The sequence below is a fragment of the Quercus lobata genome, chromosome 9, assembly GCF_001633185.2.
Source record: "Quercus lobata isolate SW786 chromosome 9, ValleyOak3.0 Primary Assembly, whole genome shotgun sequence".
In the NCBI taxonomy this organism is placed as follows: Eukaryota; Viridiplantae; Streptophyta; class Magnoliopsida; order Fagales; family Fagaceae; genus Quercus; species Quercus lobata.
The window spans coordinates 6035748-6094564 of record NC_044912.1 but is presented as its reverse complement, the minus strand read 5'-3'; the positions used below and the strand labels follow the sequence as shown (position 1 = coordinate 6094564).

The 58817-nt window shown below is 34.1% G+C and overlaps 8 protein-coding genes and 1 pseudogene across 13 annotated transcripts; 2 read left to right on the top strand and 7 right to left on the bottom strand.

Annotated features, from left to right (window-relative positions):
- The first annotated feature begins 7512 nt into the window (after positions 1-7512).
- LOC115959638 (endonuclease MutS2) lies at positions 7513-18424 on the top strand. Of its 5 annotated transcripts, none has more exons than XM_031078106.1 (23): positions 7513-7865; positions 7971-8099; positions 8600-8767; positions 8855-8938; positions 9219-9269; positions 10017-10073; positions 10165-10247; positions 10374-10497; positions 10584-10643; positions 11121-11363; positions 11636-11716; positions 11833-11980; positions 12480-12607; positions 12917-12964; positions 13094-13224; positions 13449-13531; positions 14135-14238; positions 14763-14833; positions 15512-15816; positions 15927-16114; positions 16590-16684; positions 17681-17764; positions 17940-18424. In XM_031078106.1, exons 1-20 carry the CDS (start codon positions 7614-7616, stop codon positions 16079-16081), a joined length of 2505 nt encoding a protein of 834 aa, XP_030933966.1. In that variant the 5' UTR covers positions 7513-7613; the 3' UTR covers positions 16082-16114; positions 16590-16684; positions 17681-17764; positions 17940-18424. The 5 variants fall into 5 exon arrangements, with proteins under 5 accessions (XP_030933966.1, XP_030933965.1, XP_030933968.1 ...); XM_031078105.1 differs by having other exon boundaries at positions 16590-16964; XM_031078108.1 differs by having other exon boundaries at positions 7977-8099; positions 16590-17764.
- A 5307-nt stretch (positions 18425-23731) lies between these two features.
- Positions 23732-25161, bottom strand: LOC115960969. 2 transcript variants are annotated; one of them, XM_031080008.1, is made up of 3 exons: positions 24863-25161; positions 24409-24653; positions 23732-24259 (listed from the first exon to the last, which is right to left on the bottom strand). In XM_031080008.1, the coding sequence occupies exons 1-3, from the start codon at positions 25022-25024 to the stop codon at positions 23932-23934; spliced, it is 735 nt and encodes a 244-aa protein (XP_030935868.1). In that variant the 5' UTR covers positions 25025-25161; the 3' UTR covers positions 23732-23931. The 2 variants fall into 2 exon arrangements, with proteins under 2 accessions (XP_030935868.1, XP_030935869.1); XM_031080009.1 differs by having other exon boundaries at positions 24855-25041.
- Positions 25162-25921: 760 nt separating this feature from the next.
- Positions 25922-26509, top strand: LOC115961124 (pollen-specific leucine-rich repeat extensin-like protein 1). The gene has a single exon (XM_031080157.1). It carries the CDS (start codon positions 25922-25924, stop codon positions 26507-26509), a length of 588 nt encoding a protein of 195 aa, XP_030936017.1.
- Positions 26510-29298: 2789 nt separating this feature from the next.
- On the bottom strand, positions 29299-31005 carry LOC115959331. Its single transcript, XM_031077682.1, has 2 exons — positions 30310-31005; positions 29299-30030 (listed from the first exon to the last, which is right to left on the bottom strand). The coding sequence occupies exons 1-2, from the start codon at positions 30469-30471 to the stop codon at positions 29476-29478; spliced, it is 717 nt and encodes a 238-aa protein (XP_030933542.1). The 5' UTR covers positions 30472-31005; the 3' UTR covers positions 29299-29475.
- Positions 31006-33779: 2774 nt separating this feature from the next.
- On the bottom strand, positions 33780-57918 carry LOC115961123 (probable ribonuclease P/MRP protein subunit POP5). Its single transcript, XM_031080156.1, has 4 exons — positions 57807-57918; positions 57695-57718; positions 34685-34798; positions 33780-34151 (listed from the first exon to the last, which is right to left on the bottom strand). The coding sequence occupies exons 1-4, from the start codon at positions 57916-57918 to the stop codon at positions 34003-34005; spliced, it is 399 nt and encodes a 132-aa protein (XP_030936016.1). The 3' UTR covers positions 33780-34002.
- Positions 36866-38360, bottom strand: LOC115959330. The gene is made up of 3 exons (XM_031077681.1): positions 37994-38360; positions 37540-37784; positions 36866-37390 (listed from the first exon to the last, which is right to left on the bottom strand). The coding sequence occupies exons 1-3, from the start codon at positions 38303-38305 to the stop codon at positions 37063-37065; spliced, it is 885 nt and encodes a 294-aa protein (XP_030933541.1). The 5' UTR covers positions 38306-38360; the 3' UTR covers positions 36866-37062.
- Positions 42675-43987, bottom strand: LOC115959332. The gene is made up of 2 exons (XM_031077684.1): positions 43686-43987; positions 42675-43406 (listed from the first exon to the last, which is right to left on the bottom strand). Exons 1-2 carry the CDS (start codon positions 43845-43847, stop codon positions 42852-42854), a joined length of 717 nt encoding a protein of 238 aa, XP_030933544.1. The 5' UTR covers positions 43848-43987; the 3' UTR covers positions 42675-42851.
- On the bottom strand, positions 46835-48508 carry LOC115959333 (probable ribonuclease P/MRP protein subunit POP5). The gene is made up of 4 exons (XM_031077685.1): positions 48351-48508; positions 47985-48172; positions 47736-47873; positions 46835-47206 (listed from the first exon to the last, which is right to left on the bottom strand). Exons 2-4 carry the CDS (start codon positions 48160-48162, stop codon positions 47058-47060), a joined length of 465 nt encoding a protein of 154 aa, XP_030933545.1. The 5' UTR covers positions 48163-48172; positions 48351-48508; the 3' UTR covers positions 46835-47057.
- On the bottom strand, positions 54566-56033 carry LOC115959200 (annotated as a pseudogene).
- Positions 57919-58817: the final 899 nt, after the last annotated feature.

The following is a 58817-nucleotide window of genomic DNA, read 5'->3' as shown; positions in this document are numbered from 1 at the left end:
AGAGGTGCCTACAACAAATCTTATGTTCATTCTATAGCCAATTATCAATGAAAGTTTGTATCAACCCTTGTCACAAACAGTATCAGAGGAAAATATGTGAAGTTAGTGTCTTAGAGATACAATGAGTAAATGAAGATAAAAACAACCAAATAAAGAATAAACTACACACATTTTGCTGGTCTAACATAAACACTCATCTCCTATTCTAACCTTTGTTTACAAGTAAGAGATTAATGAACCAAGTCTAAGAGTTCTTGGTTTCAGCCTCTACTATTGCATATGCAAGTGGGAAATACTCTTTATTAAGATTTCTACATACTGCAGCAATCAATTGCTCCCCTAACTTGTTCTTCAAATGCAAAGCATCTAAACTAATGAATGGCCTGCAACCAGCCCAAAACCCCATTTTGCAGCCCTCTAAACATATGTATAACCTCTCAAAATAAGGCACCCCACACACCAAATCCATCTCCATCTTAACTACTAAATCACCATCGTGGAAGGTATGTACATTCATAAATATGGTATTGCCAGGACTAGCCCTTCTTAATTCCTCACAGTATTCCTATAACTGGTTGTTCTGTTATGTGTAAGCCCCATCAACATATTCTCAAGTCTTATCCCTAACCCTACTTACTTTTCTTGCACTTATGTTTATGGTATACTTCTCATGGACAACATCTTAGATGTCTCTCAGCTAGATATTAGGTTGTATTTTCACCTTCTTCATCAACTTCTTTTCAATGTATGATGAAGTACACCTATAATTCTTATAACTTCTAGAGCATGTGTGTTCTAATGTCAATGTCCTTAATTGGTAGCTCCTCTCCCTTCGCACCTTTGTTAGATAGGCAACAAACTTATAGTTTTCTTGGCAGATAACTCTTACCCTTTACAAATCATTTTTAACAAATCTGATCTCCTATCCACCATGAACTGCATATTTTGTTATAACTTTCTGGAATTACTTAGGTGTACTAAACAACATATCTTTTTCAAAAGAAATATGCTCAGCCTTAGCCATTGGCTTAAACACAAGGAACTTCCTCATTTCCTCTTTTTTCTATTCCCTTCCATCTCCCACATGTGTCCTTTTATCATCCTCATAATTATCATCAGTATCATACCCAATCTCATCATTAGATGATAATTTCACAAGACTGTGCAATTCCTCACTCTCATAATCAGAGTTCATTATACTAGCACTCATTTGGCCTAGTTCAACAACATCATCATCATCCTTACCATCTCAACTGTCACTACTATCTTCAACAAAGTCCCTAACACCATGGTTCAACTCTACATTATCTTCCAGGCCACTTCTCCCACCATCACTTCTCACACTATCACTACTATCACTTATATGAAAGATAGGTGGGTGCTCAATGGTAGGTTTTTTACCTACCCTCCTTGAATCCACTTGAGAAGCAACCACCTCAATGGGAACATCAGCATTAACCTCCTCAATAATAGGTCCTTCACCTACTCTCCTAGCATACACTTGTTCAACATCTACCTCAATTGGCTCATCCTCATTGTTAAAAGTTTGATCATAAGCATACATGTCATCATTATCACAAAAACTATAAATATCACCCTTATCATGGTCATCATGTTCACTGTCATCACTATAATTACTATCATCATTGTCATAATAACTTATAATGTCTTGCTCTACTGCCAATGACTGCACACCCTCACCAACATCCTCTCCTTCATCAACTAATATAGGGTCATCTACTAGGTGCTCTACATACACATGAATCTCTTCATGATCTCCCACTAATTATGTCATGTACATGACATCATGATCTTCAACAACCAAATGGAAATTTGCCATTTCTTGGTCCATACCAGACATTTTATACCACAACTTGTTAACAAATGTGTACCCAAAGGCAAAGTCCCTACATATACTCTTTATTTCAAACCTTTGACCACCATTTGATATACTGAATAGCTCATCCATTCTGCATGCAATATAACCCCAAAACCAATTAAACAATGTTAGTTACAGAACAAAACAACAATTATTTAAGAAAACAATACTCATTTACCAACATAGCACTTAATGAAATAGTTCACTCTGCATGCAATATACCCCTAAAACCAATTAAACAATGCCAGTTACAGAACAAAACAACAATTATTTAAGAAAACAACATTCATTTACCAACACAGAACTTATTGAAATAGTTCACTTTGCATGCAACATACCCCCAAAACGAATTAAACAATGTTAGTTACATAATAAAATATATATTATTTAACAAAACAACACTCATACCTAATAAAATATTCCATTCTACATGCAAACAACACAACACTTAATAAAGCATTTACCAACACAACACTTAATCAAATATTTAAGTAATAATACAACACTTACTTCAATAGTTTTGTCGTACTAAAACAAACATAGGCATCATTATCACACTTGAATTACACAAAAAACCCTCATACAATAATGTTAGGCTTACTTGACTCTCTTCAACAGGAGCACACGAGGAACACATGGATTGCACTGTAAACCACAAACAAACACATGCAAACAAGGACTAGTAAACTGTCAAAAGTCAAAATATACAAAAACATTATGGCCCCTACTACCAGATCTTACCAACAAGCATATTGTAAAGCTATAAATAAGGACATAGACAAACAGAGAGAAAGAGAGAAGACCTTTTCACAAAGACAGAGGTCTCCCAACTTTTATTTTCTCTACTATTTAAAAAGTATAGGTATCAAGTGACAGAGATGGTTCATGATGGTGGTTTTGAGAGATGGTTGATGATGATGGTGGCTTTAAGTGATAGAGATGATTGATGAAGGTTGTTTGAGAGATAGGCTGAGGGTTCGAGAGAGACAGAGTGGGTAATTCTAGGGATTCAAGTTTGATTTAGGGATTTTTCAGTGTTTACGCACCAGATTTGGTTGGTGAGTGCCTCACATGACATACACGTGACTGGGTTTGGTGCAGGAAAGCCATGTGTCGAAGTGGGGCATGCCACGTGTAAAGAAATAACCTTATTTTATTTCTCCGTCAGCCACTTATGCTATTTCCGTTTGTTGGCTGATGGCAAGGACTTAAATGTTACGCGTTAATTGGTTTTGTGACTAAAGTGGTGAAATGAAAATGTAGGGACCAAAATTAAAAAGGGTCTAAAATATAGGAACTAAAAGTGCATTTACGCATTTTTATTATTATTTAGGCCACGTGGCAGTCCATGTGGTAGTCTGGATGGCATAAAAATAATTTTTTATTGTCACGGTTAGTCAAGTCAGCATTTTTCATATGTCACTTAATGACAAGGACCGTTTTGACACAATATCAAAAGGTTAGAGACTAAATTGACATATTCAAAAGGTTAGAAACTAAATTGACATAATCATGAAAGTTAGGGGCCAAATATGTAGTTTACCATTTTTTTAAATTAAAGGAATGGTAATGTTGACAACCCTTCTTATTTATTTTTATTTTCTTTTTAAGCTTTTTTAAGCATGCTAAAATTTAGTTATGGATGTGTACTAAGTGTCTATCTTTTAGGATTAAATATAGGCGAAAAACACATTTTGGTCCCTACATTTTTAGTCGATTTCCGTTTTAGTCCCTAAGTTTTTTTTTTACCGCTTTTAGTCCCTCTCCTGAAAAACGCTTCCATTTTAGTCCCTGCTGTTACATCAGAAACAGATATTGCAGACGTGACAAACGGCAAAGTTAAATAATAATAAACTAATGTCCACGTGGCCTAAATTAATAATAAAAAATATTTTTTAATGCCACATCAGCATCTAAATTAAAAAAATTAATTTATTAATTTTAACTAAATAAAAAAAATTAAAAACAGAATTAAAAACTAAAAATCTTATGAATTAAGATCTAAATGTGTCTTGAACAAGAACAACAAGAACACAAACCCAGATCCAAGAACACAAACCCAGAAATTATTTAAAAAATAAAAATAAAAAAAATAACCAAAGCCAGAAATCAGAGAAAGCCAAAGCAAAGAATGGAAACTCAAACTCAAAACCAAGTTGTGGGTTTGTGGCTCCTCCCTCATCGCCCTGCTCAACACCATCAACGGCGTCGGCGACTTCTCCGTCTGTGTCGCGGCGTTGTTGTTGTTGTTGTTAGTGAGGTTCGGCTTCTCCGGCGTCGACTGTTGCGGAGAGAACTGAGTGTACTTGTCGACGGCGACGACGGCTTTGGAGTAGTCCAGCGGCGGCTTCTTCGGCGAGGCCTCCGGAGAGTGGTACGAAGGCGTCTCGGGAGGGTCGCCGAGTTCGGATCGGAGTGGCGAGTGGAATCGGAGGGGCAAGTAAGGCGAGTCATGTTCTTCTTCATGTTCGACGAAGACTTCTTCATGTTCTTCTGGTTTAGTATAAATGGAAGGAGATAATAATAGATCTGGGCATTGGAGTATTTAGAGAGAAAACTTGTGGGTTTTCTCTTCCATGGATCTGAGCAAAAATTGAGTTGAGGTTCATTTCATTGAAAACAAAGAATAAGAGAAAGGATTGATTTGCTTTTGAATATTAAAAATAAAAAAAATAAATAAAAAACAAAAACAACGTGGGTGTGAAACAAAACAAATGAAAAAGGTCGAGTTTTTGAGGATGACCGACGAAGAATGTGGCTCTCTGCAAATATGGGTTTGAATTTAATTTTTTGAGTTTTAAATTTGCCGTGTTTGTGTTTTGTTGATCTTGTTTTTGCTGGGTTTTAAATTTGTTGTTCTTGCTGGGTTTAGTTTTTTCTGGGTTTTGTTGTTCTTGCTGGGTTTAGTTTTAAATTTGTTTTTGATTTTTTTTTTTTTGATGAGATTTTTTAATTTTTTTTTATTTAGTTAGAATTAATAAATTAATTTTTTTATTTAGTTAAAATTAACAAATTAATTTTTTTAATTTAGATGATGCTGTGGCATTAAAAAATATTTTTTATTATTAATTTAGGCCACGTGGACATTAGTTTATTATTATTTAATTTTGCCGTTTGCCACATCTGCAATATCCGTTTCTGATGTAACGGCAGGGACTAAAATGGAAGCGTTTTTCAGGAGAGGGACTAAAAGCGGTAAAAAAAAAACTTAGGGACTAAAACGGAAATCGGCTAAAAATGTAGGGACCAAAATGTATTTTTCGCCTTAAATATAATTACATAACTACCACTTAAAAAAAATTTAATTAAAAAAAATTCTACATTTACAACATGAGAGTCTTTAGCATTTGAAATTTTTGTTATGGTTATTGTGGGGCCCAACAATTCGTGGACCAGACCCATTTGCCCCTAGAGAGTCCAAGGGCCCAATCCGAGGAGAGCTGTGGCCCAAGCTCTATGACGCAGAGCACCAACCAATTGTGAGAGGCAGCCGAGGACAGTTTAGTCCTCGGCAGACCCATAATCCCACCAGAATAAAGGGATGAATTCGTAAGAAGATCCAAAATACCTTGGGGAGATTACCTTTACTACCCTCCCAGATGGGACCCAGCGCCTGGCGGATCCGTACTCTGCAGCTTTATCAAATCATCCCCAACAATTACGGGACTAGACTGATGGGACAAGTGTCAGTATTGGTAAAGACTGACCCTACACGTGGACGAAGGACAGCGAATGCACGCTAGTATAAAAGAAGAAGTAAGTGAATCTAGAAAGGGGAGAAAAAAAAAGAAAGGAGGCTCTAGGGAGGAAAACATCCTAATAGCACATGCAGATCATAAAAGAAACCCGCCGTCGGGGAACCAAGAAAGGCCTCAATGGTCCTCGGACCAAGTCCGAGGAGCCTAATTTCATTGAGCGCCGAGCCATAGGGCTTAAACATCCAAACCTAACTCCTTTTCCTCTAAAATCAGGACTGGACCATCGTCCCGTGACCAAGCCCAAGCTTTTCAAGCCCACTCTCTACAAATCATATTGTGAGGGATCTTTCTCGCGTGAGCCCAGAAATGTTAACGGGCCGCGAAGGAATCGTGTCCTTACAGTTATGTTTGTGTAATACTAGCTACCTTCTAGGACTAAATGACTACCTTTTAGGACTAAATGACTACCTTTTAGGATTTTGTTTTTAAAAAAATTGATAACTCTCATTTAAAAAAATGATTATTGTGACACTCTATGACCAGTATATCTTATTCTATCATTACAAAGTTCACAATCCAAAATGAATAATTTTCATTCATTAAACTTTTGGCCTTGGGTTTAAAAAAAAAAAAGATGCACCAAAAAAACTAGCCACTGAGCACGTGCTCACATGAATGCTAAGATACTCTTCTAATTTTTTAGAAAAAAAAGTTAATAATTTGCATTTATTAGAATTTGAGATTACTCCATTTTCCAATTTCAAAAATACCTAAGGGTGTTGTAGTTGCACGATTTTCCTGGCCCAAATTCTAGTGATCAGGCTTTGGCCCAAGACGCAACCCACAATGAATGTTCGTAGAGAATGGGTGGAAGAACTTGGCTTCAGTGAGCCTGTTCGGTCGAATGCATGGATAAGGTAATTGCAGAAGATAAAAGACACAGGAAAGATTTCTCAAGTCTCATTCTATTCCTTTTTTCTTTCTTTGGGTCTTAATACCGTTTTTTCCGTCCCCTTCTTTGAGGGACTACACTACATTATATAGCTCTCCTCCTTTCATCTCAACCTTACACCTGTTGATCATCTAAGCATCTACTTGAGCACATGTCCCATCAGCCGCCCTCATCACTCCCTTTGTGAGTTGCAGAGGCCAATGCGGTACTGTTCAGGGGTCTTTTCCTCATTAATGCGGCCAAGAGGTTGGTTGGGGCGCAATTAATGTGGTGGTAGCTTTTCGAGGGATATTCTGGATTTTATTCATTTTATATGTCGGGAGGATGAACTGAATGGGGATGGCTCGTGGTCTGGGCTTCGTGATGTCCGAGGAGGAGCTGCTCCTCGGAAAGGTTTCCTGGGCGTTGTTGGGATTGAGTGACGCTTCATGCATGGCCTCTCCTCGGAAAGGACGCTCCTCGGATGGGCCTGGATTTGGAGTGGCCCATTATTTTTGGGCCGGGCCCCACAGGTGTGATGAAAAAATTATTTCATCCAAAACGCATAATACTCAGAGGCTAGTATAATCTAATTCGTTGATGAATTTGAGCTCAATTTGTGTTAAAAATTAAAAATAAAATAAAAATCCTTATTTTTTAATACATAACTAGACTAAATTTTTTTTAATAATTCAATAGCTATAATGGGGATATCAATCAATTAAGTTACAAAACTTGACTTCATACAAATCAGTTCGTTTAGAACTCTAGCGACAATTTTAGTTAATTAATATATTTTTCCTTATTCAAAATATGAAAAATGTTAAAACAATTACTAATTTCATTACCAAACTATTTATAAATTGATGTGATAATAAAAATAATTAACGAATTTCAAACACTATGCTAAATGAATATTTTTTTTAAAAAAAAAATCATAATAATTTTTATGAGATTAAAGTATTAAACTCTAAACCACTCATCGCTCTTTCCTTCTATCCAAACACCACAACTACTGCTAGTACTACTACTACTTTCCCTCTTTCTGGTTCCGTATAGTTTCAAAGTTTCAACAGCAAAGACCACAGAACACACACAGAGAAAAATGAATTGTTGTGCATTATTTCTCAACTCCACTCTTTTCCCAATTACCATTAATATCAAATCTGTTATGTTCAAAAACCAATCATTTTTTCTCAGACAATCCTCAGTTGTCTCCGCAAACCTTAGTACTGTTACCAAACACAAATCCTTATCCTCTGTTTACTCCAACAGCCTCAGAGTCCTCGAATGGGACAAGCTCTGTGACTCTGTCTCTTCCTTTGCCACCACTTCCTTTGGCCGCGAAGCCACAAAGGTCTCTCTCTCTCTCTCTCTCTCTTAAACTCTGCTTCTAATTCTCAATGATTGTTTCTTCATATTGCTTTGTTTTTTTGTTGTTTTGTTTTTCTCTGTGTGTTAGGCGCAGCTGTGGTCTCTGAATCAAACGTACGAAGAGAGTCTGAGGCTTTTGGAAGAGACCAATGCGGCCGTGGAAATGTACAACCACGGTGGTTGTAGATTGGACTTTACCGGCATTGATGTTGTTCTTGTTAGTGCACTGTTCTTAACTGGTTTTTGTTCTGTCTTTTTATTTTTAGTCAATAATATTGTTCTTCCTAAGTTCCATTTGTTTGACCAACACATGCATGATTGTTTGTTGTTTTCAAAGTTTTTGAGCTTGAACACTCTCAAATTTCATTTTGGCATTTTGTCATATATGTAGTGTTCGTTTTTTTGACTATGTAGAAGTAGGACTCATTGTAATTCGTTGTCACTTATCGTGGTAATATTTGTTCGGCAATTGGTCTCTCACATTCATTGATGTACATTCTGTACATAAAATTCATATTTTCACACGCGATGTGCACATTTATAATGTGAAATGGGTGGTGTACGGACAATGTACAATAAAGATTGTGTGAGAATCAATGCCTATATTTGTTCTCTCGACAGTGGTAGATTCATAATCTTGATCTTACACAAGAATGAGAATGTCTGCTATTTATTCATGGCCTTGCTCTTAAAGTGCTTGTTATGTTGTCCTTGAAGGTGAAATCTGCTATCCAACAAGCCAGGAGAAGTTTACCGGTGGATGGAAATGCAGCAATGGCTGTTGCAGCTCTACTACAGCATTGTGAAACTTTGCAGTTAAATTTAAAAGCTGCAATCAAGGAAGATGCAGATTGGTACAGACGTTTCATGCCTCTCACAGAAGAGGTAACTAGAGTGTTAATATTCAAACTAATTGTCTCCATGTTTATTGAATGCTTTCATGTGTTGACTTCTTCCCAACTTTGCATGCAGATAACTGGATTTGTTATAAATCGATCATTAGTTAAGTTGATACTGCAAATTATAGACGAAGATGGCTCTGTTAAAGATTCAGCGGTTTGTTCATTTTAACCTCACTGAATTTCACCAATGCTGTTTTATACATATTGTGACACTGGAACTTTGTTGATTTCCTCTAGTTAAGATGGTTTCTGATTTTTCAGAGAGCAGTTGCTTTATTGAAAAAAGTTTTTGAACCTTTATACATATGCTGTTCTGCTCCACAATTTTTTGTTGGCTTGTTTGTCATTTTTCATATTGAAATGTTGTATCAGGAACCTAATTATTCTAGTCTTACTAAATTTTTTTTTTTTTCAATTTTTGTTCCTGGTTTTAGAGTCCAACCCTGAAACTATCACGTGAACAAGTGAGAATGCTTGAGAGAAAGGTAAATTTGGTCTTTTATTTATTTATATTATTTCCAAGTGGTGTTTTTGGTTAGATAGGTAGAAACTTCTAGTTGTCCCCAGCTACTATTTGACGAGGGCTAGCTAGCAAAAATATTGCTTAATTAAGGTAGTGTATTGCAGTTATCAGCCAGTAGATATGATTAATCATTTTGACACTGAACATAAAAGAAAGATTCACATATCCCAATGTCTCCCTTGTCATCGTGCAAAACTGTCATAAGTGCTTCAATGGAAGTTACCTGAAAGTTGAAAGTTATAATTCACACTTATTGCTTCTAGCCCATTGGTTGGGTTTAGCTTTGCAAGGTAGCAGAACTGTGCCCAGCATTTGGGCGCGTAGCAGGGCTTGTCAGACCTGCTTGAGGTTTGGGCAGCCCTTTGGGCCTTCTTTCAGGCATATAAGCTGATGGCAGGGCCTGAGAGCCCATTGAGTTTTGGGCAGCCCTTTCAGTGTAATTATTTCTGCTAAAACATATAGGATGAGCACTTTTCCACATGCCTCTAAAGTTCATATTTGAACATGGATTTATGTATTCTTTATATTTTACATCCTACTTTTACAAACCTGTCCTTATATTTTGAGTTGCAGTACCTTCTCGGTGGGTTTAAGTTGGCGTATAAAGGTTACACATGTTGAATGCACTACTGGCCAAGAGCTTAAAATCATCATTACTGTTCCTATTGACAATTTTATCTTAAAATCTTTGATTGTCTTCTCTGTTCAGATATATCAGTTAATGGACAGCTTAATTAGGAGTGAGAAGAATGAAACACCATTTCTGGTATGAAGCATGGGATCAAAGATGTCTTTCTTTTGCATCTTCATGATTTTCTTTTTTCCCTAATAAAATAATTATCCCATTACTGGTTCAGGAAGTGAGTAACATAGATGGCAGGTGGTGTATAAAATCAGGGGTGGATCAACTGAAAGGCGTCAAGGGTCTACTGTTATACAGGTCCACAAAATTTTATTGTGTAACTTCCAAGATCATCACACATGCAAACACATTCTAGTTGATTTTTCTTCAAGTGGTAACTCATATGTTGTATTTGTTTCCTGAGAGATAATATGCTGTTTGTAGTGGTTCAGGCAGAGGAAGCATTGTAGAGCCACTCTCTGCCGTTCCTTTAAATGATGAGTTGCAGCAAGCAAGAGCATCAGTGGCAAAGGCTGAGGCAGATGTGCTTTCAATGTTAACAGAAAAGGTTGCTGTATTATGTGATGAAATTTCTTTCGATTGGACTTATATGTATTTCATTCTTATGTTTCTGTGTTGCTGTTTTCTGCACAGATGCAAATTGATCTTGATGAGATTGAAAAGTTGTTAAACAGTATAATTCAACTGGATGTGGTAGGTGTCTCACCTTTTTCTCTCTCTCTCTCTCAAAAGAGGCGTGGTCCCCTGCTTACTCTATGCACTTGCTTCTTGAATGACATTAGGTACATAAAAGATAAATTTAGAGTAGCAGTTTAGCCAATTTAAAAAGTTTCAGCTGTGGTTTTGTTAAGTTGTGTTGTGGATCTCTTTATTGCTCATCAAGGAATTGTTATAAAATAAAAAAACTCTGCCAAAACATTCTAGATATAATGTGTGATTGATGTAATGAAGGTTGGAAAACAAAAGGAATAATATTGGGTAGAGGCAAGAAGGCTACCTTTCTTTACCTTATAAGGATTCAGCCTCAAACATGGAGCACGCAAGCCATGTGCCATGACCCTTTAAGATTCTATATTTAAGCATGCCCCAGAGTCCTTGCAGATGTTTCATCATCTGATTGTTCTAGTTGGTGATTCATTAGTTGCTTATTTTGTGGTTCTTAATATGTAGGTCAATGCTCGAGCAACCTTTGGTCTTTCATTTGGAGGCACATATCCTGATTTGTTTCTATCAAAAGGCAGTGGCTCTTCTACTTCTGTTGTGTATCCATCAGGAAACAAAAATTCAAATGCATCATACCCCATTAAGAGGGAATGGACATTGTATCTGCCAAAAGCTTATCATCCTTTATTGCTTCAGCAGCATAGGCAAAATTTGCAGAAGGCCAGGAAAGATGTCAGTAATGCTACTTCTGTAAGTTATGCTGGACCCAAAAGCTGCTGACCTCTTCTTTTTTTTTTTTTTTTTGTTGGGGGGGGGGGTGTTTCCTGAGTTAAGAGCACATAAATCACATTAAAATACTGCAAGTTGGGGTAGAATTTTCTTTTCACAGAATGCTGTGGCAATTGACTTCTTTGAAAAAAAAAGTTATTCAGCTGGCTCTCGCTAGTCATTCTACCCTTAGTTTATCTTTTATGCAAAGTTTTTATGTTGCATGTGGTATTAAACAGTGTTTTTTCCCTCAGGATATTAGGAGAAAACAGCAAGGTGAGATTATGGCACGAAAAGGAGAAAAAGATGTAGATCTTCCATCCTTAAAAATGCAGGTAATGATTTCAAAAAAAAAGAGTTGGAATTTCATATTTCCAGTTGCCTATAAATTTAATGTACACCTCAAATTATAATAATTTTTTTTCAAGACAAATGCATTTCTGGTTTTCAGGTTACTGCACTAGAACAAGCTCATCCAGTTCCAGTTGATTTTTTTGTAAATCATAAAACTCGAGTTTTGGTTATAACTGGCCCCAATACTGGGGGTAAAACCATTTGTTTAAAGACAGTCGGATTGGCAGCTATGATGGCTAAATCAGGTTCATGTAACTCCTCTTTTGTTTTTATGTAGTTCTATTTTTACATGGCTGTAGAATCTAAATACAAATCTTATTATTCACAATCATGTAGAGACTTCTTATTCTATGTTAACTACATTTTTGCTTGAGACTCTTGATATTTAGACGGTTATGGTAAGTTTGATATATTAATTGGAAATAAAAACAGCTTGCCAGGCAGCACGGTGCAGAATATTTATGGATTAAAAAAATTAAATCCACAAACCAAGATGCAACTTCCAACAACATATACCAAGTTTGCCCTAGACTTGCTGACTAGTTTTTCTCCTAATGTTGATGATAGAAACTTTGTGAAATCATAAATCCAGCCATGTGGCTCACAAATAATCCAAATAAGTTTAGTTAGTGAGAACAGCTGAAGATTTGCACTAAATGTTCTACTAATTTTTCCTATTTATTTTATCATTTGGGGTTCTTTATTGTACCACCCACCATTGTAATAATTTCTTAAGTGTTGCAGGTCTATATGTTTTAGCTTCTGAATCAGTAAAAATCCCTTGGTTTGATGCTGTTTTTGCTGACATTGGGGATGAACAGTCCTTGTCACAGTCTTTATCTACCTTCTCTGGCCATTTGAAACAAATAAATGTAAGGATAATATATTTCCCAGAACATTTCTCACCTCATTAAATTAATAGTCTGTGTTGATTAAAATTACTGGCTAGAGCACTATAAACTGCTTACAAGTTCCTTGAAATTAGATATATATGCCTTTTTTCTCAATGAAATCCTTCAGCAAATTAGAGCGGCTGTTTAAACCAAGTGACTCTTGATTTTTTACTAGGTTTCAGTTAAATCATTCCTTGTGCAATCATAAATTTTTATTTTTTGATATATTACAGTATTTCCTTTTTCATATGAGAAATTTACATGCAAGTTCTTTGTAACATTGTGCAGGACATTCGATTACATGCAACAAGTCAGTCATTGGTGCTACTAGATGAAGTATGTTTTAAATTGGCTTGGTTAAAGTTTGGAAGCATAATTACTAATTTTACAGAAAAGGAAGAAAGAGAATAAAAGCTTATTTTTACAATGACTGTATATGGATTTTATTCTTTTTATATTTGTTAGGTTGGTGCGGGAACAAATCCCCTTGAAGGAGCAGCACTAGGGATGTCACTGTTGGAATCTTTTGCTGAAACTGGTGTTTTGTTGACAATAGCTACTACACATCATGGTGAACTCAAAACCCTGAAATACAGGTATTTGTGTACATGTAAAGATGAAACTGAAATGTAAACAATGTCATGTTTTAGTCACTTAACATGTCTAGTTTGAACAAGAAATCTAGTCTTATTGAAGTTAATTGAACAAAGTTATGCCTTCAGCATCGTGCTTTTAATTGGGATGAGCCCCAAAGACTATTTGCACCCTGCAGTAAATTCTTGGGATCATGTTCATGAGGATTTTTTTTTTTCTCCCACAGTAATGACACCTTTGAAAACGCATGCATGGAGTTTGATGAAGTGAATCTGAAACCAACTTTCAAGATTCTCTGGGGAGTACCAGGTTTTCAATATCAGTTTCGGACCTCTTTCATTCATGCTGCTACCTTTTCTTTTTCTTTGACTATTTTTATCTAGTTGCCATGTAAAAAATGTAAAATAAAATGGCATAGAGATCTATTACACATGGAATAGAGGTCGATATTGCAAATTGTATTTGATTTGTATCAGCAAGTTGATTATAAATCATGTTAATGTTATCTCTAGTTTGTGGAAGTGGTAAATGCCCACATTTGGTTTTTTAAAATGGAGTTGCATTGATGGTGACTACTACTAGTACTGGAAGCATGATAGCATAGAGCAGTGTGATGAATGGGTAAATACTATTTGACTTCCTCAGGAAGTATGTTATTATTTAGTGTTTGACCTGTTGCTAATTTTGGCAATAACTGGTTAAAGTACTCCTGATAGTGTCAACTCTAGTTATATAAATAGAGCTTGCAGTTGTCTTAGAGGTTTACTACTAGAAGTGTATTGTAAATTTTTGGGCTGCATGCACTTCAGACCACATTTTTTCATTGGCCAAGCAGTGGTTCTTTGGTGTTTTTTTTTTTTTTTTGGTGGTAACATTACTGGCTATAATTCAAGGAATGAAATTTTACTGTAGGGCGTTCAAATGCAATCAATATAGCTGAAAAGTTAGGAGTGCCCAGTATAATTGTGGATAATGCTCGTGAGCTATATGGTTCAGCTAGTGCAGAGATAGATGAGGTAATGCGCATTAACTCATATGTGTTTTTTTCGAATTTAGTTTTGAATACTATGTGTTGATAGAGGTTTTATGATTTCTACTTTGAACTGGAGAATATAAAATTATATTTCTTTTATTCATTAAATATACACAAAATCTTCTTGTAAGGACTTGAGGTGCCCATCTCAGCTAAAATAATCACAGCTGTTCTTTTTCTATTGCTACCAGAAAAAGAAGCTCTAAAATGAACTGTATGCTGTTCCAGTTAAAATTTCTAGTCATATTTAAGTCAAAAATCCATGTCAAAAGTGGAAACTTGTTACTTTGGGTTACATGATGTAGTGAATTTACTATATAAAAATAATGTAAATTTGTAATTAAGTAGCATAGATTTTAGATGTTGGAAATTTGCAGCCCTTGCTGTCATTTTAAGCTTGCATGTACTGAGAAGTACAGATACTAGATAATGATAGCACATTGTTTCAGTCCTTTTACCAAGACGTCATCTATTTCCATAGAATTTATTTGTTATATTTTGATACAGGTCATAACTGAAATGGAAAGGTTAAAGCAAGACTTCAAGGAGTATTTGGAGGAAGCACAACATCATATGATGTGAGAATCTTTCACTCAAAAAAAAGAACTTCTAATTTAGACTGTAGTGTCACAGTATTGTATATTAAAGTTTGGTATTCACCATGCTGTTTAAATCCCACAGTTTAAAATTCTAATACTATCATTTGCTATTATTAAATATTATGTAATGAATGAAGGACACCAACAATTGGTTTAACCTCCACTCCAACCCTCTTCCCCTGTTTTTTCTCTGGTAAAACCAATTCTGTTCTATGTAATAAAGAAATTTGACTTTTGATGCCATATGTAAACCGGGCGCTGCACATATCAAATATTTGAGGCATGTAGATCTCCAACAGATGTCAAGAGACAACTATTGATGGGAAAAAATGTTTTGCCACTGCATACTCAGATAAATTGCATCATGATAAAAGCCCTCATTCTAAAATATGAACAGACATTTGTAGAGGTCTCCTTGCTGTAGTTCAGTATCATGAATTTTTTGGATTAGTGATAAAAAGAATTCAAGAACAGGCCAGGGAGGAAAAAAATCCATATGGCCTTCATTTATCCCAATAAATATAATTTCAGTTATGTAAAACTTACTTGATAATTGATGCTCGTCATTAATATGGCTAGCCTTGCTTTGTGAGCGACAGAAAAATCTGTACTCTGATGCATGCTCTATCTGATATCTCTTTGTATTTGTGACTATAGGCTCTCAAAAGACCTTTATGAAAATTTATTGGTTGCTAGAAGGAAAATAATGGAACATGGCACTAGACAAAGATTGAGGAAGATGCGTGAAATATCTGAGGCTGCAGCAATGGCACGTTCTATTCTTCACAACAAAGTGCGACAACTTCGTGCATCTGCAATTCAATCTTCACAGCCAACTCCAACTCATAAAAGCCAGCATGCATTGGTTATCAGCAGACAGCATACTATGGCAGAATACACTGAACCTCCTATGGCATATAAGAGTGCATCCTTTATTGAAGATATCAAGCAAACGCCATCAGGTATTCATTAAGAATTGATCAGATCTTCTGCCAAATCCACCCTGCTTGTAGTTGAAAAACGTTTGTGGGACTTAATCTTGTATCTTTGCTTTCACCTAAATATGTTGCAGAGAAGTCTCAGCTTCCCAAGGTTGGTGATATGGTGCATGTTTCTTCTCTTGGGAGGAAGGGGACAGTTTTAAGATTGGAGCCATCTAAAGATGAAATAGTAGTTCAAACCGGTAACATGAAGTTGAAGTTAAAGTTGATTGATATTGAGAAGTGATAATCGAGGATTTATACATGTCCTTGAGAACAAGTAAGCATTTTCTGTTTGTGCACCTCACTTTTTTGGCCTATCTTCATTTCCTGTTCAAATTAGCAATCTGACACTGCCTGGGATAATGCTGGTCCTCACTTCACTCTAAATTAGTCAATAATTAATAAGTAGGCAGTTGATAGGATGCAGTGGCAAGGAAAGGGTGAAAGACAATCTGTATGATTAATTGATTATAAATTTATAATACAATTTGAAATAACAAAAATAATTTGCTTCGTCATACTTCAAAATATAGGAATTCATGATATACAGAAATGCTCCAAAGATGTAATAGACCTATAAGTTTGATTCTCCAAAACCCCATTCTGTACTGGGCTGTTGCTCCTATTTTCTGATCTCAGCACTTGGGTAGTACTCAAGCATTGAAATATTCTCTTTCTAGCACCCATAATGTATGATTCTCTATCTCCTTCGCATTATGCAGGAATTTTCTGACATATGTCACATCTTTCAGGAAGGTGGGATCATATTGAACACTGTCATCATCAGGTGCCCTCAAGAAGATGGACCAATGGAAACCAGAAGCATTCTGAAATTCAGGGCTGTTTGGTAGTGTAACTTGAACAACAATTTTCAGTGTTTAAACAACATTATACGTATTTCCACACATTTTTTCACTCACACATATTTCCAAAAAATACAAACAATGTTACCAAACACCCCCCAAATATGAAGATTCAAGAAAACAAAGAGCTTTGACAATTCAATGAGTCAAGTCATAGAGTTTTAAGATATTATCAGTTATACAAATCCACATCCTAGTGGAGACTCAATGATGGTTTACTGTTCAATGCCGGCATCTTGAGGATACTAAGGAAAATGGTGCAAGGTATGCTTATGTTTAACTTCGTTCATGGTTTAGTTGAATGATAGACTATCTAACAAGGCCCACAGGTATAAAGAAATTCTACTCCTATTACTATATGTAATAGCAAAAGCCTAATCCTCCATTCCCTCCCATAAATACACGTGGCATATGAAATTCCAGTACCAAAGACAGTGTAAAACACACTTCTAAGACATTGTTTATGCTTCAAAAAAACCATTTAATGCTAAGACACCATTTAACTTAATATGTTTTAAAAATAACCATTTAATTAAATACAAAAACCCGAAAGGATTGAGAGAGGTTCAGAGAGATTTAGAGTTTGCAAGGAACAGGGGGAGAAAGAGAGACATTTATATTGAGATTTATTTGATTTTAGGTATCATTCTTTTGTAGACTAATTGTTTTTGAGATGTTTTGATTAGGTCTTTCAAGTTCAAGTTTAGGACTATGAATTATAGGAATATTAGGCGCTAGAAGGAGTGTTGGCAAGTCTTTTTGGAGTTTTATGCTAAACTCATTGATTTAATTATGTTCAGGTTTTATTTCAACAATTTTGGTAGTAATTGTTGCCCGTTTTGCCAATCCTCATTTAAAGGCATTCCTTAAATTATTTTTTTTTGGGTTAAACACATAATTTATACAGTTCTTTTGTCGCTACTTGCTGGTCTTTTTGGTTCTCCAATTCTTTGGTGAATGTGAGAGCATGTTTATTTCAGGTGGGGATTTCATCTGGTGCAGCAGCAGCAGCTGCTGCAATAAAAGTGGGAAAGAGGCCTCAAAATGATGGAAAACTCGTTGCTGTAAGTCTTATTGCCTTCTTCAAATCTATATAGAATCTCTGTTGCATGTTTTTGTATTATGATAGTCAGCTTAGGTTATTTTAATTCAAGCTTCACATAAGAAATTCAGAATCGCTTTAAATATGTTTAAGATGACTCCTTTTGTATTCATACTGATGGCAACATAGATTTTCAGAAGGTTTTTGATCTACTCTTGGAAGTTTCTGAGGTTGAAAAGATGACCCCAGATAGGATGGTGAAGATAGTTTTTGTGTTTAGCAATGTGGGGTTCCAGCGAGGAGGGGATAAGATATTGCCAGAAATAGTGTTTTGGAATGCTAGAGACTCTGTTCAAGTTTGCTGGCAAGGAAGAGAGAAGGTGTAGCCAAGGTTCGTGGGGTTTTGGATGGTTCACTGACTACATTGTTGGAGGAAAATGTGGTTCCATCTCTGGAGGAATTAGTGAAGTCAGTTCCAAAGCCAGAGAAGTTGATGGAGTTCCCTCAGCAATTTCTGGAGAAGATTACTATGATCTTATTGTATTTGATTGATGTATCTAAAACAGTGAGAAATTTTGCTTTTTACAGAATAGAATTTGATCTGTTTGCACTGAATAGTCTTCATTATTAGAAAACTGACATCAAGGAGTCATTGATGTCAGCAGCATGTTTACTGTGATCTTTTTTGCTTGCTTTTTGTGTTTTGAATTTTCATTGCATTGCATTTACAGTTTTGTGGCTTGATGAAAGTATAGTTTTTAATGTATACAAGTTATTGAAAGTTAAGGAGCCATTATCTATTGCTGCTAAAAATGATACTCCACTATAAGTACTTTGGTTTTGGTACTTTCTTTGTAAGCTAATCTATAATTTATATAGGATCTTATTAATTTCTTTGAAAGTTAATCTATTATTTTCTTGCAAATTAAAATAATACAAAAATCATAATACAACAAAATATGAAAAATAAACACTTGCACTTATTCAAAAAATAATAAATAAATAAAAAAAATAAGGAACACTAATATTGCCGTGGGAACTGTATACTAAAATGCATTTGTCACATCTATCTATATATATATATCTAAAAGTTGAAATGTAGCAATTATTATTGCTACGCTCCTGTTGAGCCACATCATCAGCCACGTCACTATATATATATATATATATATATATATATTGGTTTACCAATTCTATTAAATTTCTATTGCAAAATTAATGTTTTTGTGGCCAACATGATGCACTACACTCCACCATAAACTTTATTGTTTATATTCAAAACTCCTTTCAACATTAAATTTTTAGTTTTAATGTGAATAGCATGGGATACCAGGTGGTCTTTTGCACTACCACCCAAAGTTAACTAAAATTTACTAAAAAAAAAAAAAAATACTACTATAATCACTTGTACTATGGCACATATCATTTCTTCTTAAAGAGAAAATGATTATAATCACTCTTCATCAATCACTAATTTTTTCATTTTCAAGGAGCCAGTCAAACTTTATTTTTGGTTTCCCATTTATTTGTAATTTATAATTTTTTAAAATTTTATAAAACATTTATTTGTATGTTGTAACAGTTGATTCCGTTGTGTATATGAAAAGATGGTGATCTTTTCATCTACTCCAATCATTTCTTCTGTTATTTATTTATTTTTTGAGATATTTCCTTTGTTATTTAATATTAGACCAAAACATTTTCTTTGCTATATGGAGTACAAAACAAGTAACACAAATTTGGTGTGGTGTCATACTGTCATTACAAATTTACAAGTGATGCCTTCAAGTGTGAGATAGCAACAATGTTTGGTGGCTTCAAAGGTGACAATGCCAACTTGGAGAAGAATGCCCCAAGTGATGAAGAGAGCTTTGCAATAGGTAGGATGCTGCTGTCAAGGGAGATGGGATTTCTTTTTATGTTAACATATTTGTTCTTAATGTCGATTTCATGCTTGATGAATACACTAAGTAGGATTTCCATTCCCATGGTTTCCACCAAAAGGTAAAATTTCTAATTTGTATAATACATCTATTATATTTTGTTAGTAGTATTCAAATTGGGACCATGTTTGACATGAGCAGTAATTTATGTCTTTTTTTTTTTCCTCTTTTTTTGTATTTTATTTGTTAGCATAAGTTGAATAGTTGTTTTTTTGTTTATTTCTTTTTAATTCCGTATTGCAATAAGAAATTAGAGATATAAGATAAACTAAAGAAATTATTTTTCGGCTTATGTTTTTTCATATTTTAGGGGCACTTTTTTTTTTTTTTTTTTCTGTGACGTGTCCAAATAATAAAATAAATTAAAACTCAATTGCCTTCCCTTTTTTTTTTTTTTTTTTTTTTTTTTTTTATAATATTGTAACTTTTGTAACACTTATGCTTCTAAATTTTTCATGTTGGATTTGATATGCCATATGTGATGTGCACAACATGTTAATCGGCTTGAGATAATCCAAGATATACACTACTTGGCTAAAGCTAATAATTCGCACATTCGATGGTTTGATGTTCAATCAAACTACCCTCAACAAGTATGTCACTCCCACAAGTAGTCTCACTTTTACTTATAAAAAAAATGGTTTAGTCTTACAATTTTTTTTTTTTTTTTTTGATAGTATTTTACATGTATCTTTCCAAATGCTAATGTGGACACTTATCTCGAATGACATGGCAGGTAATGAGCTATTATTAACATACCAATAACATGACAGAAATTGGGCTTCAATGTGATGGAAGCTAGGTGTATGTAGGTTCTAAGAATGGCATAGTAAAGATTTGGGATTTGAGGTAAATAGATTTTTCCCCCCAACATATATAAGGTGGATTTGTTATTTTTAACTTATTATATTATGCCCTTATTGTTTAATATTATTTAGAGTTACTCTTTTATATAAATAAATAAATAAATAAATAAAAAATATATATATATAATTTGAAGTGTAAAATTTATTATTGCTACACTCCTATTAAGCCACCTCATCCACCACATCATTATTCTTTTTCTTATTATTTGTTACCTTTAAATTTTTTTTTGAAAATATTAAATATATAAATATATTGGTTTTACAAATTCATCATAGATAGTCTTAACTTTGCATATTCATGTTCTTTAATTATGATGTTATAATTAAATAATAAATCAATGAAAAATCAAAACAAAAAATATTGTCTATACATATTCATCTTCAACGGTTTTAACTTTACATATAATTTTGCATTTACAAGTTTATTCACTTTAATTTAGATGTTTATAACTAGAAAATAAAATCAATGAAGAATTAAAAAAAAAGTGTCTATAAAAAGTTATTCACAATTCTTGCTTAATATTTGATGGTAGAAAATATATAACTAAACAACTGCCTTATAGGAGGAATCTGAATCGAGTGTATTGTAGATCTCTTATGTCCTATTTTGTGTTGTTATCAGATTTTAGTTTATTTTGAAAAGAACAAGATAGTTTGGACAATATGTCGAAGAATAGTTTGTGCAGTTGAAAAAGATGGTCTTTGTATAGTTTCCTTTCATTGTTTGTAACTATTTTGTTTAACAAATTAGTAATAAATTATTATGCCTTTATTAAATGATGTTCCAAGGTACTTGAGTAATTGTTTAAGCGTTTACGAAAATTTTATATTACTTCTCATCATCTTCTCATTAGTGTATTTTTAAAGATTTTTTAAAGAAAATAAATTCAATTTTGTGTTTTAAATTAATTATTTAACTATTTATTATTCACATATTGGATTAGATTATGGCAATATTTACACAATACTTCTTCTTTTTTGGGTTAAAATTTTCCTCTATTTTTTCCCCTTTAAATTGTACTCTTGGTTTATTGATTTATTTTTATATTATTAAGGAAAAAGAGTGAAAATCATCATGTATAAAGCTATAGCCAGCACTTTTACTTAGAATCGGCCTCCTATTTCTATTGAATAACTTCAAAACCTTATTAAAATTTTTGAATTTGATTGTGCATTGGATCTTTGGTTTGATAACATCACATTTGATATGTTTTACGTATCGGGAAAGAGTTTAATTATGATGTGAGTTTTATTTTTACCTTTCTTTTTTATTTTAAATTGTACTTTTGTTGAATTTTATTAATTTTTTAGATATATTTTTCAATGTTTTCAGTGTGTAGGGTAGAAAAAATTAGGTTTGAGAAAGTTTGTTTAAAATTAAAAGAATAATTTCTAAATTTTATATATTTTATAATGATATACAAAATGTTATAAATAAGTTTTATTAAAAAATAAATATTTTCACCAACTTACCTTTTGAATTCTTGGAAAAAATTGTTTTGTTTTCATTTTGATATGATAAAAATTATATATATATATATATATTACAGTTGTGATTTTTCCTATAATAAATGAAAATATGTTTATAAAATACATTATTTTTTATTAAATTAGTTCAAATTGTAAAAACTAAACTTAATGAGTTCACTCTAAAAGGATTATCACGCACAACACGCGAGACTACAACTAGTATATTATAAAAATCTTATTTTGAATCTATATCTATGAGGATTGAAGAAATTTAATAAGGAAAATAGTTTGTACTGTTATGCAAACCGGAATGACACACCCCCTTGTTCCACTTCGGATAAAATTCCGGCCTATTCCAGTGAAATCCGGTCAATATTCAAGATTCGGCCAGTACATATTCAATAGCTCAAGATGAGCCTCACTGCCTGAGTGAAAAAAAAGAAAAAAGAAAAAGAAAAAGAAGATGAAGATGAGAACAAAAATTAAAAGATGAGATTAGTGTCAACAAATTTACAGAGCAATAGACCCGAAGAGAAATCCTTGGAGATTAAAATGCTAGGAGAGACAGAAGGTTAAGTGAGAGTATAGAGAGAACTTAAAAAGACATTTTGAATATACGGTTGTGATGAGGTTTGGAACGTGAGAATATTGGGATCGGTGATAGATGGGTCTTTAAGAGAAAGATGAAAATGGGGGAAGAGCAGACCAAAGACACGTGTGACAGAGAAGAAAGAGAAGTTAAAAAATGAATCAAAAGATATGAAGATATGGCAGTGATGGGATCGGTTTAGAGAAAATGAATGCATAGGGGAAAACTGAAAATTAAAATCATTATTTTATATAATTAAATTAACTCCATTATTTTATATCTATATTACTCTTTTTTGAATTAATACTTTGCACAAATTGTGCCACTTTATGTGGCACAAGTATTATTTAAGGTTAGATTGATTTGATTTATATATATATGTGCGAAATTTTGAAACAATTTAAAATAACTTGAAATGGTATACCAAAATAATTTAGTACCAAAATATTTCATTCTAGAAACGGAATCTGAAATGAAATTAATAACATTTGTTTTTACCCAGGTGAAATCATGCACATGGGGGGACCAGCTCAACCCAAAAAAATATATTACACATTGGGTGCATTGAAATGTAGGCAGTGGGGGCTGCACTATACACATTTGTCTTGACTTTACTTCTTAAATATTGATGTAATAGAGACTTTTTTTCTCATCCTTTATGGCACTTCCCCAGATGAACCCTTTGAAAAAATGTCTGCTCAAAATTTTCCACATACCAATCAGTGATGGTTTGAATTATCTCTAAACCCCATATAATGCAATTACACATGTAATCTGAGCAAGCATTCTCAATTTATTTCTTAATTATCATTTGCTTCAGACTGAAATTGCTTAGAAACTTCCAAGTGCTTTTGAGTGGCAAGGATATCCCAGTCATGCCAGGGCATGATACCGACTTAAATGGAGAACAAATAAAAATAATGTTTCTTTCCCCCATCATCTTGCAAAAAAGGCCCCATTGAATCAAGTAATATTTGAAGTGAAGATTCTCATCTCAAAGAATATGAGGATTGATTAAAAAATGTTCCTTACTCCTTAGTCTCACAGAATGTATCATTCTTGGCACAAGAAAAAGCCCATTGTGTGCAAAATTGAAGACTTACATGGATAGAGACACTAAATTAACAAAACATGCCAAAGTGATATGCTTATTCAAGACGATAATACAAGTTACAGAACCAGAAATGCAACTTTATTCAACTTGGGTTGAACTTTGAGTTGCTCTTTCTTTTCATTTTTGGGACTTACAAGCCTGGTTGTTGTTATTCAATACTAAGCTAACATCTATGCTAGATTGCCATAAATGATAAACCCAATATTTTTAAGTAGTTTCACTTTCACACCCAACTTCCTCATCCTTCTTGTGGTCATCAGCAGAAACATCAACAACCCACCCACTCTCAAAACTAACATCCAGAAAATAAAGCATGAAAACCAGGATAAAACAGCTCAAGAACATAGGGATAGGCCCAAAGATCCACAAAAACATAGGGAAAGAGAAGTAGAAGGCACGCAGGCCTAGAGACCAGAAATAGCCTCCCCTATTCACTGTCTTGGCAACATACTCAGTAGTGAGAATTTGATTGTGGTGATCTAGTAGCATTTTCTTGAAGGGAACGTTGATAAGGAAACTTGCATGGCTGTAATACCTATCAAAAAATAGAAGAAATATACAAACAAACAAACCAATTCACATGTGAGTACAATACAAAAAGCACACATATATATGGAAAGTGCGTAGAGAGATACACAACCTACAATCTTACAAAAACTAATCTAAAAATACAGATTATAGTACCTTATAGACTGTATGTTGAAAAGGAAAGCAACCAAGAAGCAAACCAGTATAAGAAAGAACTTTATGGAGAAGACAAGCTCACTTTTGTCTCCAAACACAAGTAATGCTGATTTGTCCCAGTTGCCACTACTCATCAACACAGCAATGAGTGAGCAAAGCATTATTGCTGTGGAAGCCAATAGGGTGGATGCCATTATATTGTTTCTCAGTGTCTGTACAGCCAAAACACCATTTTTGGACACATCCTACAAAAGCCAACAAACACAAAATATATATTCATTGCATCACCTTTGAGAGATTTGTTTAAACTAAAAATTTTCTATTTTCTAGCTACAAACAATATTATATGATATATTTCATTGTATTATAATGACATGCGTGTAAACAAATGAAAATAATGTGACAAGAGGAAGAGATAAGAAGGAAAAACCATGGATGTGACGTACGTATATACCTCCATCATAGCACGGACCCAGAAGCGACGATTGACGGCATTGATGCCGATGATAGTGTTGTTGGGGTGCTTCAAAATTCGGTAGAGAAGCCATATGTGGTATGACACCATTACAACAAGGCCTGAAGGAACTAATACGTAATCGAGAACACTTTTATCCATTATGGGGTTGATTTCTTTCGTCTCTCTTTGTGTATAACCCTTTTTTTTGGTTTGTTTTGTTCTTGGACGGCACAGAGAGAGAGAGAGAGAGAGAGAGAGAGAGAAAGAGTTCAACTCTTATACGGGTTTTGAGAGAAGTTAAGGTCAAGAGGCTTGTATACACAATTGCTTGTTTTCTGTTTTTATGCGAATCATACTCAAGACCATGCTATCAATTTTATTTAAAGTATTTTTATTTTATTTTATCAAAATTTAAATAATTTGTTTTTTGGTCCTTAAATACGTGACCCAAAAAAATTGTTAAATAAAAAATTTGAGATCAATCCCCACTTACACAAAAAATCGATTAGTGTCTTGGTCTAATGATAAATAATTATCATTAAGTTGAAACTCTCTCAAAAAAAAAAAAAAAATGAGTAGTTTTTTTTACCTTTTTCTAGTGGGTTTATAACCTTTATTTTGCTTTCCAAGCCCCCTAATGTAAATCATTTTAGCTATTTAGGTTTATATTTTTTATTTAGTGTCCATTTGGCAAAGATTATTTTTGCAAACTTATTTAACTATTCAGTTTATTTTTGTTACTATTTATGGGTCTTATTGTACTTTTTGGTACTATTCATAAATCTCACTATATTATTTCAACTAACTTTTATTTTTATCTATAATACTTTCAGTAAAAAATTTCAGTTTCAGCAAAATAAGTCCCAAACCAACCCTTAGTGGAAATCATTTTAACCAAGAAAAAAAAGAGACACAATTAATGGAGTACTTAAAAAAAAAAAAAAAACTTCTATGCACTTTTAAAAGTTTCACATGCCAAGAGTCATGAGGGGCTTCTTCCTTTAAATTTTCACCACCCTCTCTAGTGCACTACACACACAAATAGCTAATACGACAATGGCTTCCTTTTCCCACCTCCCAATTTCTTTCTTTGTCTGTGCTTCCCTCCTCCCAATTTCTTTCTTTGTCTATGCTTCCCTTCTCTCTTTTTCCACTCTCATGTGTTTGAGTAGTGCTTCAATTGAGCAACCATCTTCTATCAAGCCTTCAATTCAAGCATCACTTGAGTCATACCATGATCTACATGTATTTCCTCCACCAAAAATTAGTTCTGATATCTTACCAGTTTCAGAGCCAATAAAGCCTTCCATTCAAGCATCACTTGAGTCATACCATGATCTACATGTAATTCCTCCACCAAAAATTAGCCCTGATATCTTACTGGTTTCAGAGCCAATACGTCCTTCAATTCAAGCATCACTTGAGTCATACCATGATCTATATGTAGTTCCTCCACCAAAAATTAGTTCTGATATTCTACCGGTTTCAGAGCCAAAACCACCTCAAATTCAAGCACCAGTTGAGCCATACCATGATCTACGTGTAGTTCCTTCACCCAAAATTAGCTCTGATATCTTACCGGTTTCAGAGCCAATAACACCTCAAATTCAAGCACCAGTCATTCCTAGGAAGTTGAAGGTTTAACATAGAAGAGGAATGGTGTGTAATTGCATCCATGAAACTCGTAACTAAATAATGTTTAGTAAGCATGAATACGGGGTATTGAGGGATGTTTGCTACTTATTTGTATCTTTACTTTCTTCGCATGTCAAGTTTTGATTTCTCTCCTAAACAAATTGTGCAAGCTTTTAAAATGGTAAACACTAGTGATAAAATGGCTGGCTGGCTGCTTGTACTAACTACTAAGTGCAATTCATTTTCCATTAAAGTTTTAAGGCTGAAGGTAATTTCATTGAAAATCAAGATCTGACATTTTTGATCTTAAGTTTTGTCAATTGAAAGATGGAAATTTTATTTCATCAAAGTAATATTGATAAATGAGTTCACAGCTATTACGCTAAGCATACTGACATTTCACAATACATCAAGACATAAACATCTCAGATTCTCAGTTCAATGGGTCATATTACAAGAACATTAGGTGATATTATCAATTGAAAAGTAGATGTTACTAAGACCAAAATACAAAAACTTAAATAGTAATTTTGCATTTCAAAAAATAGGAAGATTAGATTTTAAATAAATAAAAAAACGAAATCTTAAATATAAAAATATCTCACTTAAAATTATCGATTTAGTACAATGTATCAAGCCAGACCTGAAAAAGATAAACTACCAACATATTTATAAAATTAAATTAAATTAACAAGTGGTTAGGAGTATATGAAAAAACCTGAATATATAGTTTTAAAAGGCTAAACAGGTTACAAATAATCTACAGAGTTTTATTGGGTTTGACCAAATTATATGCCAAGATGGATTAATCAAAGGCTTGAAACAGTCTAGGTACTGTATGGTACCCCGACATATATATATGGAATGATGCGTGCTGTGAAAGTGTGTCCAGAGTTTGACATCTAATGTTTACCGGATCAAATTGGGCTATATAAGTAGACACAATGAGTAGGGGGTGTGCATAGATTGGGTTGGAAGGTTTTTTCATCTAGTGAATTGTACACTTGTGCTTATATGTTTCATGTCCTATAAAAAAATTGGATTTTCAAAAACTACTTAAGCATTTTTTTTAATGAAAAATTTATTATAATTCACATAATATGTCTATATTATTTTTAAAATTTTCAAATTCATCAAAACTAATTCTCAAAATACCAAAATAAATCAAACTTAAAAATTAAAATAAAGATAATAAAATAATCTAATATATATGGTGGGTTGGGCTGAATCAGATGGATTGAAAAAATTATTAACCCAAACCCAACCCAACCCAACCCAAGAGTTGGTGGGTTAGATGCATACTCCAAATGAGGAATTCCAATTGTAACTTGATTAGTCTTTTTGGGGGGTGTAGTGCAAATGTGATAGTGCTTCATTAGGTCATGACAAATGGTATCAAAAGCAACCTAGTAATGGCAGTAGGTCATGACAAATGGTATCATAAGCAACTTAGTAACACAACATAGGAAGGCGCTTCTCTGCTGATTCGTCCTAAGATAAGGAAGAGCTTAACCACACCAAAGCAAATTCAACTTCTGGAGAGAAATCACAGTCGAAAGAGGAAACAGATTCAACAAGAGACAAGGTTGGTAATGACGATCCTCCAACTGCGGTTACGACGACAGTGGCAATGATTTGACGAGGATGTCATAATTTTTTTTGGGATAATTTGATAATTGTGAGAGGAGGAATTTGATTTGATGATGTCTTTGTTATAAATACCAGGAAGTACAAATGAGATATAGTACCCGTTTGGATTGCACTGAATCTGGCGTTAACGTTTTCAGTCCTTTTTTTTTTTCTTTTTTTTTCTTCTGCGCGTGAACAGTAAAATCATGTGATTTTACTGTGCAGGGGACAAAAAACACTGTTCATGCACTTTTCATGCACTGTTCACTGGTCCCATGATACTATTCAAACATTTAAAAATTATTTTGCTGCAGTGTTTTCAGTTTCAGCAAAAATAAGTTCAACCCAAAAAGACCCATAAGGTTCTTGGTTAACATTAAGAATTTAAGTGGAAGATATTGTGATACACTAAATTATATGGATTGGATTAGATAAAGTGTTGTGTGGACATTTATTAGTCCTACTTCAATTGTTTACCAGATCAATATGTGTTTGTCATATAAGTGATTATGAGGAGCTATAATTGTGCCCTTTTGGGATATAGTACAAATGCGGCTAATAATGCTTCCTCTAATCGTGATAAATAGACATGGTTTTAAGAAATATGATATATATATATATATATATATATAAATATATATATATATATATATATAAAATTAGGAGAGTTATAGTGTGAAAGAATATGAACTTATTATCGGTTGCATTTATAAAATTCTTAAGAAGAAGTAATATTTCTTGAAACTTAGGGACGTCTCATTTCGTGAAACTTAAAGGGAAATTTGTATAATTTCCCCAAAAATTAAGTGACAACTCGTAGAAGGGGAATACTTATTTTCATAAAAAGGGGGTGTGATGGCAATGTTTTTCTTAAGGGAATCATTTCCATGATTCTCATCATATTCTCAACAAAGTTACTTTTTATTTATTTCTTTTAAAAGATCCAAATTAATAAAGTAGTTTATTTCTAATTTTGCATATAATATTTCTTTTCCCATGTGCAATTCTCCGCAAAAGCTCATGGGAATCAAGTAGCATCCTTTGCTTGAAGTGAAGATTCTTGTCTCAATGAAAATGGGGATAGATCAAAAGAGGCTCTTTATTCCTTAGTATCACATTGCTTGTCTTTTTTGGTGCAATAAACTAACTGAAAAGCCTTGTGTGCAAAATTAACAAATCATGCCAAAATGAAGCACTTTTTATTCAAGATGATAGTACAAGTTAAAAGAACTTGATGTGCAACTTAATTCAACTTGGGTTGAATGTGTAACCTTATATTGCTATGCTATTAAAGTCTACCATCTATGATAAATTGCTATAAACCCACCATATATAAGTGACCAATTTTAAGTTTCCCTCCCAAGTTCCTCATCCTTATCAGCAGTAACAGAATCAGTCCACCCAAGCTCAAATGCGACATCTAGGAAATAAAGCATGAAAACCAGGACAAAACAGGACAAGAACATGGGGATGGGCCCAAAGATCCACAAAAACAAAGGAAAGGAGAAGTAGAAGGCACGCAATCCTAAAGACCAGAAATAGCTTCCCCTATTCACTGTCTTAGCAACATACTCAGCAGTGAGATGTTGATAATGGTGATCTATGGACATCTTCTTGAAAGGAACGTTGATGAGGATACTTGCATGGCTGTAGTACCTTATAGACTGCACGTTGAAAAGGAAAGCAACCAAGAAGCACACCAATATGGAGAAGAACTTTATGGAGAAGCCAAGCTCACTCATGTCTCCAAACACAAGAAATGCTGATTTATCCCAGCTGCGACTTGTCATCAAAACCGCAATGAGGGAGCTAAGCATTATTGCTGTGGAAGCCAATAGGGTCGATGCCATTATATTGTTTCTCAGTGTCTGTACAGCAAGAACACCATTCTTTGACGCATCCTGCACAGCCAGGCATATACACATTTATATCATCATGCATGAAATTTAATTTGCATTCTCATTTGAAATTGATTGCATTATCAGATCATGACATGTATGTAACAACTAGAAATATATGAGAGGTCGATCTAGCGGTTCTTAGGCCCCATATGATGTAAGAGGTTCTGAGCTCAAATTCTGGACTTTTCACTTAAATTACATGAGAACAAAACAAGGTGTATAGAAATGTGCCACGAAGACAAAGGTAAAATTCCAATATGGTAAAGCAAAAGAATTTACCTCCATCATAGCTTGGACCCAGAAGCGGCGATTGAAGGTATTGATGCCGATGACAGTCTTGTTGGGGTGCTTCATGATTCGATAGAGAAGCCACATGTGGTATGACAACATTACAACAAGGCCTGAAGGAACAAATATGAAATCAAGAAATTTTTTCTCCATTAGTATAATATCCACAGCTCTTTAATTTTGTCTCTCAGTATAAAGCTTTTGTTTGTTCTTGAAGGCTTGAGATGAAAGACAGACAGAGAGACACAGAATCCAACTCTAATACGGGTGTAGTGTGTGTGGACTGAGTGAATTGGAGGAATGAGCAATAGAAAAGCAATGTAAAGTTAGCTTTTTATACACAACACACAAGGCTCATGTGTACGTATTGCTTTTGTCTTTGTCTTTCGAGAGAGGCTTTAAATGGGATCCACGTATTTGTGGTGCGCTAAAGAGTCTGTCTGTGATCCATTGATTAAGCCAAACCCAACCCACTAAACTCACCAAACACCTATATGACTCTTTTTTCCCCTTTACTTTTTTTTAATCAATAGTGATCTGGTCACTTTGAGTCAGTTTGAGTGTGTATAGGGTGACTTTTTCTGTTTTCTTTCTAGTTCTAGCTCATGATGAGATTAGCAAGCAGCGGCTAATGCTATGTCCACATGAAAAAAGCCTGCTTTGAATGCATCAAATGCTATATCAAACCAATACTAGAAGGGTACAATGGTAGCCTCTGTCACATGTTACCCTTTATTACTAAATTCAAATGGTAACTTTGTCAATCTAGGTATATTATAATATTCAGGTGTAGTTTGGATCCGCATTTGCTGCGTCCACATTTGCTGCAACGCGCGTTTCAGTTTTTTTTTTTTTTTTTTTTATCTGCAAAGGTTGACTTTTCAACTGTGAACAGTGTATCCGTATACTGTTCACAGGCTCATAAATATCACTTTTTAACCACTTTTTCATTAAAATGGGTCTCACGGTACTATTCACACATTTAAAAATTATTTTGTTACAGTATTTTTAATTTTTAATTTTAGCAAAATAAGTTCTATTTAAACAGACCCTCAAAGTGGTTCATACATGAGGTATCTTTAACCAAGTTTTATGCCATGATTCTTTAAGAATGCCTTTGAATTCATTAGTCAAAGAAACATGCTTTAACCTTTTTTTTTTTTTTACATTAATCTGGGATTTCAAAAAAAAAAGAAAAAAAGAAAAAGAAAAGAAACATGCTTTAACATTTTTTATTTAAGTATTTGACCACATCTCTTGAAGTGTTTTTAACTTACTATATTCCATTTCAGAATATTATGCACTGAATCCGGTAAGTCATAGTGAACTATTAAGTGGAATTCATTGATGCCCTGTTTTATATTGGTGAAATTTGAACCCCTCCCATCTTCCATAATCCATAGTAGTCACAATAAAGTGAAAAATGGTAGCCCCCCGGCCATAAGAGTGTTAAGACCACATTTCACAAATTAAGGCACTATGGTAAGACCAAGGGATCCACACTCAAACCAGTTAAATTCCTACGTTGTGTAATCAATAAGCACAGTTGAAAGCTATTTTCCAAAGACAAAAGCATAGTTGAAGCTTCATTTAAAGACTTTTTCCAATGTGCTTGTAAGTTTTAGGGCATAATTAATTTCAAGAAGTTGGTGGAATTGGAGCCCCCTTGTAATGGACACCGGGCAATACTAATTGCCATCTTTTCTAGTCTGCCGTACGATTTTATAAAATAATAATAATAAAAATTGAACATCCTCTATAAGACCCAAGTGTTTTTTTTTTTTTTTTTGGGGGCTAACAAGGTAGTCTAGAGCTCTTTGAGCATTTGATTATTCCCCCGAGTGTGTGTAATTCTCCTTTTCTACAAATGAGGTAATTTTATGAGAAAAATCCCTTGAATCTCATTAAACTTTAGGAACCATAATCCAAAGTGCATTCTAATTTGCTGTCTTATACTACCTATACATCCAACCACCAAAGTTTATTCTAATTTTCTGTCTCATACTACCAATAACTCCAGCTGTATACATAGAAACATCCAAGATTATTTAAACATCATCGATAACAATAGTTTTATAAGAGTCATTTTATATAATCTGGGATGTTTTTCCATATTGGTAGTATAAGGCTGTTATAAAACTATTGCTTATTATGCGTACATAATTTTGGATGTTTCTATGTCTACAGCTGGATTTATTGTTAGTATGAGACAAAATTAGCTGTATAGGTAGCATAAGACACAGAATTTTAATGTACTTTAGATCATGGTTCCTAAATTCTCATGAGAGCCAAGAAATTTTTCCCTATAATTACCTCGTGTGTAGAAAGGGGGAATTTACACATACCTGTGATTAGTTACACTTACACATTGGTGACCATCTTGGATGAGAATTCTTGTCAAGTGGATGGTGGAGAATGTTTCAGAAAAGAACTACAGGATTTCATCTATGATACCAAATTGACATAGGACAAATTGGGGAATTTGTCTGCTTGTGCTTGTGCTAGGTTAAGGTTTAGGAGGTTTTGGGACTAAGGTTTAGTTGTTGCATTACCCACTTTCCATACTACATGTTCGTTGTGATCTATAGCACTAGCAGCAGCTAGCAAGCCACTGGCAGTCATGGAAGAACCCTAAAGATCATATACAGCCTTGTTTCTACTAGTCCAAATTGCCCACATAAGAGAGAGACCATAGAAATGAAAGGTGCGAGGAGGTTTTACAGGGAAACAAAAACTATAATTTGAGAACTAATCAACTCAAAATCAAGAGTAAAAAATTTAACCAAATCAGATGAGCTTCAACAAGTAACCTCTAAAACAGATAGTCTAAGACTTATTTCTCTCCTCTAGACATGTTGTACATCCTCCTTTGGATAAACACCGTTCTTACAGGGAATAAGTCTTTCCGTTAAAGATGAATATTTTTTGGGACAATTAAGGACCTGATGTCTCTCCAGAATTTACAGGAGGAGATTAGAATTGTGCTGAAGAGAACAAAAGTGAGCGTACTCACTATGAGAACAATTGTAGCCAGACTTAATAAAACAGCCTCCAGACTGTGAGTACTGAGTATTGCCACATATAGCCATAAAAGGAAACTAGGATCCTTGTAATCCAATCAACAACTAGAACTAAAAAATAATGCGTCTAAAAAGGGTTTATTCCATGACTTACCAAGCTCGTATACAAGTTCTAAAACTTGAATGAAACAGATGTTGTCCAATTAAATATTGATTTTGCAACCATCTTCCACATACCACGTGAGGACTATAAATAAGAGGTTTCTAACATAAATTATATACTTCTTAATGCCCATCGAGCATAGGATTCAGGAAAATCAGGAAGAACATGAACATCACTGACAAGAAACAAGCAAATTAGAATAATCCTTGCAAAAAAAAAAAAAAAGTAAAATGGGATAAAAAAGCAAATTCTAGCATATTTTTGAAAGTAAGATCGGATAAGACATAAGCTCTTCAAGGAATTTTATATATATAAATTTTGGCCCCAGGGTGTCAGGGAAGAGGAGATTCAGCTCTTCCAGGAAAATTGACTGAAAGGCAAAGAAACAACACTCAATAATTTAGAGAAAGACTCTATACATAATCAGAAAGACAGAGAAATTTGAAACCAAAAGGCATTGTACACCAGACTAAGCAGCATGTCACCACAGATGCAGTACTTTCAATGCTCCAAAACTTTGATCTTATCAAGACAATTTTGCATCTGCTGTGTAGCATCAGCTGAGAGACGAGCCCCAACAAGAAGTTTGTACTGCTCAAATTTTAGCTCATCACACTTCAAGGCTGCATTTCTACAAGCCTTTATACTCCCTAGTACAAAGAAAAAAAAATTATTAAATTCCTTTTTGATGGATGATAAAATCAAATAAATTTTCGGAGATATTCAATATGGCAGTACATAAAATTAGGTTTGCATCCTTGTGGTGGTAATTGTGAAGTGATATAAGTTATGGAAGTATTGCAAACTATGATAAACAAAGCATGTAATCATCCAACTAGGAAATTATTGCACTCCTTATAGGAAATTATGACTCATTGTGAATTTATAAATGTGGTGCTTGAATAAATAAATTCCAACAGCAAGCTATGAATAGGTTACGTAGTAATTTTAACACAATTTGCACCTTTAAATATAACCAAGTTTATTAGTTTTTCACAAATTCTTCAAACTTAATGGTGATAGAAAAACGATGTTGGTCAGTGTCCCGTTTAGATTTTAAAACATATGGATTTATTTTTTCTAAAATCAAATGTGCATAAATCATATGTTAAAATATAGATACACACACACATGTATGTATATAAGGCCAAAAGAGTATCCATCTTGCTGTTGTTTGACTTACCACTTAGGTCCAACAAGTTACATAGAACGGGGCAATTTCCAATACTCCTAACCATGGTGATGGCAGACCAAACCTTTTGGTACTCTTCTCTTGAAGCTCTAATGATGCAAAGCTTTGTGAATTAAAATTGTTTAATAATTATATAAAAAATATAAAAATTTACAATTTGTACTGCAAGCTAAATACCAAAAAAATGTTTTTTTTATAATGTTTTCTAAAACACAACCAAACATTAGAAAAGAAACAATTTTTGTTGTTGTTGATAAATACAATAGACTTAATTTATTAATTGAGCTAATTTAATAATAATAATAAATAAAAAAAACTCAGGGAACAATTTTTCTTGTGACCAAAAAGCATTCACCAAACACAACAGATCTAACCAGCGTCGTTGCTCGGTCATCATCGGGCTTGTGGCACACGTTGCGCTGCGGGTCTTTTCTCTCTCTCTCTCTCTCGCTCATCTCATTCTCATCCGTCACTGCACGTCATCAAAACTATTTGCTACTTTCCGTGTCCCAAATCCATCCACGCCCACAATTCCACATTTTCCCTTATCACACACCCCGCACGTCACCCTAGCATTCCACTCGTCACCGTGCCTCCTCTTCTTCACCTTCTTCATTGTTTTTCTTCTTTTGACGTTAACATAACTTCCCCAGATGAACCCTTTGGAAAAATGTCTGTTCAAGATTTTCCACATACCAATCAGTGATGGTTTGAATTATCTCTAAACCCCATATAATGCAATTACACATGTAATCTGAGCAAGCATTCTCAATTTATTTCTTAATTATCATTTGCTTCAGAATGAAATTGCTTAGAAATTTCTAAGTGCTTTTGAGTGGCAAGGATATCCCAGTCGTGCCAGGGCAAGATACCGACTTAAATGGAGAACAAATATGTTAAATATTAGCATTGATACACCATGTTAAATATACTAGTATGGATGCGGAAGTGCAGCATAACGGCTTACATCCACATAGGAAACTCTAAAGGGCCACATCAATAATATATTAGAGTGTAGTACAAATCCTGTATTACAATAAATCATAACATGTGTATATATAGTAGACTAAACCCTAGACTAATAGACTTCTAGTACAAGTAGGAGACTTGACTTGCACACAAAGTAAAATTAGGCTTGAGCCTATGCTAATGGGCTAATATATCTCGAACACCCCCTCTCAAACTCAAGATGGAAGCTTGATGAAATCTTGAGATTTGATAAGGTTGAGAAGATCTCTTAAATGAAGTTTGGCTCTGTGTCGGTAGTTTGAGGAAGGCAATGGTCTTGCAGTATTGATGCGACTTCTAACGGTAGCTTGACTATACCGGAGAGTTCTAACACCCCCTCTCAAACTCAAGATGGAAGCTTGATGAAATCTTGAGATTTGATAAGGTTGAAAAGATCTCTTGAATGAAGTTTGGCTCTGTGACGGTAGTTTGAGGAAGGCAATGGTCTTGCAGTGTTGATGCGACTTCTAACGGTAGCTTGACTATACCGGAGAGTTTTGACGGCAGCAGTAAGAAGCCAAAAAAGATGAACGCAGCGAAAAAAAAAACACCAAGGAAGACAAAGATTGCTCTTAAATATACCATAAGGACAGAAAACCATAGCAACAGGAAGGTGACTCTGATACCATGTTAAATATTAGCATTGATACACTATATTGAATATGCTAGTATGGATGCGGAAACGAAAGCATAAAGTATAAAACACAGTAACAGACGAGAATTACGTGGTTCAACCTAACGGCTTACATCCACGGAGGAAACCCTAAAGGGCCACATCAATAATATATTAAAGTGTAGTACAAATCCTGTATTACAATAAATCATAACATGTGTATATATAGTAGACTAAATCTTAGACTAATAGACTTCTAGTACAAGTAGGAGACTTTACTTGCACACAAAGTAAAATTAGGCTTGGACCTATGCTAATGGACTAATATATCTCTAACAAAATAAAAATAATGTTTCTTTCCCCCATCATCTTGCAAAAAAGGCCCCGTTGAATCAAGTAATATTTGAAGTGAAGATTCTCATCTCAAAGAATATGAGGATTGATTAAAAAATGTTCCTTACTCCTTAGTCTCACAGAATGTATCATTCTTGGCACAAGAAAAAAGCCCACTGTGTGCAAAATTGAAGACTTACATGGATAGAGACACTAAATTAACAAAACATGCCAAAGTGATATGCTTATTCAAGACGATAATACAAGTTACAGAACCAGAAATGCAACTTTATTCAACTTGGGTTGAACTTGTTGCTCTTTCTTTTCATTTTTGGGACTTACAAGCCTGGTTGTTGTTATTCAATACTAAGCAAACATCTATGCTAGATTGCCATAAATGATAAACCCAATATTTTTAAGTAGTTTCACTTTCACACCCAACTTCCTCATCCTTCTTGTGGTCATCAGCAGAAACAGCAACAACCCACCCACTCTCAAAACTAACATCCAGAAAATAAAGCATGAAAACCAGGAGCAAACAGCTCAAGAACATAGGGATGGGCCCAAAGATCCACAAAAAAATAGGGAAAGAGAAGTAGAAGGCACGCAAGCCTAAAGACCAGAAATAGCCTCCCTTATTCACTGTCTTGGCAACATACTCAGTAGTAAGAATTTGATTGTGGTGATCTAGTAACATGTTCTTGAAGGGGACGTTGATAAGGAAACTTGCATGGCTGTAATACCTATCAAAAAATAGAAGAAATATACAAACAAACAAACCAATTCACATGTGAGTACAATACAAAAAGCACACATACATATGGAAAGTGTGTAGAGAGATACACAACCTACAATCTTACAAAAACTAATCTAAAAATACAGATAATAGTACCTTATAGACTGCATGTTGAAAAGGAAAGCAACCAAGAAGCAAACCAGTATAAGAAAGAACTTTATGGAGAAGACAAGCTCACTTTTGTCTCCAAACACAAGTAATGCTGATTTGTCCCAGTTGTCACTACTCATCAACACAGCAATGAGTGAGCAAAGCATTATTGCTGTGGAAGCCAATAGGGTGGATGCCATTATATTGTTTCTCAGTGTCTGTACAGCCAAAACACCATTTTTGGACACATCCTACAAAAGCCAACAAACACAAAATATATATTCATTGCATCACCTTTGAGAGATTTGTTTAAACTAAAAATTTGCTATTTTCTAGCTACTAACAATATTATATGATATATTTCATTGTATTATAATGACATGCGTGTAAACAAATGAAAATAATGTGACAAAAGGAAGAGATAAGAAGGAAAAACCATGGATGTGACGTACGTATATACCTCCATCATAGCACGGACCCAGAAGCGACGATTGATGGCATTGATGCCGATGATAGTGTTGTTGGGGTGCTTCAAAATTCGGTAGAGAAGCCATATGTGGTATGACACCATTACAACAAGGCCTGCAGGAACTAATACGTAATCGAGAACACTTTTCTCCATTATGGGGTTGATTTCTTTCGTCTCTCTTTGTGTATAACCCTTTTTTTGTTTGTTTTGTTCTTGGACGGCAGAGAGAGAGAGAGAGAGAGAGAGTGCAACTCTAATACGGGTTTTGAGAGAAGTTAAGGTCAAGAGGCTTTGTTGAACCATTCAGTGAAGATGAAGCTGAAATCTCAAGTAACAAAAGCAAGGGCTGTCAAGAATTAAAGACAGATGAAAACGGCAGTGTTTTGATTAAAAAGAAGAAGAGCAGATTGAAGAAAAGGTGTCGTTAGACTAAATGTACAGCTGTCAATCATTTGTTTGTGTTGATGTAAATAGCTTACACGTGTAGGACTCTGATTAACTAGTTTGTTTTTGATGGTTAGTTAGTTATTTTATTTGCTTTGCTACGTGTATATAAAGAAGAAGGGAACGGCTTGTATTTGCTGTGGGCTTCTAGATATTTCTCAGATCAATAAATTCCCATTTCTATTTAGAAAAGCTCTCTCTTTTTTACAAGCTTGTATACACAATACAGCTGGCTTGTTTTCTGTTTTTGTGCAAATCATACTCAAGACCATGCTATCAATTTTATTTAAGAGAAATGATAACTTGTATACACAATACAGCTAGCATCTCTCTTTATTTAAAGTATTTTTTTTAATCAAACTTTAAATAATTTGTTTTTTGGTCCTTAAACATGACCCAAAAAAAATGGTTAAATAAGAAATTTGGGGTTCAATTCCCGTCTACACCAAAAATCGATTAGTGTCTTGGTCTAATAATAAAAAACTATCATTAAAAGTGGATGTCATAGGTTGGAACTCTCTAAAAAAAAAAAAAACATAAGTAGTTTTTTTTACCTTTTTCTAGTGGGTTTATAACCTTTATTTTGCTTTCCAAGCCCCCTAATGTAAATCATTTAGCTATTTAGGTTTAAATTTTCTATTTAATGTTCATTTGGTAAAGATTATTTTTGCAAACTTATTTTATTATTCAGCTTATTTTTATTACTATTCATGAGTCTCACTGTACTTTTTGATACTATTCATAAATCCTACTATACAATTTCAGCTAACTTTTACCTTTACCTATAGTACTTTCAACAAAAAAAATTCAGTTTTAGTAAAATAAGTCCCAAACCAACCCTTAGTGTAAATCATTTTAACCAAGAAAAAAAAGAGACACAATTAATGGAGTACTTAAAATAAAAATAAAAATAAAAAACTTCTATGCACTTTTAAAAGCTTCACATGCCAAGAGTCATGAGGGGCTTCTTCCTATAAATTCTCACCACCCTCTCTAGTGCACTACACACACAAATAGCTAATACAACAATGGCTTCCTTTTCCCACCTCCCAATTTCTTTCTTTGTCTATGCTTCCCTTCTCTCTTTTTCCACTCTCATGTGTTTGAGTAGTGCTTCAATTGAGCAACCATCTTCTATCAAGCCTTCAATTCAAGCATCACTTGAGTCATACCATGATCTACATGTAATTCCTCCACCAAAAATTAGCTCTGATATCTTACCGGTTTCAGAGCCAATACGTCCTTCAATTCAAGCATCACTAGTCATACCATGATCTACATGTAGTTCCTCCACCAAAAATTAGCTCTGATATCTTACCGGTTTCAGAGCCAATAACACCTCAAATTCAAGCACCAGTCATTCCTAGGAAGTTGAAGGTTTAACATAGAAGAGGAATGGTGTGTAATTGCATCCATCAAACTCGTAACTAAATAATGTTTAGTAAGCATGAATACAGGGTATTGAGGGATGTTTGCTACTTATTTGTATCTATACTTTATTCGCATGTTAAGTTTTGATTCCTCATAAACAAATTGTGCTAGCTTTTAAAATGGTAAACACTAGTGACAAAATGGCTGACTGGCTGCTTTTGCTAACTACTAAGTGCAGTTCATTTTCCACTACAGTTTTAAGGCTGAAAGTAATTTCATTGAAAATCAAGATCTGACATTTTGTTCTTAAGTTTTGTCAATTGAAAGATAGAAATTTTGTTTTATCAAAAGTAATACCGATAAATGAGTTCACAGCTATTACATACACTACGCATGCTGACATTTCACAATACATCCAGACATAAGCATCTTAGATTCTCAGTTCCATGGGTTATATTACAAGAACATTAGGTGGTATTATGAATTGAAAAGTAGATGTTACTAAGACCAAAATACAAAAACTTAAATAATAATTTTGCATCTCAAAAAATAGGAAGATTGAATTTTAAATATATAAAAAAACTAAATCTTAAATATAAAAATGTCTCACTTAAAATTATTGATTTATTACAATGTATCAAGCCAGACCTGAAAAAGATAAACTACCAACATATTTATAAAATAAAAATTTAACAAATGGTTAGGAGTATATGAAAAAAGCCGAATATATGGTTTTAAGAAGAGGCTTGAAACAATCTTGGTACTGTGTGTGGTACCCCAATATATATGGATTGATTTGTGTTGTGAAAGTGTGTTCAGAGTTTGACATCTAATGTTTAGTGGATCAAATTGGGCTATATAAGTAAACACAATGAGTAGGGGGGTGTGCATGTATCGGTTGAAAGGTTTTTTCTGTTGGGCTTTGTGGAGCCTAGTTTTGTTTGATCCGGTTTGACGACCCGACCCAACTCGAATAATATTGCGTGGTTTTTAATGGGAGATTTACTGAGACTTAGTCCATGGAGCAGAGGCTTGGGCCAATAGGCCTAAGCTAGAGCGCTCATGGACAAGCCTCTGGGGGTTCGGAGGCAACGCCCCCGAGAAATTTTTTTTTGGCCCATTTAGCCCATTGTGGAGCCGCCTTTTGTAATTAGGGTTTTTTATAGAGTCGGTCACTGTGTTTTATATAGTGAGAAAATATTGTAGCCGCGTGTTGTGTTGTATTCTTCCCTGAAAATAGTGAAATCCCTGCAACTCCGTGGATGTAGGCAAATTGCCGAACCACGTAAATATTGTCTTGTGCGTGTGATTGTTTTTTTCTTTGGCGCGTGTTTTCTCTATTTTTTGTTTCTCACAGGTTGGGAATTCGGCTTAATTCCCTACATTTTCAACTAGTGAATTGTACACTTGTGCTTATATGTTTCATGTCTTGTAAAAAAATTGGATTTTCAAAAACTACTTAAGCATTTTTTTAATCAAAAAATTATTATAATTCACATAATATGTCTATATTATTTTTAAAATTTTCAAATTCATCAAAACTAATTCTCAAAATACCAAAATAAATCAAACTTAAAAATTAAAATAAGGATAATAAAATAATCTAATATATATGGTGGGTTGGGTTGAATCAAATAGATTGAAAAAACTATTTACCCAAACCCAACCCAACCCAAGAGTTAAAATAAAATTACAACCCAACATAGCCCACAAAAACCAACCCAAGGTGTTAGGTTAGGTTGAGTTGGGTCGGTTTCATCAAGTTGGTGGGTTAGATGCATACTCCAAACAAGAAATTCCAATTGTAACTTGATTAGTCCTTTTGGGGGGTATAGTGCAAATGTGATAGTGCTTCATTAGGTCATGGCAAATGGTATCAAAAGCAACCTAGTAATGGCAGTAGGTCATGACAAATGGTATCATAAGCAACTTAGTAACACAATGTAGGATTTGACGAGGATGTCAGAATTTTTTTTGGGATAATTCAATAATTGTGAGAGGAGGAATTTGAATTGATGATGTCTTTGTTATAAACACCAAGAAGTACAAATGAGATATAAGGTTCTTGGTTAACATTAAGAATTTAAGTGGAAGATATTGTGATACACTAAATTATATGGATTGGATTAGATAAAGTGTTGTGTGGACATTTATTAGTCCTACCTCGATTGTTTACCAAATCAATATGTGTTTGTCATATAAGTGATTATGAGGAGCTATAATTGTGCCCTTTTGGGATATAGTACAAATGCGGCTAATAATGCTTCCTCTAATCGTGATAAATAGACATGGTTTTAAGAAATATGAGATATATATATATATATATATATATTTATATATATATAAAATTAGGAGAGTTATAGTGTGAAAGAATATGAACTTATTATCGGTTGCATTTATAAAATTCTTAAGAAGAAGTAATATTTCTTGAAACTTAGGGACGTCTCATTTCGTGAAACTTAAAGGGAAATTTGTATAATTTCCCCAAAAATTAAGTGACAACTCGTAGAAGGGGAATACTTATTTTCATAAAAAGGTGTGATGGCAATGTTTTTCTTAAGGGAATCATTTCCATGATTCTCATCATATTCTCAACAAAGTTACTTTTTATTTATTTCTTTTAAAAGATCCAAATTAATAAAGTAGTTTATTTCTAATTTTGCATATAATATTTCTTTTCCCATGTGCAATTCTCCGCAAAAGCTCATGGGAATCAAGTAGTATCCTTTGCTTGAAGTGAAGATTCTTGTCTCAATGAAAATGGGGATAGATCAAAAGAGGCTCTTTATTCCTTAGTATCACATTGCTTGTCTTTTTTGGTGCAATAAACTAACTGAAAAGCCCATTGTGTGCAAAATTAACAAATCATGCCAAAATGAAGCACTTTTTATTCAAGATGATAGTACAAGTTAAAAGAACTTGATGTGCAACTTAATTCAACTTGGGTTGAATGTGTAACCTTATATTGCTATGCTATTAAAGTCTACCATCTATGATAAATTGCTATAAACCCACCATATATAAGTGATCAATTTTAAGTTTCCCTCCCAAGTTCCTCATCCTTATCAGCAGTAACAGAATCAGTCCACCCAAGCTCAAATGCGACATCTAGGAAATAAAGCATGAAAACCAGGACAAAACAGGACAAGAACATGGGGATGGGCCCAAAGATCCACAAAAACAAAGGAAAGGAGAAGTAGAAGGCACGCAATCCTAAAGACCAGAAATAGCTTCCCCTATTCACTGTCTTAGCAACATACTCAGCAGTGAGATGTTGATAATGGTGATCTAGGGACATCTTCTTGAAAGGAACGTTGATGAGGATACTTGCATGGCTGTAGTACCTTATAGACAGCACGTTGAAAAGGAAAGCAACCAAGAAGCACACCAATATGGAGAAGAACTTTATGGAGAAGCCAAGCTCACTCATGTCTCCAAACACAAGAAATGCTGATTTATCCCAGCTGCGACTTGTCATCAAAACCGCAATGAGGGAGCTAAGCATTATTGCTGTGGAAGCCAATAGGGTCGATGCCATAATATTGTTTCTCAGTGTCTGTACAGCAAGAACACCATTCTTTGACACATCCTGCACAGCCAGGCATATACACATTTATATCATCATGCATGAAATTTAATTTGCATACTCATTTGAAATTGATTGCATTATCAGATCATGACATGTATGTAACAAATTGAAATATATGAGAGGTCGATCTAGTGGTTCTTAGGCCCCATATGATGTAAGAGGTTCTGAGCTCAAATTCTGGACTTTTCACTTAAATTACATGAGAACAAAACAAAGTGTATAGAAATGTGCCACAAAGACAAAGGTAAAATTCCAATATGGTAAAGCCAAAGAATTTACCTCCATCATAGCTTCGACCCAGAAGCGGCGATTGAAGGTATTGATGCCGATGACAGTCTTGTTGGGGTGCTTCATGATTCGATGGAGAAGCCACATGTGGTATGATAACATTACAACAAGGCCCGAAGGAACAAATATGAAATCAAGAACTTTTTTCTCCATTAGTATAATATCCACAGCTCTTTAATTTTCTCTCAGTATAAACCTTTTGCTTGTTCTTGAAGGCTTGAGATGAAAGACGCAAACAGAGAGACACAGAATCCAACTCTAAGTCTAATACGGGTGTAGTGTGTGTGGACTGAGTGAATTGCAAGAATGAGCAATAGAAAAGCAAGGTAGAGTTTACTTTTTATACAAAACGCACAAGGCTCATGTGTACGTATTGCTTTTGTCTTTGTCTTTGGAGAGAGGCTTTAAATGGGATCCACGTATTTGTGGTGGGCTAAGAGTCTGTCCGTGATTCGTTGATTAAGCCAACCCCAACCCACTAAACTCACCAAACACCTATATGACTCTTTTTTCCCTTTACTATTTGTTAATCAATAGTAGTTTGTTCACTTGGAGTCAGTTTGAGTGTGTATAGGGTGCTTGTTTCTGTTTTCTTTCTAGTTCTAGCTCATGATGAGGTTAGCAAGCAGCGGCTAATGCTATGTCCACATGAAAAAGGCCTGCTTTGAATGCATCAAATACCATATTAAACCAATACTAGAAGGGTACAATGGTAGTCTCTGTCACATGTTACCCTTTATTACTAAATTCAAATGACAACTTTGTCAATGTAGGTATATTATAATATTCGAAGTGGTTCGTACATGAGGTATCTTTAAACCAAGTTTTATGCCATGATTCTTTAAGAATGCCTTTGAATTCATTAATCAAAGAAACATGCAACCTTACATTAATTTTTGCATTATTTTTCATTAAGTATCTGACCACATCTCTTGAAGTGTTTTATCTTACTATATTCCATTTTAGAATATTATGCACTGAATCCGATAAGTCATAGTGAACTATTAAGTGGAATTCATTGATGCCCTCTTTTGTATTGGTGAAATTTGAATCCCTCCCATCTTCCATAATCCATAGTACTCACAATAAAGTGAAAAATGGTAGCCCCTCGGCCATAAGAGTGTAAGACCACATTTCACAAATTAAGGCACTATGGTAAGACCAAGGGATCCACACTCAAACCAGTTAAATTCCTACGCTGTGTAATCAATAAGCACAGTTGAAAGCTAATTTCCAAAAACAAAAGCATAGTTGAAGCTTCATTTAAAGACTTTTTCCAATGTGCTTGCAAGTTTTAGGGCATAATTAATTTCAAGAAGTTGGTGGAATTGGAGCCCCCTTGTAATGAACACCGGGCAATACTAATTGCCATCTTTTCTACTCTGCCATACGATTTTATAAAATAATAATAATAATAATTGAACATCCTCTATAAGACACAAAGTGTTTTTTTTTTTGGGCTAACGAGGGAGTCTAGAGCTCTTTGCGCATTTGATTATTCCCCCAAGTGCGTGTAATTCTCCCTTTCTACAAACGAGGTAATTTTATGAGAAAAATCCCTTGAATCTCATTAAACTTTAGGAACCATAATCCAAAGTGCATTCTAATTTGCTGTCTTATACTACCTATATATCCAGCCACCAAAGTTTATTCTAATTTTCTGTCTCATACTACCAATAAATCCAGCTGTATACATAGAAACATCCAAGATTATTTAAACATCATTGATAACAATAGTTTTATAAGAGTCATTTTATATAATCTGGGATGTTTTTCCATATTGGTAGTATAAGGCTGTTATAAAACTATTGCTTATTATGCGTACATAATTTTGGATGTTTCTATGTCTACAGCTGGATTTATTGTTAGTATGAGACAAAATTAGCTGTATAGGTAGCATAAGACACAGAATTTTAATGTACTTTAGATCATGGTTCCTAAATCCTCATGAGAGCCAAGAAATTTTTCCCTATAATTACCTCGTGTGTAGAAAGGGGAAATTTACACTTACCTGTGATTAGTTACACATTGGTGACCATCTTGGATGAGAAATCTTGTCAAGTGGCTGGTGGAGAATGTTTCAGAAAAGAACTACAGGATTTCATCTATGATACCAAATTGACATAGGACAAATTGGGGAATTTGTCTGGTTGTGCTTGTGCTTGTGCTTGTGCTAGGTTAAGGTTTAGGAGGTTTAGGGACTAAGGTTTAGTTGTTGCATTACCAACTTTCCATACTACATGTTTGTTGTGATCTATAGCACTAGCAGCAGCTAGCAAGCCACTGGCAGTCAAGGAAGAACCCTAAAGATCATATACAACCTTGTTTCTACTAGTCCAAATTGCCCACATAATAGAGACCATAGAAATGAAAGGTGCGAGGAGGTTTTACAGGGAAACAAAAACTATAATTTGAGAACTAATTAACTCAAAATCAAGAGTAAAAAATTTAACCAAATCAGATGAGCTTCAACAAGTAACCTCTAAAACAGATAGTCTAAGACTTATTTCTCCTCTAGACATGTTGTACATCCTCCTTTGGATAAACACCGTTTTTACAGGGAATAAGTCTTTCCGTTAAAGATGAATATTTTTTGGGACAATTAAGGACCTGATGTCTCTCCAGAATTTACAGGAGGAGATTAGAATTGTGCTGAAGAGAACAAAAGTGAGCGTACTCACTATGAGAACAATTGTAGCCAGACTTAATAAAACAGCCTCCAGACTCTGAGTACTGAGTATTGCCACCTATAGCCATAAAAGGAAACTAGGATCCTTGTAATCCAATCAACAACTAGAACTAAAAAATAATGCGTCTAAAAAGGGTTTATTCCATGACTTACCAAGCTCGTATACAAGTTCTAAAACTTGAATGAAACTGATGTTTGTATCAGGTTGTCCAATTAAATATTGATTTTGCAACCATCTTCCACATACCACGTGAGGACTTTAAATAAGAGGTTTCTAACATAAATTATATACTTCTTAATGCCCATGGAGCATAGGATTCAGGAAAATCAGGAAGAACATGAACATCACTGACAAGAAACAAGCAAATTAGAATAATCCTTGCAAAAAAAAAAAAAATGTAAAATGGGATAAAAAAGCAAATTCTAGCATATTTTTGAAAGTAAGATCGGATAAGACATAAGCTCTTCAAGGAATTTTATATATATAAATTTTGCCCCCAAGGTGTCAGGGAAGAGGAGATTCAGCTCTTCCAGGAAAATTGACTGAAAGGCAAAGAAACAACACTCAATAATTTAGAGAAAGACTCTATACATAATCAGAAAGACAGAGAAATATGAAACCAATAGGCATTGTACACCAGACTAAGCAGTATGTCACCACAGATGCAGTACTTTCAATGCTCCAAAACTTTGATCTTATCAAGACAATTTTGCATCTGCTGAGTAGCATCAGCTGAGAGACGAGTCCCAACAAGAAGTTTGTACTGCTCAAATTTTAGCTCATCACACTTCAAGGCTGCATTTCTACAAGCCTTTATACTCCCTAGTACAAAGAAAAAAAAATTATTAAATTCCTTTTTGATGGATGATAAAATCAAATAAATTTTCGGAGATGTTCAATATGGCAGTACATAAAATTAGGTTTGCATCCTTGTGGTGGTAATTGTGAAGTGATATAAGTTATGGAAGTATTGCAAACTATGATAAACAAAGCATGTAATCATCCAACTAGGAAATTATTGCACTCCTTATAGGAAATTATGACTCATTGTGAATTTATAAATGTGGTGCTTGAATAAATAAATTCCAACAGCAAGCTATGAATAGGTTACGTAGTAATTTTAACACAATTTGCACCTTTAAATATAACCAAGTTTATTAGTTTTTCACAAATTCTTCAAACTTAATGGTGATAGAAAAACGATGTTGGTCAGTGTCCCGTTTAGATTTTAAAACATATGGATTTATTTTTTCTAAAATCAAATGTGCATAAATCATATGTTAAAATATAGATACACACACACATGTATATAAGGCCAAAAGAGTATCCATCTTGCTGTTGTTTGACTTACCACTTAGGTCCAACAAGTTACATAGAACGGGGCAATTTCCAATACTCCTAACCATGGTGATGGCAGACCAAACCTTTCGGTACTCTTCTCTTGCAGCTCTAATGATGCAAAGCTTTGTGATGGGATTCACATACTTGACTACACATAAACCACAAGTTGAATGATAATTGAAGATGTGAGTGACACTGTATTGAAAGGCATAAACAGGAGAAAAGGCAAAAAAATAATAACCGGCAATATGGTAGTTACCTTGGAAGGATCCAAGGGATGAAGCAAGACCACACTCTCCAAAGTTGACAAGAATGCTATCCTTGATTGCTTTTGAGACATTAAATTGCGTAATAATGATGGGATCTTGAGCAGCAAGATCTCTATTAGGATCCAAGAAAACTTCCACAATCATGTACCTATTTTTAAATCCCACCATAATTCTCTACCTGGCACAACATTTTTGCAAGATAACACAATTCAGCATGGAAAATAAAGCCAATAAGTTTTATTGTTGAAGAGAATCTATTATCTACCACAAGTATATAGGATATAGTCCTACAAAATATATTTTGGATTGAGCAATTCTAAGACGAAGAAGAAAACAAATAACCCTAAAAATTTTACCTTCCTCTCTAGTCTCTGCTCTCCGCCTCTCTCTAGTCTCCAGTCTCCACTGTTCAGTCTGTTCTCATCTCAGCCTCTCTGATTCTCTGCTCTCCGCCTCTCTCAAGTCTCAACTGCTCACCTCACCGTATCAGGTTTTGAGGTTCAGGAATCAGGTATAAAATTATAAATATTTGGGCTTTTATTTGTTAAGAACTTAAGATAACTTTGTTTATTTGGGCCCTCCCTGGCTGCTTTTGTAACTTTTTGTTTATCACTTATCAGTTTATCATTATGGCTGTCTGGACCCTCCCTGGACTGGGCGTTATGTTTGGGCCTTCAAGTTTTTTTTTTGGTTATAGATAGGATTTGATTTCTTTTTTTTTTTTTGAGTGGTTCTTATTAATAAGTCTTGTGTCAATGTTATAACTGTACTTAAATTTTTTTTATGCTTGTGCTTAATTTTTTTTTTTTAATTTATGCAAGTTAAGATTGCTAAAAACTTGTTATTGTTCAGTGAAACTACAACAATACTTTTTATATAAATCAGGTTCTATTTCTCATTTTCTCTACACTTGAAAGTTATTTTTTATTTTAGTCTTTATAAATATATTGTTTGATTAGAAATGTCTACTAGAAAATATGCATCTAGATATGAAAAACTTAAAAAAAGAAAAAAAAAAGAAAAATTAATTGAGTCTCAAAAAGGATCAATGGATAAATTTGTTATTAGTAATAAACAAAATATAACACAAAATTTAGATGAAAATATCACAAATGAGCAAGAAATTTACCAAAATAATTTAGAAGAAAATGACCAATTTTGCAATACAACAAATCTTGATAATGAACTTCAAAATAATTTAGAAGAAAATGAAAATAATGATGAAAAATATAATATAAAAATATTAAATAAACATTAATTTAATTAATATATAAGTATAAAAAAGACCTCATTTTTAGTTCTCCCCTTAGCCCCCAAAATGTCTAGGGCCGCTCCTGTTTCCCTCTCATCCTCTCTCTGCCTCAACCCACGTCACACCGTGCTCCATGGCTGACCACCAAGCTCTCCTTCTAAACCTCCATGGCCGGAGCTTTTCAAGCTCATCACCTCCAACCACACACCACTGCCGAAACCCAACCAAAATCAAATCGCAACAAAAACCCAAAAGCCCACCAAATCACAAATCAAATCACACCCACCGAAATCAAAGCACAAAACCCACAAAACAACCAGAATCACAAAATGAAAACATTGAAAGTGAACTCACCGTTAAAAAAACATATATTGGTTTTGTTATTATATTTTAGAAGAAGAATCATCTTGTTGAACTAATTTTAGATCCAAATTAATCAAACACATACTACAAGCAAGAATGATAGACTGAAAGCAAAGTAAAAAAAATGATATTTCCCAGAAAAGTGTTTTCAGAAAATAGAAAGGATAAACAAAATATAAAAACTATTTGCTTCATAATCTCAAATAAATAAATAAATAACCAAAAATCACACACCATAATCCGGTGAAATCTCGTGAGTCACAATTTCACCTTAAAAAGATCGTCTGAGTTGAGAGGAAGAGATTTTCATAATCTTTGGCTCGGCAGCACAATCTTTGATTTCCTTTCTTGACGTGGCTTTCGCTCGCTCCTCTCCTGTTAGCCTAGGCGACGTATAAAGAAAAATAAAATGAAGAAGAACAAAGCATCGCATAAAAAAGAAGAAAAGAAAAATGGTGAGAAAAGAAAGACGGACTGAGATCAGGTACACTGTCGTAGATATTTTTTTACATTTTTTACTCTTTTTTTTTTAAAAACTTTTTAACTCTCCTTTAATATATTTTATTTAATGGTTGAGATTGAAAGTTGTTTTTTCAACTTTTAATCTCAATCATTAATTACAATTGCATCAGGGTATTGCACCTAAATCTGAAAAAGACAAAGAGACCTACACATACACATACACATACATAAGCACACATACACATACATAAATTCGCATAAACACATACACATACACATAAACATACATAAATATAAGCATGCATAACACACAAACACATACATAAGCACACATACACATACACATACATAAATACATATACACACACATACATAAACATACACATACACATACACACATACACATACAAATACACATAAACATACATACACATACACATAAACATACATATACATAAACATAAACACACATACACATAAACACGTATAAACTCACATAAACGTAAACATACACACACATAAACTTAAATATAAACATAAGCATACATAAAGGCTCGATTTAGCACACCAAAGTAACTAACGAAATTGTTTAAAGATTGGTGTTAGGTTGCAATTTTTTTCCAGCCTATATGAGGGTTTAATTTTTCTCAGTCTGTATGCGTGTTTATGTCTATGTATATTTATGTTTATATGTGTGTGTTTATGTTTATTTGTTTTTGTTTATATTTGTTTATGCGTGTTTATGTGTATGTGTGTTTATGTTTGTTTGTGTTTGTGTTCATGTATGTTTATATGTATGTGTGTTTATGTTTATAAATATAAACATACATAAACATACACACATACATAAACATGTATAAACATAAATGAACATAAACATAAACACAGATGCTCATACACACAAACATAAACATACATAAACATAAATGAACATAGACATAAACACACATGCACATGCACATAAACATAAACATACACATACACATACACACACATACACATTCATATACATTTTTAGTTCTCGCCTTAAGCTCCAAAATGTCTAGGGCCGCCCCTGCTCAAAGCATACTGTACAACAATCCTCGCTGTTAATCAAACTCATACGAGAAACTGACCTCACCTATCAGAACCCGTTACCGGGTAGTTGAAGGGCTTTTCACCCCTGAAGGCAGAGTTTGGCTCCACTCATGAAGTTCAAAATCAACCACAGTACTAAACAATCAACAAATCAGCAAATAACTCAAAAAACACAAAGGGAAATAAAAACACACAGCTTGAAATTTGAAAATCATACCCATATCTAATCTCACAACCTGTAAGTAAAAAAAGCTAATCAAAGGCAATTACTTTTAGTTTAATAATTACTAATATTTGTTCAGCAAAAAGAGTAACTCATATTCTTATCAAAATTAAAAACAAAAACAAAAATTCAAATATCCCTAAAACAAAGCATCGGCTATAACTGCGAGCTACAAAAACTGAACGTTAAAACTCAAAATCCATATTATTCACAAAAGAAAAAAAATACTAACAACCACTAATAATGTTAAACTAAAACCGTTTACTTTTCGCAAATTTTCCCAGTAACCAAACAAAGAAATTTTTTTTTTCTTTAAAACGAAAATTAAAGAAAACTCACCAATTTGATCGACAAAAGCAGCGAAATTGTGAAGGCAGAAAGAGATTCACCACAAACAATAATTCCCCAACACTAATATTAGGTATTCGAACGAAAACGACACATCGTACAACACTTTGACACCAAAAATAATTACCTTTTCTTCTTCATTGTTAATGATGGGCCTCAACTTAAGGCCCAAAGTCATATGTCAATTTTGGGCTATATATTCATTCTAATAAATCGACCATCAATGTAGTAAAAAACTTAGGTAGTCTTCTGAACTCTCACAAAGGGTGCGGGTTTCATGGTAGGGAAAAATACACCTTACAATGGGTATATGTTACCTGTGTCTCACAAGTGGAATTTTTCCTGCTATAACATACTCAATTCCACCTCCTTTGTCAGAAGCATAATTGAGTAACCTTACCCATACAAACAAGTCCCCTACACGGTTTGACACTTGTTCATCAGTTCCAACTATGACCTCTACTCCTGATGCATGTGAACCTTATCCTGACATCCACAATTATTACCATTGCAAAGCACACAGGTAACATATACCCGTTGCAGTATATAACTTCTCCCATGGTAGGACCTAAGTATATATCTTTTGATTAAAATTTGAAAGTGTAGGGAAAGTTTGTGAGGCATGAGAGAAGTGTAACGAGAGAGTGAATGAAAGAGCTATGTGTTGCTTACAGCTAATAGAATTATGGGCTAGGGTTTTGTCTATCAAGGCCCACTTATTTATTTAAGCTCTCTTGGTCTTATAATAAAAATTAAAGGAAATCTCGAAACAAAAGAAAAAATTAAAGGAAATCAATCCCAATTCGTCTAACCTATAGTTTATTGAAATTATACAATTTAAATCCTCAAAATCTTGATGTTAAATTCTGGGGTGTTACATTTTTAATCTCAAATTGTTAAGTGTTAAAGTACAAAAATTTCAAAATTTTTGCAAGTAATTTAGAAATTTTGCACCAGATTGAAAACTTGCATCTTATTCCACTTTTGTTTGATATATAATATATAGGCTAAATTAAAAATTACATTCTCTAATATTATTCAAAATTTAATTCAATCTTATGATTTTTAATTTATTCACGTTAGTCCTATAATTTTAAATTTTATTCCATATAGTCATTCCATCCACTTCATCAAAGTACCCTTAAACGACATCATTTCCAAATCTGAAAACTACTAAAATTATTTCGTTTTTAAGACACTTAAGGACACATTTTAAAGAGGGGGCGGAAGGAATATATTGAACATAAAACTAAATTAATAAATTAAAAGTTATAAAATTGAAATAAACATATCAAACGCTAAAATTTTAAGAAGAATTAAAGGGTATAATTTGTAATATAATTATTAAAATAAAATGCTAAAAAAATGAAAATTTAAACTTAGATAAGACAGTGTCTATTAGAGAGAGAGAGAGAGGAGTTGGGGAAAATGAAAATTAAGTGAAATTTTATGTTCATTACAATATGCCTATTCACAATCATAGTACAAGCTAAAAGAACTTGCTTTAAAAAAAATATAGAAAGCTAAAACAACTTGCTATAAACCCATCAATGACCAATTTCAAGTTTCCCTCTGAATTGAGTCATCCATCTTGTGTTCTTCTCCAGTGACGGCGCCAAGTTCAGTCCAGGGTGGTCCCAAGACCACCCTGACCTGAAAAAAAAAAATTTATATATAATAATTTAAAATTTTTTGTTTGTTTACCCTTTAAAAAAAATTAGGAACACCCTCAAATAAATAAATAAAATTTATTTGTTCTACTTTCAAGCAAAAAAAAAAAAAAAAGCCCACAAAAAAATTTTGAACTAAAATATGAAGAAAAAAAAAATTGTAACAGAGCAAGCCCACCTAGGGAAAAAAAAGCCCAACATCAATCCTAAACAACAGATGGTAAAGAAAACTCAATCTAAAAAAAAAAAAAAAACATCTTACAACTTTGGGTTAATGGGTTTGCTATGGTCTAAGCTCTCTATCTTTCTGTCTCTTTATCTAAAGACTGAAATGACTCAAATGAGACTTTCTCTCTCTTTATCTGATTCTCTCTCTTTCTCTTTGAAGTTTGAACTATGATTGGCTTAGCTTTACTGTAGTCTTTATAACTTTATTAATATTTGCCCCTGTTTTGACTTTATCCATTGGTGTTGGTGTTGGTGAGTAACTGTGTTTGTCTTTTAGTGTATTGTGATTTGTGATTGTGAATTTATCTAATTAGCTCTTGTGAGTGGGGGCCATGGGGCGTGTCTGTTGAGTTGGGGGGGGGGGGGGGAGGGGGGCATGGGGCCAAGTGGGATATTTGAATTGGAGGAAGTAAAGACATGAACTTACCAATAAAAGACAAAATTAAATTATGTTAGGACTTAGGCACTAGGCAAGCACTGGGTTGGCCGTGGATAATGCACATGGGGTGTGTGCTAGTGCACAATGTGATGTGTGTTAATAGTTAGTAAAGAAAAATAATTAAGCAACTAATAAACAATAATTAATAATTTAATTAACCAATACATTATAAAAGACAAACAAATTAAACTATGTTAGGCTAAACAACAATTAATAAATTTTTCAGCAATGATATATATACAGAATGAACTGCGCAATCGAATGGGAGATTAGTGGATAAATGATTGCTTGGTTGTGTATATTGAAAGAGATGTAGCTTGTAGTATTGATAATGAGACTATTATGCAACGATTTCAAAATATGAAAACTCGTAAAAGGCAATTATAAACTTTATATATTTGCGTGTTTTTTTATTGTTATTGTTGTCAATATATGAATTCCTTTTTTTATTAGATTGTGTAATTTATGCTCTTTAAGGAACACCCTGAGAAAAATTCCTAGAGCCACCACTATTCTTCTCCTAGTGTTCTTCTTCGATAATCTTGAAAGTTTTTGTCATCGATGTAGTGCTCATCAAATGTGAAAACCTGGAAATAAAGCAACATAACAAGGAAGACGCAGGACAAGCACATAGGGATGAGACCAAAGATCCACGAAAACAAAGGAAAGGCGAAGTAGAAGGCACGCAATCCTAAAGACCAGAAATAGCTCCCCCTAATCACCATCTTGGCAACATAAGCATTGTGATGTTCATGGGGAACAATATTGATGACGTTACTTGCATGGCTGTAGTACCTTATAGACTACACGTAGGAAAAGAAAGCAACCATGAAGCACACCAATATGGATAAGAACTTTATGGAGAAGCCAAGCTCGCTTCTGTCTCCAAACACAAGTGATGATGTATAAATTGTCAGTCTTGTAGGTTCGTCTAGATGAAGCTGAATCCTTGTCACAATTCCTGCAAATGTAGAAACAAAGGCTCTCCTAAGGTGGTCACCGATGTGGTGTTTGCCACAACGTCTCCAATGTCAAAGTTAGTGTATAGAAGCTTTCTGGGAGAAATAGGAAAGTTCTATGTACTAGAGATATCTGTGTAAGAGTATATTTGGGTGAAATTATGTACCTTCTTTGCCTCTGATGAGTACGTATATATAGCTTCATAGTTTCTAGCCATTGGGGCCTTAATTGTGATTTTAGTGCTCTTCCTGTAACGCCTTAGGGCTTATTAATGCAAGTTTTGATGAGGCTCCAACAGTCTAACAACTAGTTAGTAACCGTCCGAGATATTGAATCCTCTTATTAACAAGATTTGCTAGTTTATCATGGTTGCCACTACTAGTCATCAAAATAACAAGGATTGAACTAAGCATTATCGATGTGGAAGCCAATCGGGTCGATGCCATTAAATTTTTTCGCAGTGTCTGTACGGCAAGAACACCATTATTGGGCACATCCTGCACAATTAGCTATTTATATGTACACACATTATATAATCATGCATGAAATTTAATTTGCTACACTTTGGTGGTCATTGGAAATTAGTTGCCATTTCTTCATGACATGCACGTAACAATTAGAAATCTTTCAAGCCTCAAATTATTAATGAGATCCTGAGTTTAAATCATTTAACTTATAGATCATTCCCTAGGGATTCGTTTTTGTAATTATCTGGTGTGTGAAACAAGAACTGCACGCACACCATAAGAGACTAGAGTCTAGAAAGTCACATAAAAAAGAACAAAATAAGTATATATATAGAAATGTGACACAAAGAAAAAGGTAAATACCTATATGGTAAAGCAAAAGAATTACCCCCATCATAGCACTGACCCAGAAGCGGAGATGGACGGTATTGATGCCGATGACAGTCTTGTTGGGGTGCTTCATGATTCGATAGAGAAGGCACAAGTGGTATGCCGCCATTGCAAAAAAGCCTAAAGTAACAAGTGTGTAATCAAGAATTTTTTTCTCCATTAGTATAAATCCACAGTACTGTCCGTATCAAATTATGGGATCAATCTCCTTTTGTCTCTCTGTACAACGGTACAACCCTTTTGTTTGTTCTTGAAAGCTTGAGATGAAAGACACAAAGAGAGACAAAAGTCCAACACTAATACAGGTGTTATGTGTGTGGACTGAGTGAAGAAATATGTAGCAGCAAGAAGATACAGTTGCTGAATAAAAGGAAGAAATTCAGAGGGAAACCAGAGAGAGAGAGAGAGAGAGAGAGAGAGAGATTTACTACTCAAGCTTAATCTCTAACAAACTTAACTGAATCTTTAACAAACTATCTAACTAGTCTCTGTTTTCACAGAGTAAATTGGAAGAATGACCAAGAGAAAAGCAAAGTCGAGTGGCTTATATACACAACACACATGGCTTATGTGCACATGTTGCTTTTCTTTTTGTTTTCGCCAATGTTGTGTGATGTGAGGGTGGGCTGAGTGTCTGGGATCCATTGATTAAGCCAACCCCAACCCACTTTGATCTTAGCAATACTTTCAGTGCTCCAAAACTTCGATCATTGAAGTTTTGCATGCGCTGAATAGCATCGACGGAGAGACGAGCCCCAACTACAAGTTTGTACTGCTCAAATTTTAGTTCATCCTAGTACAAAGAAAAAAATGGTATATATTATATTCCTTTTTTGATAGATGAAAAAATCTGATAAATTTTCATAAAAAATTTCAGTATAGCAGTACATAAAATTAGATTTGCATCTTTGTTATGCAAATTATGAAAGATACAAGTTATTTAAGTAATGCAAACTATGATAAACAAAACATGTAATCATTCAATCCATTATAAACCTTCTGATGAACATTACGTAAAACATTGCGCTCCTTATAGGATATTATGACTCATCATGAAATATAGGTGTGGTGATTGAATAAATAAATTCCATCAGTCAGCTAATATGAATAAGGTTTTTAGTATAATGTAGTACATTTAACACAATTTGCACTTTTAAATAGAAACAAGTTTTTCACAAATTCTACTTATAAAAAAAAAATGGTGCTGGTCGGTGTCCCGGTTAGATTTTAAAACTTACGGATTTCTTTCTTTTAAATTCAAACGTGCAAACATTATGTATGTAAATATAGACACACACATATATAAAAGCATTATCAGCATGCCAATTGAGTATCCATTTCGCTGTTATTTTACTTACTACTTAGGTCCAGTAAGTTAAATAGCAAAGGGCAACTTCCAATACTCCTAGCCATGATGATGGTGGACCATACCTTTTGGTACACTTCCCTTGAAGCTCTAATATTTTTTGATGAACAAGAATTTTATTCACAAGACCAAACAAAACTACAAAGAGGATACAAGAGCCTTATCCTTAATGATAATCTCAAAACGGGGAGGGCCGAAACCAACATCAAAAGATCCAAAAACATTGTTCAAAAAGGACCACTTAGCTAGAGCGTGAGCTGCTTTATTAGCCCCTTAGGGATCCAGGTAACATGAAAGCCAGGAATAAGTGAAATCAAGTTGAGAATTTCATTGCAAATACCTCTAATTCTCCAGGGATCCTGTTTGCCAAAAGGTACTAGTGCGTCTACACAGTCTTTGGAGTCACTCTCCACAATCATAGCAGCTACTCCTTGAAGCTCTAATGATGCAAAGATTTGTGATGGGATTCACATACTTGACTACACATAAATCACAAGTTCAATGATCATTGAAGACATGACACTATATTGAAAAGGCAAAAGCAATAAATGGCAATATGATATTTACCTTGGAAGGATCCAAGTGATGAAGCAAGACCACACTTTCCAAAGTTTACAAGAATGAATGCTGTCCTTGATTGCTTTTGAGACATTAAATTGGGTGATAATGATGGGGTCATGACCAGCAAGATCACTATTAGGATCCAAGAAAACTTCCACAATTTGACACCAAATCATAATTATATTTTCTTCTTCTTCTTCTTCTTTGTTTAGAGTAATGGTGGGCCAGAGCTTAAGGCCCAAATCAGATGTCAATTTTAGGCCACTAAACAAGTGTCTAATTATTGATAGTCCACTTAAAGTACGTTATAGACAAAAGATTAAAAGTTAAAAATTAATTTTTTTATTTAAAAATTGTCTATTTTTAATCTCAATTTTGGAAAAGAAGAAGTTTAAAAGTTGAAATTTTTTGCAATTTAGAGATATCACACCGGATCAATCCAACTCTACATCTTATCCCACTTTTGTTTGATATATATAATATATAGGCTAAATTAAATTTTACATTCTCTAATATTATTCAAAATTTAATTCAAACTTATAATATTTAATTTATTTACTTTACTCCTATAACTTTAAATTTTAATCTATGTAGTCATTTTGTCCATCAAGTGGGTTGTCGTTAAGTGCCCTTCAGCACCCACCGGCCCGGGAGCACTCTTCAGCAAACTTGGATCAGAGGATGTGGAAGAAGATATGATCCATGAACATCCCTCCCAAAGTTCGGACCTTTGTTTAGAGAGCCTGCTCTGATATCCTTCCGACAAAGGCAAACCTCTTTTGAAAAAAGGTGTAGGTTGATCCCATCTGTACTATATGTGGTCAACTAGAAGAAACCACAGGACATATCCTGTGGGAATGTCCTTTTGCTCACAACGTATGGGCCCTAGTCCGGGGGAAGATATAGAAAACAAACTCCTCGGCAGCGAACTTCTTTCTACTCACGAGACAAATGTTAGAAAGACTGTCGAGCAAGGAGTTTGAGTTGTGGGCTATGGTTGCATGGTCGCTATGGAAT

Coding starts and splice junctions, on each gene's coding strand:
- LOC115959638 (XM_031078106.1), top strand. CDS start 7,614: ATGAATTGTTGTGCATTATTTCTCAACTCCACTCTTTTCCCAATTACC. Junction 11,981..12,479: donor AGCTATGATGGCTAAATCAG/GTTCATGTAACT, acceptor TAAGTGTTGCAG/GTCTATATGTTTTAGCTTCT. Junction 12,965..13,093: donor CATTGGTGCTACTAGATGAA/GTATGTTTTAAA, acceptor TATATTTGTTAG/GTTGGTGCGGGAACAAATCC.
- LOC115960969 (XM_031080008.1), bottom strand. CDS start 25,024: ATGGATAAAAGTGTTCTCGATTACGTATTAGTTCCTTCAGGCCTTGTT. Junction 24,654..24,862: donor GGGTCCGTGCTATGATGGAG/GTATATACGTAC, acceptor TGGCTTTTGTAG/GATGTGTCCAAAAATGGTGT. Junction 24,260..24,408: donor TTCAACATACAGTCTATAAG/GTACTATAATCT, acceptor ATTTTTTGATAG/GTATTACAGCCATGCAAGTT.
- LOC115961124 (XM_031080157.1), top strand. CDS start 25,922: ATGGCTTCCTTTTCCCACCTCCCAATTTCTTTCTTTGTCTGTGCTTCC.
- LOC115959331 (XM_031077682.1), bottom strand. CDS start 30,471: ATGGAGAAAAAATTTCTTGATTTCATATTTGTTCCTTCAGGCCTTGTT. Junction 30,031..30,309: donor GGGTCCAAGCTATGATGGAG/GTAAATTCTTTT, acceptor CTGGCTGTGCAG/GATGCGTCAAAGAATGGTGT.
- LOC115959330 (XM_031077681.1), bottom strand. CDS start 38,305: ATGGTTCAACAAAGCCTCTTGACCTTAACTTCTCTCAAAACCCGTATT. Junction 37,785..37,993: donor GGGTCCGTGCTATGATGGAG/GTATATACGTAC, acceptor TGGCTTTTGTAG/GATGTGTCCAAAAATGGTGT. Junction 37,391..37,539: donor TTCAACATGCAGTCTATAAG/GTACTATTATCT, acceptor ATTTTTTGATAG/GTATTACAGCCATGCAAGTT.
- LOC115959332 (XM_031077684.1), bottom strand. CDS start 43,847: ATGGAGAAAAAAGTTCTTGATTTCATATTTGTTCCTTCGGGCCTTGTT. Junction 43,407..43,685: donor GGGTCGAAGCTATGATGGAG/GTAAATTCTTTG, acceptor CTGGCTGTGCAG/GATGTGTCAAAGAATGGTGT.
- LOC115959333 (XM_031077685.1), bottom strand. CDS start 48,162: ATGGTGGGATTTAAAAATAGGTACATGATTGTGGAAGTTTTCTTGGAT. Junction 47,874..47,984: donor ATCCCTTGGATCCTTCCAAG/GTAACTACCATA, acceptor GTTTATGTGTAG/TCAAGTATGTGAATCCCATC. Junction 47,207..47,735: donor TAACTTGTTGGACCTAAGTG/GTAAGTCAAACA, acceptor TCTTTGTACTAG/GGAGTATAAAGGCTTGTAGA.
- LOC115961123 (XM_031080156.1), bottom strand. CDS start 57,918: ATGACCCCATCATTATCACCCAATTTAATGTCTCAAAAGCAATCAAGG. Junction 57,719..57,806: donor ATCACTTGGATCCTTCCAAG/GTAAATATCATA, acceptor ATTTATGTGTAG/TCAAGTATGTGAATCCCATC. Junction 34,799..57,694: donor GTATGTGAATCCCATCACAA/ATCTTTGCATCA, acceptor TTTAATTCACAA/AGCTTTGCATCATTAGAGCT.